At 44.0% G+C, this 72,089-nt stretch overlaps 1 protein-coding gene across 2 annotated transcripts; it reads left to right on the forward strand.

Annotated features, from left to right (window-relative positions):
- Positions 1-31,735: 31,735 nt before the first annotated feature.
- ECHDC3 (enoyl-CoA hydratase domain containing 3) lies at positions 31,736-55,110 on the forward strand. 2 transcript variants are annotated; one of them, XR_010751537.1, is made up of 6 exons: positions 31,736-32,056; positions 35,253-35,374; positions 38,317-38,414; positions 43,729-43,929; positions 50,240-51,084; positions 52,600-55,110. XR_010751537.1 is itself a non-coding variant. In XM_066385089.1 (5 exons), the coding sequence occupies exons 1-5, from the start codon at positions 31,890-31,892 to the stop codon at positions 50,549-50,551; spliced, it is 900 nt and encodes a 299-aa protein (XP_066241186.1). In that variant the 5' UTR covers positions 31,736-31,889; the 3' UTR covers positions 50,552-55,110. The 2 variants fall into 2 exon arrangements, 1 of the variants encoding a protein (XP_066241186.1); XM_066385089.1 differs by having other exon boundaries at positions 50,240-55,110.
- The last annotated feature ends 16,979 nt before the right edge of the window (positions 55,111-72,089 follow it).

The raw sequence follows: 72,089 nt of genomic DNA on the forward strand, positions 1-72,089 counted from the left end.
AGAGAGCTGCTCTTGGGGGAGGGTTGGGAGAAGGGAGGAGCATGGTGGGACAATTCCTCAGAAGTTACCAGCTTATAACTTGTACAATCTTTTCAAATCATTATTTCACTATCTGTACCCTCTAAACTTTGGGGTCCTGTGGCAATGCATGGTCTCCCTGCCCTGCTTTGGGCTTCATATTGTCCAGGGAAGATTCCAGGGACCTACATGTCCTTGCATCAATGGAGCCCCCCTGGGCATTAGATTACCCCCTGGAAATGTAATTCCATATTCCCTTAATTTAGGCTCACTCAGTGTATGCAATGGGCATGGGTGCAGGGAAAACCAAGGAAGAATTTGCTAAGCAGAGGATCAGGAGCCAAGTGCTATGTAATCTTGGAGCAGGAGTTTGGAGACACTATCTGGCAAACCCTTCTCTTTGTCTGCCAGAGACATTAGGAACTCCTCACCTGATTCCTGGCCACTGATGCTCCTGTAACAAGCAGTAACTCTACCACCTGGCAGTGCCAGGGAGCCATCTGGCTCCATACTGTATGGTTTGCAGGGTCCAGGGTTTGGCATGGAGGGAGCAGGAGGTGGGTGTCAGCCATGAACGTCAGCTCAGAGGAGGGACAGGGACACCAAACTGTTTTCCACTGCCCCACCTCTGGCTTAAATTACAATAACTGTTTTTCAAGCATTGGAAACCCTGTACTGTAATAACGCTTGTTTCAGAGGCGGCTGCAGAAACAGAGATGAGCAGATTCTCCGCTTTAAAAGGCAGCTCCCAGAAAAGACCCACCTGGAGAAGATCCAGCCCTGTTGGAGCTGTAGGAAGTGCTCTGACCATCATGCGCATATGCTCACTTCCCTTTTGTTTTATCCCTTTGTCATTCATGTCATGTCTAATTAACAGGAAATCCATGTTTTTTTTCATGGGGATCTCCCTTCCCCTCCTCATCCAAGAGGTCCACAGCATGTGAACAAAGAATACCCTGGACTCTGCTGCTGGAAACTAGCTCTGCTCAATTCCACCCACAGCCTCTGCCCACCCACCCCCAGCCAGAGTCACGCACAAGTTGCTTGGGTTCTTGGAAGCAGGTTAGCCACTTCCTGGGGACTAACTCCTATTATAAAGTAGTGCACCCCAGATTCTGAAAGGCACTGTACTTTATTTCATCGAGTTCATGTAGAGATACCCAGTCTAGATGAATTTTGAAGAGTTTTATTAGAGGAGGAGATTTATGAATATGCCAGCCGCATATGGCTGACAGGGGGCATCTGCAGGCCCAAATCGTGCGGTCTCAAAAATAGTTCAGGGGCTGCTTATATATCCTTGATTACACAGGGGCGGGGGAGAGCATGACTTCACTGTACAAGCTGGCAACATTTGTTTAGGGGATACACAGGAACATTAAGACTTTTAAGGTAACACAAATATGTTTACAAATCTTTCGGGTTCAACTTCCCTCACTAGTCTAGAGGTATTTTACCCTCAAGATTCCTGGGAGGGGGAGGAACTACAATCAATGCAAGGTAGTATGTAAAGTCTGCCTCCTATTTAAAGAGAAGAAGTTTCTAGGTTAACCTTTATTTTAGATTTGAAACTGAATGACCCATTGTTCTTGCAAGCCAGAAACTTCTACATTCTTCTCCCTCCCCTCTCTAAAGGAGGGATGGGACAGGAAAGTCTGATAGGAAAGCCTGACCTTTCTTCCCAGAATATCAGTATCAATTTTCAGCTTTTTGGTACCAACACTCTAGCCTGGAGTATCTCAAATGTAAACTCTCAGCTGCACTGGTTTCTTGCATGGCTTTAAAGAACAGAAATGTCTCCTCTCATGGTTTTGGAGGTCAGAAGTGTGAAATCAAGATGTTGGGAGGTTGGTCCTTCTGGAGGTTCTGATACAGAACCTGTTGCACATCTGTCTCCTAGCTCCTTGTGGCTTACCAGCAGTCCTTGGAATTCTTTGGCTTGAGTTGGGCAGATAAAATATATTATGCTCACTTTGTTAAAGATGGCGCTGCCCACGTGGAAGCCGGTCTCCCAAGTGATAATATTAGTATGTTAATGTGTTATGGAGGTGGGCTGTGGGCAGGCAGGATCCTTGTAGGGGGGGCTTGGTTTTAGGACTAAGCCTTTCCCACCCTTTTTGATGTGTGGTGGACTTTGTATCAGAGACTTCCCTATTTTGTATATTGGATTAAAGGTTTTGATTGCTGCACTATAAAGTGGGGCAGACCGGGAGCTTACTCTCTCAGTTCCTGAGATTAGCATTAGAACAGAGAGCAGGTTGGAGAGCACAGTAAGGCCATGTGGAGGAGAGGAGAGGCAGCCAAGATGGCAGAGTGCTGAAAGAGAAGCCAGTTAGTGCAGAGTTTGTGTAGAGAGAAGGAGATGGGGAACAGAGGTGAATAAGTCTGGAGAGCTAGAAACCTTTGATTCTAGGAAACTCGGATCCAAGTCAGTAGCTTTGTGAGCGCTGAATGAGTGGGTTTTGGAGCCTAGTGTGTGTTTTTACTTGCCCGCCGGGTACAAACTAGGATTAAAGATGATGGCCCACCAGTTTGTGGCTCTGTTGTTTCATTACCGTCTGTCCGAATCTAATGTGAACCTGCATGGGCCAGGCGGCTGTGATGATGGCTGTGGATACTGGCTTTACAGCTTGTATCTGCATAATTCTGATCTCTACTTCCTTTCCATGGCCTTCTCTGTTTTTCTCCTCTTTTCTTCTGTCATTGGATTTAGGGCCCACCTGGTTAATCCAGAAAGTTTTTATCTAAAGATCCTTAACTTAATTATATCTGGAAAGACAATTCTCCAAATAAGGTAATATTCACAAGTTCTGATGGACATATATTTTAACTCAGGTATATTAGTTTGCAGTGGTTCTCATAACAAAATGCCACACATACTGAGATGGAGGGGTGGGGCTGACAGTTATTTTCTAGAGTTCTGGAGACTGGAAGCCCAAGATCAAGGTGAGGTTGCTGGCATTGGTTTCTCCCCTCTCTCCTGGGCTTTAGATGCCATCTTCTTCTTGCATCTCATATGTGAAAGGCAGAAACTGCGGGCTGAACTGAAAACACAAAGCTAGTGTGTTCAAAGAGGAAAATTTATTTTAAAAGTGCCTGGGTGCAAGCAGGCTGAAACCAGCAAAGGGTGTCAGCTCCGAGGGAGGGATAGGGCAGGGGTTATATAGAATCATCAAAGGGCCTGGGGCAAAATTGGCTGACTTTCCTGTGTCTGCTGGTGCAAGACAGTTTCCTCTGTTTGTGGATTGGAGTGGCGCCACATCTCCACAAAATCGGTTTGCACCCTGGCTCAGCTGTCCCCTGTCAGCAACCAGCTGCAAGGGGCGGGGGGGGGGGGGGGGGGGGGGGGGGGGGGGGGGGGGTGTTGGGCTGGGTTACTAAGTAAGCCAGTCCTTCTTTCTCCTCCGGACCTGCATTGTTCTCAGGATGGCAGCTGAGTAGTCATTTCATCTATCAACATGGTCTTCCCTCTGTGTGTGAGTCTTAACAACCTCTTCTTATAAGAACACCAATCATATTGGCTATGAAACCACCCCAATGACTGTGTTTAACCTTAATTACTTCTGTAAAGGTTTTATTCCAAATATAGTCACATTCTAACTTACCAGTGGTTAGGCCTTCAACATATGGATTCTGAGGGGATAGAATTTGGCCAGATTCCACTGAAGAGGAAAAGCACAAATTTGTTCTCTGGTGAATCGTCCCCAACTTTAGTGGCCATCTCACAGGACCCAGACTGTGTACCTCTTCTCTGAGGTCCCAATGCGCCAGGCACTGTCCAGCACTTCACACACTGAACCAAGTGACAGTCTTTTTTCCCTATGAGGTGTTACATCTCTGTGGTGTACTCAGGAAGGTATGATGGCAGAAAGTGATGGGTTGTTCCCTGGTGGTCCAGAGTTCCCTACCTGACCATTTCTCCTCCAACTGGGGGTTCCTCTCTGCTCTGCCAGGGGCTTCTCGTCACTCCACTACTGACCACACCTCAGAGGAACCCAAAGCTGTGGTCTCTGTGGTGCAAGATGGCTGCTTTTTCAGAAGCCTCTGCAGAGGAGGTGGTAAAAACTGGTCAGACCACGCCTCTCTTTGTGGCCTCACCCATTATTCCCCTCTGCAAAATCCTTGTATTGTTAAATAAGTTTTGTCCGTTGGGTGTTTTCGATGAAAAGTAAGATCAAACTTAACTCAAACTGTTTTCAACAACAGAGAAACTTATTGGTTTACATAAATAAAAAGCCCAAAGGTGGTATGGACTTTCAGTAAGGGTTGATTCAGCCATTCAACAATGCCACCAAGAACATACTTCTTTAAAAAAATTGCAGTGTAATTACATATAACATTATAGTAGTTCCAGGCATATGACAAAATAATTCAGTATTTATATATGCCAAATATTTGTGTATTGTATATTCTTTCTTTACATCTTTTGTCTCTGTTTGTTTTCCTGGTGCTGGTTTCCTGCCAGGGCTCTCTCATCTTTGGCTACCAGATGGTCAAAGATAAGCTCCTAAGATAAACTGTATAGGTCCATAGAGCAGGAAGAAATCCTCCCCCATCTGGATCAGAAGCTGTGAACATCATTCTGATATGGGCTATTGTTAGTCACATGCCGCTTTCTGAACCAATCAGTGTGCCTGGGACTCAGAAAAATAAGGACCCATTTCTGGAGCTGGACAGAAGTGATAGAATATCTGCCCCACCCAAGCCATAAGGTTTGGGCCACAAAAGGAGGCTGACACAGATGATTGGGGGCCAGCGCTACATCCACTACACAAGTTACTAGGTTATCCCGGAGAAACAAAACATAATTACAGCATGTTTTGTATGTAGACAAAATATGCCTTATCCTATGATCCAGGTTCAAAGTCTTTCAGAAATATTCTCACTGGACAGAATTATGGTCCCCAAGGAGAGTCCACATCCTAATTCCTGAAACTGTGAATATGCTATCATATCCACAAATATCTTACCTTACATGGCAAAAAGGGACTTTGCAGATATAATCAGCTTACCTTAATGTAGAAAGAGTATCCTGGATGCCTGGGTGGATCCAATACAACCACAGTAGCCCTTAAAAACAGGAAGAAGAGGTAGTCAGGGAATGCAAAGCACGAGAAGGATTCAGTGCACCAGTGCTAGCTTGAAGACAGAAGAGGCCGCAGGAGAAGAAATGTGGGTGGCCAGGAGAAGGTCCTCCTGTGTGGCTCTCGGCTGACAGTAAGCCAAGGACGGGCCTTTAGTCTTGCAGTGACAGGGAACCGAATTCTGCCAACAATCTGAGTGAACCTGGGAGTAAATTCTCTCCCAGTGCCTACAGATAAGAATTTTGAGTATAGCCTGTAAGAACCTAAGCAGAGTGTCCCACCAGCCTGCCTGTCTTCTGACCTACAGAATTATGAATGGGTCTAAAGCCACTATATTTATGGTAATTTGTTATGCATCAAGAAAAAACTTGAGCCTGACCAGGTGGTGACACAGTGGATAGAGCATCGACCTGGGATGGGACACTGAGGACCCAGGTTTGAAACCCCATGGTCGCTAGCTTGAGCCCAAAGGTCACTGACTTGAGCAAGAGGTCACTGGCTCAGCTGGAGCCTCCTGCTCAAGGCACATATGAGAAGCAGTCAGTGAACAACTAAAATGCTGCAACTACAAGTTGATGCTTTTCATCTCTTTCCCTGCCTGTCTTTCCCTCTTTGCCTGTCTCTCTCTCTCTAAAATGAAAAGTAAAAAACAAACGAACAAACAAAAACCTTAAATATAGTGAGGTAGGTGATTGCATTAGGGTTCTTCAAAGAAACAGAACCGATAGAATATATATATAGATATAGATATATAAGGATTGTTATAGAGATGTTCATCTGAAACCTATGTATTCTCACTGACCAATGTCACTCCATTAAATATAATTTCTAAATTTAAAAAATTAAAATTTTTTTCTAGATAGAAAAAAAAAAGATAGGAATAATATGTCATTTTCCTCAGAGTGGGGAGGAGCTTCTCATACAAAATTCTTCAAATGTAGTAATCTGAGAGCAGCAGAAAAAATCAGTGTCTTTTATGGGACAGAGGGAAGAGACAGAACAGAAAGATCTGACCTGATGAACTGGAAAAAGGGGAGGAGGAGCAAGGGAAACCGGATCCTGGGATAATAGTTTTTATTCATTATTAGTCCTTAACTTCCAGCGTAATGCCACAGGGCTGTCTTCTTTTCTCAACCTGCAGGAGTTTGAAAAATAGGACTGTTGGTATTCTGAGCAAGCATATACTTTATTAAATAAATGATCCTCTAAAAGTCTCCTGTGTGGGGGCATCCCCAGGATTCTAGGCTGTTTCCACTCCAGGGTCTTTGTGTTTCTGGAATGAAGGTAGAGCTGGCGGGAGGTGATTCCAGCCACTTACTGGACAAGGCTTACTCAATGTCCATCAGAGCCCTTTGTCCCCACTGGAGTTCTTCAGGCTTCCTGTGCCTGGAGATGTCTTTGCAGGAAGAGAGCAAACGGGGTGAGAGCAGACGAACTCTGTATTTCTCTTGGGACTCAGGGCAGGGCCTGTGACCCCTAAAGCAGTTTGCTGAGGGGATGCATGCTAAGGAGAAGCCCCAAGGAGTGCACAGTTCGACTGAGTCCCCTCAGGCTTTAAGACAGCCAGCACACTGCCTTTTTCTATCTCATCCTCCTCAGCACTGAATCCTTCCCTTTCTAGCCTAAAAATTCCCCCATTTACAATTAGCTTGACTTCCCTGCTCTCTCTACCTTAAGAAACCGAGATGCATTCTTAGCATGCCATGCTTGGGGGGATCTTTGGAATCGTGTTGTCTGCTCTAATTTTATCAATAAGAAAAATGAGGCTCCAAAAGTTAAGGGCATTTATTGTAACTGAGACAAGGAAGGACAGCATAGCAAGCACAGCGGGAGCCTCCAGTCTCCCGCACCTCTCCCAAGGATCTTTGTACAACATCAAAGCCAAACGCCAGTCCCACAGGCACTGGAGGGCCTGCGGGTGCCGAGGACGAGTTCCCTGATCAGGTATATTTGCAAAACACTGCAGAGACACTGTTGGGCAAATGAGTTTGTAAAAATTGTGTGTTTTTTGAGTTTGCTCACTTTTAGTGCTAAAAATTGGTGCTGGGCAGTGCCAGGTTTGTGATCTGTGAAATTGCAAATTACCTTCCTCCTAGGGAAGGGCCATTGTCTTGCTAATGTTTGCTGGAAGAGGGAGAAGCCATTTCTTTGCAGAGTGCTGAAGGAAAAGATGGGGAACCAGAGGTGAGAGGCTTTGGGACTGGTGAGGCCTTTGATTCTAGGATAAACTGGAGAAGATTCTCCTGGTTGCAGAACTGGATAATGTGTCAGTAGCTTTGTGAGCTCTGAGTGAAAGGGAAGTGTTTTTCCTGTGTATTTGCTCGTAGGCTTGTACGAGACTTGAATAAAGAAATGGCCCACCATTTTTTTGGCTCCACTGTTTCTTTACTGTCTGCCCGAATCCAGTGGGAACCTGCACCTGTGTGGCCATGGCGGCAGCGGCTGCTGGCCATACAGGTGCCCAACGCTTCCCTGCTCAAGACCTTAGCATAAACTGTCCTCTTGCCTAAAATGCTCTGCACCTGTTAATCCAAATTTGGAAGGACCCGAAATATGGAAGACAGGAGCAAGGTCCGTCGTTTACATATTAAAGTTTTATTGTCTAGCTTGGCCAAGCGGCGGAAACTCCGACAGAAATCTGACGGAGAGCATGCCGGCCATTTGTTCTACTTAGTTTTTATAGTTTTGTAAGTGGGAAGTACAAAGCAAAAATTGCAATTAGGAGCCCCTTACCGCTATTGGTTATAGTCATATGTCCTTTAACATGATAGGACCACGTTCAATTTGCAAACCATACATCATTTTGGAGAAAATAAAATTTACAAGTCAACACAATGGTAGAAAGATATCTCTTTACATATTAAAAGGCCTTCCTATATTTTCTAGTGTTCATCCGCCATCTCTCTGTCCAGAGTCAGACGTATTAACCACATGCATTTACATGAGAGAGGTAGTTTCCATGGGGACAAATGCCCGCAAATGGCTCATAGTTATAAGAAAAGGTTTATTTTGGCTTTTCCCTTCCTGCACCTGGCTAGCCATTCACTCCTTTCCCCACAGGTGTGGTGGAATGTCAGGGAATTTATGCTTTCCTTCCCTTTTCATTTACAATACAATGGCAAGAGCCATCCTGGTTATGCCAATCACACAGTACAGAGACTATTCTCACAATTTCTCCGCACACTTTAACCCAAATTAATAAAATGTTCTCCAAGCCTCCTAAAATATTAATATTAATTCTGTAGCCTTTTGGTACTTTACAACATCTGCAGGTGAAATGGCTCAGTGGCTCCTCACACCTACCCCTTGTAACCTAGTCCACATCTTTTCCTTCTTCAAATCTTGCTGTGAACATCATTTCCTCCCCAAAGCCATTCCTGATTCCGCAGATTCCACAGGACCAAATGTAAAAGCTCTCTCCACACCCTGCTTCTCTCCTGTAGAACTTATCATTACAGCTGCATTCTAAGTGGGTAGTTAATTGTTTAAGGTTTGTCTTCTGTTAACATCTAAACTTCACAAGAGCCACATCTTTCTTGTCCCAGTGTACCCAGCACCTTACCCAATACCATGCACACAATAGGCAGTGTATAGCTACCTGATTTGATAGCTGAATTAACAAATGAAGGACTGAGAGAAACTCTTCAATAAAGCACCCTATGTTACTTTGCTTTCACTAAACATTTCCCAGACCTATTGGACCACAGAACAATAACAATCTGAGGAACTAGACCTATCCAAGCAACATGGAAAGGCTTTGGGAAATACTGTGCTACAAAGCAGAGACTGTCCAAAATAAAAGAGTTCTGATGCTCCCTGTCCCTGATGTATGTAGCCCTATCTCCGAGAGAACGTTTCTGACACAGGCTGCAACATGGATGGTTCTTGAGGACATGATGCTGAGTGAAATCAGCCAGTCACAGAAAGACAAATACTGCATGATTCCACTTACATGCACTGTCTAGGGTAACAAAATTCATAGAGACAGAAAGTAGACTGGTGGTTGCTAGGGGCTGAGGTGAGGTCCAAAGGGGAGCTACTGTTTAATGGGTGCAAAGTTTTATTTTTGCAAGATGAAAATGTTCTGGAGAGCTGTTTCACAACAATGTGAAAATACTTAATGTTACTGAATTGTACACATAAAAGATGGTTAAGATGATAAATTTCATGTTATGTGTCTTTTACCACAATAAAGATATGCATAAAGAAAAAAGAAAGATTGAACTGAAAGTGTTTTGCAAACTGTAAAGCACTATGCATGTAAGGTTTTATGACAGGCCACTCCCCAGTCAGAGAACTATGCCTGCTACAGGAGGCACTCAATAATATTCATTGACTGAATGATGAATCTTTATTATCATTCTTCTTCTTTTCTTCACACTGGGAGGGAAAAGGGGCAGTCGAGTGGGGTAAAGAAGTAGTAGCTCCTCACCTGGTGAACAGACACAGAACTTTCAGAAATAGGACTCTTTAATCATCCAAATCTGTGCCATCGGAATGAGTCCTTGTGCCCCAAATAATGAGGTGTTAGAAGCATAGCTGATTCCTAACAGAGGCCCTTTTGAGTTCTGCAGTCACACTCTCTCTGCCCCCACTTTTTCTGCAGAGACGAGGGACAGTAAGTAGGAGGGATTCTGAGATCCCAAGAAAGAAAGGCAGGTGCTAGGCAGAAGGGGCTGCCTGTGCAAACTCCTGCCAATTCCGGATGGGCGGGCTACACTTTGAACTGTGTCTGGAAAGACCCTTGGGATATCTTAGGAAGACCTCCGCATGTAACAAGAATCCAGAGTCCTGTATTCTTTGCACCCAGACCACTTCTTAGCAGCCAGTCAAATCCCAGGCACCTAGCACAGCTCTAGCAGAAGAACCAGCACACCAGGGTCCGCCTTCCTCAGAAGGAAGCATTTCGTCTAGTTGGTACCTCTAGGCCCTCCCGTCGCTGATCACCACTTTCTGCCCCCTCCTTGGCATTGTTCCAAGGATGTGGGGGTATTTTCTTCCATTGATATGGAGGCATTTCTGGCATCAAAACATTATAAACACCACCTTATGTTTCCTTTCCTGATGAAAAGGCCCCTTAAAATCACAAAATTCTTGCTATATTTGGTTACTTTGAGAACTGTCGGTTACCTCGGGCACGCACGGGCACCCAGCTGTGACCCTCCTCAGCAGCACCTCTAAGAAGTCTGCTACATGAATGTGCCTGCATTTCCAGAACCCGAGGTGTGCAGGGCTGGACTGTGCACTGTGTCTGTGTCGAATCACTCAGAGCAGGTGTGGAAATCACATAAAGCCTAAGCCAGGAGAGAAGTCATTTTGAACTCCTACTCCTCTGAGTGTACAATCACTAGCGAAGGAAAGCCCGGGTAGGTATGACAATCGGATAAAAGGCTGCCCGCACATTTACACATTTCTAACAGTTTATGAATCACCACCACACGCTTGCTGCAAAGAATCCGCCAGACTCCACTGACGCCTGAGGAAAAAAAGGCAGCCCTGACAGTTACACAAAGAAGATGCTATTTGGGGTTCATCATGGATTAAGGCTTCAGCACCCCACGCCTGTCCCTTAACCTTCCTGGACCTTCTTTACCATTACTTGTAACATTCCTAAGAGTTACAAAACACATTACAAATCTGCTATTGGGTGCGATGGAGGGGGAATTTATAGATGTCTTTGAAAGACTTTAAGATCCTGGCTGGATTTGGGTGATGGGCACACAACACAATCAACAGTTCAAGTGCTATAGAGATGTTTACCTGAAACCTATGTACTCTTATTGATTAACATCACCCCATTAAATTTAACTTTCTAAATAAAATTTTAAAAATATATATCCTAGCTGGAAAAAATTCCTATGGGTTTCCAGGGGGCAGCTTAAGAGGAACGAGCAAAAGTGATGCTAAAACAGGGGCCTGTGTCTCAGTATCCAAATGGCATGTGCAGATCTTTTCCTCTGACATTATGATGTTTGACTCATAACAGGAAGCCGGAAAAACCTTCCTGGGTGTTCCAAACAGAGAGGCTGCAATGCCAGCCTCAGACCAATGCCAGCTCCAGGCCTGAAGTAGGAATGGCAGCCCAAGAGCAAAACCCACCTAGAAACCTGGGCTCCATCTCTGACCCTTGAGGCTAATCTGCCTTAAAATTTATCCCAATCCGCCCTGGCCAGTGGGCTCAGTGGTAGAGCGTTGACCCAGTGTGTGGATGTCCCGGATTTAATTCCTGATCAGAGCACACAGGAGAAGCAATCATCTGCTTCTCTACCCCTCCCTCTTCTCCCCTTCCCCCATCTTGCAGCCATGGCTCAATTGATTTGAATGCATAGGCCCCAGGCACTGAGGATGGCTCTGTGGAACCTCTGCCTTAGGCACTAAAAATAGCTTGATTGCAAGCATGGCCCCAGATGGGCATAGCATCGGCCCCAGATGGGGGTTGCCGGATGAATCTGGTCTGGGCACATGTGGGTGTCTATCTCTCTATCTCCCCTCCTCTCACTTGGATTTTTTTTCCTCACAAGGAGGAAAAAAAATCACCCCAATCCACAGAAGTAACGATTTTGCACACAGAAATGCCCTAGATCCCTGGTTGGCAAACTGTGGCTTGTGAGCCACATGCGGCTCTTTGGCCCGAGTGTGGCTCTTCCACAAAATACCATGTGCAGGTGCTACCTCGATAAGGAATGAACCTACCTATATAGTTTAAATTTTAAAAATTTGGCTCTCAAAAGAAATTACAGTCATTGTACTGTTGATATTTGGCTCTGTTGACTAATGAGTTTGCCAACCACTGCCGTAGATCAAGAAACACCTCTGAGGACGGGGTGAAGGGGAAGCTGCATTTGGCCCCAAGTAAAGAACTGTCCTTTCATAAACAGAGCTGGCATGGCAGGAAGTGAGAAGACCGAGGCCCAGCTGGCAATAGGGAACAAGGAGGGAGTGCTGAGCTCTGGGCACCACCAGGCAAGCAGTCTGAGGGGACGCCTTTGTGTCAGGCCTTCCCACTGGGCCTCAACCTGCCCCAGCCAAAGCAGGGCTAACTGCATGCCAGTGACCAGTAGGAGCCGAAAAAAAAAAAATGACTGTTCAGGACTTTGACCCATCTAACCTCACAGCAGAATGCCTGCTCCATCTTAACATAAAAGATGAGTCAAGGTCTCTGTCTGGTGCAGCGTGTCCAATCTCAGAGAGAGAGAGAGAGAGAGAGAGAGAGAGAGAAAGGAGGCAGGAAGGAATGAACAGAAAAGGGAAAACATACTAAGAATAACTTTTCTTTCTCCAACTGGTTTGGAAAGTGGGTAGTTGGAAGCAACAAATGATGACTGGAGGAAAAAGTAGTGGATGTTATTCAACTTTTTTTTTTTTTAATTTTGTGTGTGTGTGTGTGTGTGTGTGTGTGTGTGTGTGTGACAAAGACAGAGACAGAGGGAGGGACAGATAGGGACAGACAGAAAGGAAGAGAGACAGATGAGAAGCATCAATTCTTCATTGTGGCTCTTCAGTTGTTCATTGATTGCTTTCTCAAATGTGCCTTGATGGGGGGGGGGGGGGGCTACAGCAGAGCGAGTGACCCCTTGCTCAAGCCAGTGACCTTAGACTCAAGCCAGCCACCATGGGGTTATGTCTATGATCCCACACTCAAGCCAGCAATCCCCATGATCAAGCTGGTAAGCCCGCATTCAAGCTGGATGAGCCCGCGCCCAAGCCAGTGACCTCAGGATTTCCAACCTGGGTCCTCTGCATCCCAGTACAACGTTCTATCCACTGTGCCACTGCCTGATCAGGCATCACTCAACTTTAAAAAGGGGAAATTGCCAATATCTGAGCCAGAAAAGGACCAGCTAAAACTAAGAGGTATATCAGATGCAGAGGGAACAATTTGTAGGATCTATTAGAGTAGAGAGAAGTCTAGGTCTAAGGGGAGCCAAGTAGAAGACTTGGAGAGTTAAGGCAAAAACCAAGTCAGAGCAGCTGAGCTGACCCAGTGGGGACTTGGGGAGGAGGCAGTCAGCCAAGAACAAACAACAGGGTTCAGGATGAGGACCCCAGCTTCTCTCAGCAGTGTGTCTGTGCCACCCCCCACAGAAACAGAAGGAATGTGCTGCTGGAGCAGCCAGCAGGATATGGAGCAGGGGGGAGACACTAAACTGTCATGGAAATCCTTGTGCCAGGCTCTGGAATTCACCTACTAGGCACATTTTCCTTGTTAGAGAAAACCACTCTAAACTTCTGGTGTGAGCAGTGTCAAGCTAATTAATATATGTCTCCTTGTTCTTGAGGATGCTGACACTATGAGAATAAGCCCAACAGGATGTTGTTCACTGAGAAGCTGACTTTTCAGTTTGGTGGTATAAAATGTGTGTATGGGGTCACTTATGTTGTTGCAAATGTCAGAATTCCTTCATTTAAGGCTGAATAATATGCTAAGTGAAATAAGCCAGGCACAGAAGGACAAATACATGATGCTGCTTATATGTGGAATCTAAAAGATTCAGAAGCAGAGAGTGGCATGGTGGTTGCCAGGGGTTGGGGAGGAAAACAAGGAGCTACTGATCAAAGGGTACAAATTTTCATTTATGCAAGATAAATAAGTTCCAGAGATCCACTATATCGTGTTGTGCCTACAGCTAACAGCATTGCTTTGTGCTATGAGGACAGATCTTATTTTAACCCTTTGAGTAGTGAGTTTTTTTCATGCTCGCTGACCCCTGAGAGTGAGGTTTTTTTTTTCCAAAAAATGAATTAGTTCCAGTTACAGTTTTATTAACTTAAAATCATCTTTGTTTGATAACCAATTTATGGAAACAAGAAGAACATACATTTGCCTTTTTTAATGTTGCCTTACACATTTTTAAAACAAAAATTTTTGTACGATTGTACTCTGGATGGTCAGGAGGCATGAGGACATACATGAACCTTTGTACTACTCAAAGGGATAAATATTCCTTTTTATTTAATTCTTTTTTAGCGAGAGGGGTCAGACAGGGACAGACAGACAGGAAAGGAGAGAGATGAGAAGCATTAACTTGTAGTTGTGGCACTTTAGTTGTTCATTGATTGCTTTCTCATATGTGCCTTGACCAAAGGGCTCCAACCAAGCCAGTGACCCCTTGCTGAAGCCAGTGACCTTGGGCTCAAGCCAACGACCTTGGGCTTCATGCCAGTGACCCTTGGACTCAAGCCAGCAGCAATGAGGTCATGCCTATGATCCCACGCTCAAACCAGCAACCTTGGGCTCAAGCCAGCCACCTTGGGCTTCAAGCCAGTGAGTGTGGGGTCATGCCTATGATCCCACGCTCAAACCAGCAACCTTGGGCTCAAGCCAGCCACCTTGGGCTTCAAGCCAGCCACCTTGGGCTTCAAGCCAGTGAGTGTGGGGTCGTGTCTATGATCCCATGCTCAAGATGGTGACCCTGGGCTCAAGCCAGCCATCTTGGGCTTCCAGCCAGCAATCTTGGGCTCAAGCAAGCAACCATGCACTTAAGCTGGATGAGCCTAAGCTCAATCCAGTGACTTCAGGGTTTCAAACTTAGATCCTCAGTGTAAGGTATTTTTCCCCACCGAGGAAGAAGGAAGGGCCATAGCCACGAAGTGCGGATAATAAAAGCTTTATTTAATACAGCGCATCCTGCCCAACGATGTTCCCTGGTCCCGAGGACAGAGGCCAGGGAAGTCGCATAGGATGACCTGTGTGGGGGATATTTAAAGGGTCTCTAGGGTGGTCGAGCTAATATGACGTGGTGAAATCTCACTGGCTGGCAGATGGTCGCTCCTTTCCAAGGGACTCCTGGGAAGTTTCTTTTGCCGCACCAGGATTGTGGGCGGTTTTAGCCAAGTTGCCGGGTCTGGTTTCTCACATGACCCTTCCCCTTGCCTACCACCCTACACTCAGTGTCCTAGGTCAACAATCTATCCACTGTGCCACCACCTGGTCTGGCTTATTTTAAGTATTTTTAATTGCCATGAAGGTAGACCTTATACCCCTCTTGTTGCCCTGTTCAGAGTATCCACATCAGATTCTCACTCTAGTCTCTGCTGTCTAAATGTTATATTTATGTCTTGTCTTTTTTTTAAATGGGAAACTCCATTCTTACAGCATTTTAATTCTTCCTAAATCTTGTATATTTGGCAGAGCTTCCTGATGTTGGGCAGCAGGCAGAATGGGTGGGATAAGATGTTGATTTTTCCCATCTTTAGAGGGTGGGTGGGTGTCGGGAGCCGATCAACAACTGCTGGCTGACAAGGTCACAGCAGAAGAAGACCCACAACTGCTGGCTGACAAGGTCACAGCAGAAGAAGATCAAAAACTGCTGATTGACAAAGTCACAGCAGAGAAGACCAATGGCTGCGGGGTGACAAAGTCACTGCAGTGAAGACCAATGGCTGTGGGGTGACAAAGTCACCGCAAAGGAAAGGCACAACGATACTTCCCCCTTTGACTTTTTGAATTAATCTGGCCTTATATCCCCCCTTTTCTGGGTGTGTGCTATTATTTATGGCACAGGGATAATAGTACCGTGCTTTCCCTGTAGATTCGTAGTGATTTCTTTGGAAATGAGACAGAGGGTGTAAGTTCTACAGAAAAGCCTGTAAGCCCCTTGAACTGGGCTCATAGACATAAGAGGCTGGCTATGATATCCCTCGTAAAGGGTTAAGTTTGTAGGAGAATTCCTTCTTAATCATGTTAGAAAGAATAGATTGTGACTTGTGACTAGGTAGGAGGCAGTGGCTGTGCACAGAGCACCCTTCGGCCTTCACTTAATTCAACATTTTTCCTCCCTAGCCTTTTCATGTGATAGAGTAGAGAAACATTCCTTTCTTCTTATTTGATCTGCAGATAGTGGTACACTCTCAGAAGAATAGAGTTAGAACTTAACTAGTGTTTAAATACAATAAATAAGTAATATTTGACTAGACAATAGTATCTTAGGTAAGGTATAGTAGAATGGCCCATTGTGTGGCCTAGGATGAGAGCATAGTCAGCAAGAAAAGAATGTTTTACTTAGAGAATTGTCTTTTGACTAAAGGCAATTGCTAGGCTTTCTCAATGAGATGTTCTCATGAGATTTACATACTTTCCAAAATTCTGTAATAATGAGAAAAATGTAGGGAAATCCATGGAAGTAATAACAGTTAATGTCTTGTGTTGCTGCTGGGCTATCTTGCAAGTGCACTCTGCATATCTTTGGGTGAAAGCTATTCTTAATGTTATGTTAATTTCTTTAGAGGCAAGCCTTTTAGAATCTTGTGAGAAAAAGTAGGACACTGCATAAACTCAAGGCCATTTACCTGAGCAAGCAGTGGTCCATTGTTAGTCGTCTGCTAAATCTCTCTCTGCCCCTTAACTCACAACAGCAGTAAAGTTAGTTAACTATTAGTACTAATACTTTAAAAGCTTTTACTGATGTTGTTATCGCTATTCAAGTTATTTTGTATTTCGAATGATTTGCTACCTGGTTTGTGATTCATAGATGTAAATTAACTGTTATCTGGAAACATGCAAACATAGTGAAACAAAAGCAATAATTAACACCATGTGATTGTAACTCAGTGTGCGTGTATAAAAAGGGAGCTATACTAGCACTTGGCAGAGATGCCTGGCAGTAAATGCTAACCAGAGAATAAAGAGAACGAAAAGAATCCGGCTCTCTCACTCGATTTCGCCGACGCCGTCTCCTCCTGTGGGATCCTTGGATCCCCCCCGGGGCTGGACCCCGGCAGGTGGGGCCTGTGACAGAATTACCCTGAGTGGGAGGCCAGTGGCATGGCCCAGTATACTTTACAAGTATGGTACATGTTCCTGTTTTCTGTGTGTGCCACAAATTGGGAATGGTCAGGAGGCTCTGCCTAATGGTATAACCTTTGTTGAGTCTTCTGGGCTTTGCTTGTTAGTACTCAAAGTTAATTCTAAAACCCTTTTCCTTTTGAAACCACTCAGTTCTTGCTCATGAAATGCACCTGAGCTTTTAAGTCATGAATTATGACCGTGAGTTTAAATGTTATTTGAGACTCAGTCGACTGTTCAGTTATCTCTGTGTTATTCTGTGATGTTTCTTTGCTGCAACACATGTATGTCTCCAATGCAACAGAGATGCAGACTCTATGAGGTAGGAGCAGGAAACAAGGGTAAACACCAAACCTCTTTGACTGGTTTTTCCTTTTATTGGGCCCCAAGGAAAAGGTGCCATCACCCTCCAGAGCACTGAGGTGTCTTTTGACTCTGAGGACCCGCCCTTCCAACTCCAGAGGCTGCCTCCTTGGGCACCACAGCCAAACTTGATGGGCTGGTTTCCCAGGAGAAAATTAAAAAAGAGAAGCATTCTGGGTGCCATCAAGAGATCAGAAAGGAGAAATAAGTCTCTCTACAGCAGAGCAGCATTTAGCAGGAAGGGAACTGTTTTTAGGAAGCTTCAGTTCTGATTCACTCCCCCTACGAGACAACGCAAGCTATTTGAGGTCAGTTGCTCATCCTTTCTGTGTTCCAGTTTCCTCTTCTACAGAACAGGCACTAATCATACTATAGCATGTGCTGTGGAAATGGACGAACAGCCGGGGCCTCCCACAGAGGATGGATGTTGTGAAATATGAACTCAGGAGCAATGATGAATACTTACTCCTGGAAAGGGGGAGCAATGTGTTCAAACCCTGAATTTCAGCATTGGCTGTGGAAATCTGCTTAAAGGAACGGTCTGTCCTTGAAGGACATCCCCCTAACAAAACGAATGAACAGACAGAGCATAATAAGTTTCTGTAATTCATGAAAAGCATCTCTCCCTCTTGTACAAAGTTCCTTGGGCTGTCTTTTAGGAACAAAATGAAGCCTTTCACCCATTTTAGGCTCACTTAAAATCCTAAAGTGGTATATTTAAAGGGTCTACATACATATTCTGGCTTTATGGTCTTCAAAGTTTGAAGAAAAGGTTCTACTGATTTAAAACAAACAAACAAACAAATGGGTTTTGGTTAAGAGCCAATCTATCAGACAGATGGACCAATAAGAGTGGAGCTGTTAGGCTGATGATGAAGCTGGGATGGTCCTTGGGTTCTCAGCAGCACCCTCATGCCACCTACAGTTCAAAGGACCCTCCTTAGAACCTGCAGAACAGCTTCTCTGATGACACAATTTGAAAATATCCTGACAAAGATTCTCTCCTTGACCAAACTATACACAGCCACTCCTAACTCTTTTTCAAGCAGTCCTCAATGTTTAAACTTCCGTGTTCATCTCTGCATTGTCCAATGTTAGCAAAAATCCTGCTAAGTTGGTTTAACAATAGTCCCCATCCTCCCAATCTGATCATCCTCCGTATCTCATTAGCCTCAATAGCTGGTGAGGTGCCTCAGCCTCCACCATCCCCTGGGGGATGTCTGGTCACTGGGACAGCTTTCAGCAGACATCCTGCGCAGCCGTTTCAGCCCAAATCCCCCCACCCGTGTTTTTTCTCAGTGATCTGCCATCCACCAGCCCCCACTTGCTCCCTGACTATAAATTCCCACTTGCCCATGCTGTAGTTGGAGCTGAGCCCAGGTCTGTACTGAGGTCTCTTTTCTCGTATTGCAATAGTCCTGAGTAAAAGATGTTTTTACCGCTGTAACTATGGTCCAGCTCCTATTTTTAACAGTCCCAGTTAGCTTAACTCTCTCATTTGACAGATAAACAGACCAGTCTTGAGAGGTGAGATTACTAGAACCTGGATGTCTTGATTCCAGGGCCAATTCATGTCTCTTTCCACCACATCGAGAATGGTGGAAGCCATTGATAGGGTGTAAATGGAGTGGTAATGGCAGGGAGGTAATAGCAGAGAGGCAGGGGAAGAAAGACTGAATGCAAAAAGATGGATATAAGCAACATTTTTGAAAAAAGATCTCCCAAAACCAAGGGGACCTATCTGACTGAAGGAGATCAGATGCAGTTCCTGTACATATAAATGGCAGTGCAGACAAAAGGAAAGAAACCCTTTTCAGATGTTAAGAGGAGATGATACTATGTTCTGTTTTGGTCCCTTGGGAGAGAAGACACATCTCTTGCATTACAAAGGGGCATAAATTACTGAGACTGCCTAAATACTGAAAGAGGGTTTTTTTTATAAAATGCTTTTCTTATGCTAATGTAGTCTAACCTCAAAGTTATCACATTTGGGTCCTTCTATGGGGTTTTTGCTAATCAATCTGTGACCTATCTGGGATGGTTAAACAATAAAGTTGCATGGATTCTCAGTTTTCCTGGTCTCACTCAGCCCATCCCCATTTCTGCCATATTTCCTTTAGTTGTTATGAATGTAAAAGTCTTTAAAATACCTGGAAAACTATTCATTCTGCAAAGGTGTGTGTACATGTACAATGTAAGGCATCCAGTGACTATTACAATGTTTGAGGAACAAATTCAACCATATCAATAGGTGATTTCTAAGTCTGACCCAAGTTCACACCCTTTCCCTTTAAAGCACCTGAGAACAGAAAAACAATGTTTCTGGAGGACAGCTTGGCAACAGGCACCAGAGGCCATCAGATATGTTCATATCCTTTGATTTAGCAACTCAGCTTCTATGAATTCATCCTAGTGAAATATCAGAGCTGTATAGAGAGATTTATGAGAAAGGTTGTTCATTGTGGTATTATTTATAATATTAAAAATTAGAACAATTTAAATGTCTGTCAAGAGAGGTTGGTTAAATGATAGAGTTATATGATACAATAGCATGATACTGTTAAAATCACTGTAGGAAAATATTTAGTGTCATGGAAGTGTTTATAGTTTTTTTTCTTTTTATTCAGTGAGGGGGAGGAGGCAGAGAGAGAGACTCCTGCAAATGCTCAGACTGGGATTGAGCCAGCAAGCCCACTGCGGGTGATGTTCTGCCCATCTGGGCTGCTGCTCCGTTGCTCAGAAACCAAGTTCTTCTTAGGGCCTGAAGTGGAGGCCATGGAGCCATCCTCAGTGCCCGGGGCCAACTTTGCTCCAATGGAGCCATGGCTGCAGGAGAGGAAGAGAGAGAAGTGAGAGGGGGAGGGAGGAGAAGTAGATGGACACTTCTACTGTGTGCCCTGACCAGGAATCAAACCCAGGACATTCACACGCAAGGCCAACACTCTACCACTGAGCCAACTGGCCAGGCTGTGTTTATAATTTATTAGCAAGAAAAAGCAGGTTATAAAACATAACACGTGGCCGTGCCCATGCATATTTGCATTGGATTCGGACAGACAGTAAAGGAATTGTGGAGCCAGAAGATGGTGGACCATTCCAATTTATTGGAGGCTCACAGAGACATGCAAGCCAAAAGAAGAAAAAAGAGGAAAAAAATACAAAGGGAAAGGAAAACCTGCTTTTCTCAGTGGAGGGCAAGGAATCAGGAAACCAACCACACCTCTCAGTGGTGGGGCACGATCTCATCCATCTCCTGAGGGGAAGCACTTACATCCTTACAATAGTGCTGTCACATGCCATGCACTAATTGCACAAAGGGCTTGCCGCCAGTAAACCTGTGAGCAAGCCTAACACAGCCATTTCCCCTACAGTATTATTCCAAGTTTATACTGTATGTTATAAAATATATACATTTAGAAAATATATATAACTTAGCTATAAACTGGGACCTCTGTACTTTTCAAGCTCTAATGATAATTGGTTCAGTTACTTTTCAACAGTTCCATGGATTGTGGAAGTTCACAGCCTTCCTTGAGATTCCTGTGATTTCTAAGTAGGAGGGTAAAAAGGAAGACATGTGTGTGTTCTCATAGCTACACCATCTGGACTAGATGTGAAACTTAGCCCTATCTTTAATTTACATAGAATGCAATTATGCACAGACACTCACACACATTGATACATACACACAACAGCACAAAGCACCCTGGTAGGGGGTGGATGGGTGGAGGATGAGTAAGGAGGAGTTTCTAGTTCAGTTTGTAAACTACTTTAAATTGCAGCTTCAAATTTTGCCAATGTATCCAGGTTATTCAAATTCAGTTTATTCAAAAAAACAAACATGTACATTTAAACATTTGAAAAAGCACTGGGTAATGACAGGGATCAGGAAAACTATGGTTTGACACATGTAAATTCAGGTGTTCCATTGCCCCAGGTTGCAGTGTATGTGCTATTTCTGTGTAGACATCCCTGGATTAATTCTAACTAATGCTTTGCACATTTAGACCAATAGTGGGGGGGGGGGGGTAGTTAATTTTTCCCAGATAACAGAGTTCGCAGAGCTTACTTCCCACACAATGTCCCAACATTTAAAATGGAAAGGACTTCATTAAAAAAAATAAAATAAATAAATAAAATAAAATTCTGATCCAAACAAACTAATGAAGGAGATTTTCCATGAACATACTTATTATGAGAGAAGAAAATAATGGTGCTTTTCCAGTACATGTAAGATAGGCCTTCAAAACATCACATATTATTTAAGAAAACAAAATCAGAAGATTTGATAGGGGATTGAAATCTCATTGTCTGTTTCCATCTTAAGTTTCAGCATGTTTTAAACCTAATATCAATCCCTCCATGAACGGAAAAAGAGCCAAAAGGCAGCCCCATCCTTGCACATGGCCTGTTGTGTTCTGCCAGGGCCGCCACAACAAAAGACCACGGAGCGGGGGCCTAAACAAGAGGGGCTTATTTCTCACAGTCTGGATGGAGGCTGTAAGTTAGAAATGAGGGTGCTGGCCTGGTCGGGTTCTCGGTGAGGCCCTCTCCCTGGCCTGAAGATGGCTGCCTTCTGACTGTGTCCTCACATGTCACAGAGACAGCTCTGTTCTCTCTTCCTCTTAATATAAGGACACTAATTCCACCATGAGGGCCCCTCTCTCATGAGCTCATCTAAACCTAAATACTTCCAAAAAACCCCATATCCAAATGCCACTACATTGGGAGGTGGGGCTTCAACATAGGAATTCTGAGGGGTTATAGTTCAGATCATTGTACAACAACCAGCCCAACTTCATTTGCAGACCCACAATATCAATGCTATATCCAGTCTGCGATCATAGTTAGGGCCCCTTCTTCAGGGAAAGCAGGTGTGGTCCCTGCCTTGTCTTTCTGACCAGTGCAATCTTTGGATTTGATTTACTAACTAATACTTTGCCCACAAAATTGCCCTTTACATTTTCTTTTTGTCATCCACACAGATAGTCAAGATGACCAGTGACACAGAATTCAAAAGGAGCCCCATCACCTTTAAAATAATTTAGAAATAATCCAAGTAGTACAGTTCCTATACTTTTGCTTGGTTAGGGCACCCCCCACATCAGGCATCCCCAAACTACAGCCCGGGGGCCGCATGTGGCCCCTGAGGCCATTTATCTGGCCCCCCGCCGCACTTCCAGAAGGGGCACCTCTTTCATTGGTGGTCAGTGAGAGGAGCACTGTATGTGGCAGCCCTCCAACCGTCTGAGGGACAGTGAACTGGCCCCTTGTGTAAAAAGTTTGGGGACCCCTGCCCCACATGTTTCTAAAAGGAACTATCATTGAAGTCCTCTGAAAAATCATTATCACTGAATCAATCATCCATAACAATTTTTGTTTTCAATGAGCACCTGCTATAATTGAAGCATCATGGTGGCACATACAAAGGTGATTAGAACATGGATGCTCCCCTCAAGGAACTCACACAAAGATCAGACAAACAGAAAGAAATTTTAAAAGAGAGGCAGAAAGCCACAAATGCCTTTAATTGCTCCAGAGAAAGTACTACCGTAGGCTGGAAGAGGGGCAAAATAAATCCAGCTAGGGGTATCTAAAAGTCTTCATGGTAGATGTTGTATTTGATAAGGGCCTTGTAGACTGGGTTTAATGTAGGGCCAGTCATTAATTGGTTCACTTGTGTAACCTTTTAATTAATGGTAAAATAAAGCCATTAAAGCAGAAAAATGCAGAAGTTATGGAAAGAATAGCAAGGAGCTTTGTGTCGGGGAGCATGAATTTGTGAAGAGTAATGATGTGAATTAAGATCAAGCAACCTTGGTGTCAACAGTAATTGAAAAATAAAATAAAATAATTTTTAAATAAAAATTGTTTTAAAAATTAAAAGTTGATCAAACAAAGTTGCATTTCTCTGGGTGACATAGTAGGAGTCAGAGAGGGTATTTGAGCAGGAATGAGAAGCTCATTTACTCTTGGATTTATTCAATAAATATTAGTGTGCCTGCCTGTGCCAGGCACAAGGCACTGGGTACAGGGTGGTGGGGAAACACACAGGCCCTGCCTGCTCTCATAGAGCTAATAGCTGAGAGAGAGGATAAAGAGGTATTCATACAAAGAAATACCTGGTTAAAGATTACGATAAGGCAGATGATGAAGAAAAATATCCCATACGAGAATAATGAGAGGCTGGAAACTTCATTAAAATTGAGGGTCAGGGAAGTCCTCTTTGACAAAATTACATTAGAGCTGAGGCCTGAAGGATACACAAGAGACATCCAATTAAAGGGAAATGAACCTTTAATGCATGTATGAAGGCCTAAAGAAGAAAGGTGTTTTTTGACCTCTAGAGACTGGAAAATGCTGATGTGCGTGAAGGGAGGAGCAGGGGAGGGGGGTGACAAGAGGTGGCAGGAAGGGACATGGGCACTAGTTCATGCCGACTTCACACAAGTTATGGCAATAAGCCTAGATTCTAAGTGCAACAGAAAGCTGGGAGCAACCTGACTGTGTCTACAATGTACAAACATCTCTCTGGTACAGTGTGAAGAGAGCACCAGATGGGCACATGGGCAGCTCTGGGACACCTGTGATGAGGCCTCTGCCATTGCCAGATGAGGCAGTGGTGGTGGCATCGAGGCAGCTGTCGAGTGGAGAGAAGGACTACAAGGAGGCTAATCTGGCCACAGATGGACTACAAGGGAAAAGGCTAGAGGTGAGGGGGCCATATTAGGCTACCAAAATCATCTAACGGGGCCTGGGAGTGAAAAATGAGAGGATAGGGTGATCAGCATGTAGTTCGGAAAAACATCAACTGAACTCTCAGGGTGGGGAACCCGCAGTCTAGGAAAAAGGTACGGGTAGGAAAGGTGTTCAAGGACACCCGGAAGCTTCAAGCCTGTGTAGGAATAAATGGAAGACGTGTGATCAAGTGAGAACAGAGGATGGGTTTGGATTGGGACCTCTTAACTTTGGGGAGCAGGAAAATACCTGATTAGATATCTAGACAGGAGTGAGAAATAAGGCCAAAAACAGTAGTTTAATTGTGACTCTCTTACTGCTGACCAAGCTAAGTTTTACTTGGGGAATGGGAAAGAAAATGCACCTAAGGAAATAGGGTTGAGGGTACAGTGGAACGAAGATGAAGTATCACTGTAGAGAGGGTGAGGGGATTGGAAGAGAAAGACAACATAAAGGCACCTAGAGCTCACGGTAGCTCTGACTAAGGCAGAAACATAGAAATTAAAAAATGGAAGCTACCAAAACTAATTCCCACCTGTTTTAAAATTGTATTGCATTATGTTACATAAAAATAATAGCAGCTCAAACAGATGAAAAACTTGAATAAAAGACCTAAAATCATTTAAAAAAACAACAACAAAACGTGGTAAGCTCCTTGACATTGGTCTTAAAATATTAGTGATAATATTTTGGACTTGACATCAAAAGCAAAAGCAACAAAAGCAAAATAAACGGGACTACATCAAACTAAAAAATTTCTGCACAGCAGAGGGAAACATCGAAAAAATGAAACGGAATCCAACCAAAGGTGAGGAAATATTTACAAATCATATATCTGATAAAGGGTTAATATACAAAATACATAAAGAACTCATACAACCCAATAGAAAAAAAAAGAATCTGATTGAATAATGGGCAGAGCATCTGAACAGACATTTTTTTTCAAAGAAAGCATAGAAGTGGCCTACAGGTTCAGGAAAAGGTGCTCCACATTCCAAATCACCAACAAAGTGCACATTAAAACCACAATGAGATATCACCCCACATCTGTAAGGAAGGCTATTATCAAAAAGACAAAAGTAAGTAACGGTGAGCTCCTTGTACACTGTTGGTAGAAATGTAAATTGGATCAGCCACTTTGTAAACCGGAAGAAAGTCCCTCAAAATTAAAATTAAAACTACCATATAAACCAGAAATTCCACTTTTGGATATTCACTGGAGGGAAACAAAAACACAAACTCAAAAAGATATATGCACCCTCACCTTCATTGCAGCATTATTTACACTAGACATGAAAACAACCTAAGTGTTCATTAATGGATGAATAGATAATATAGTATGAGTATGTGTGTGAGGCTGTGTGTGTGTGTGTGTGTATGCTATTCAACCATAAAAAAGAAGGAAATTCTTCCATTTTGACAACACTAAGTGAAATAAGTCAAACACCAGGGATTATAGGCTCTCACTTATAAGTAGAATCTAAAAAGCCAAAAAACAGAACCAAACTCATAGATACAGAGAACAAATTGGTGGTTGCCAGAGGCAGGGGCTAGGAGGTGGGTGAGACTGGTGCATGTGGTCAAAAGGTACAAAATTTATCGTAAAAGTAAAACAAGGGCGTTGAAAAGCATCTGCAGCTGTGTGAAACAATGAACGTCTGAAACCCTTCTGGCTTATGGGTGCTTGACCCTCCTATGACTTTTTTGGGATTATAAACAAGTAAGTCCTAGGGCTGTAACGTTCAATATAGTAACTGTAGTTAAAAAAAAAACAACCCAAAAAAACTCTTTTATATTTGAAACTTACTAAGAAAGTAAATCTTAAAAGTTTTCATCACAAGAAAAAAAATTGAAATGTTGGTTAATTATACGTGTTGTGGTGATCATTTCACAATCTTTACAAATATCAAATCATTAGGCTGTAATAATATGCTATATCTTAACAAAGAAAACAACAAAAAAGATAGGAGTCGTTCAGCGCTGCACAGGGCCTACCAGATGCTCACAGAAGTACAAGGCTGCCACCTGGGGGCAAACTGGCTCACATCTACTCTTTTTAATGTTATTCCACTCTGGAAAGTGTCCAAAGCTCTCCTCAAGAATCACAGAGAAGCTAGCTCTAGCTTTTGTAAGCTCTGAGTACTTAGCATAGGCTCAGAGGTAATGTGCTTAAGGCCATTACACTGTAAGTTAGTAACCACCAAGAACTAAGCCTGCCTCAATCCTGCCTCCCAGAAGCCAAGTAGGAAACTGTCCTTCCAGCCAAGCAGATACCCTCCTCCCTTCCTCCTCCTCATACCCTTCTCTTCCTCTTTCTCCACCATCACCACTCACCTCTCTGCAGAGGCTTTTGGAATATTAGGGCAATAGATCACTCTGCATTCACAGTGGAATGTTCCTTTTGGCTGAAGGTTAAACCTATTTGATGCCAGGATTTCCACTGTTTTCCTTTCCTCCTACAGTACTGAAACAATGTAACCTTTCCTTGTGTGCTGGGATTACAATTATTAGGAGGTGCAGAGCAGATGCAGGATATGTGGAAGGCAGGAACCAGTGGGTCCCTGCTGGCCCTGGGACTTGTTCTGGGAGGCCAGCCAGCTTCGTGGTCTGTTGTCCCTTCCTCGTCTCATCTCAGGGACTGGGAATGGGTTGAGCTGCAAGGTTCTGCGGGCCTCCACAGGGCTGTCCTCTAGCACCATTTAACGGATTAAACATTTCAACTTTCAACTCCCAAAAGCCTCCTTGCCTTCCAGAAAGTCTAAACACCATCATTAGGATCGTTGAACTTCTCAAGCTCATTCAAAATGTTATCTATAGTCACCACGCATGAGACACATGCCTCTTCATTGGTTTGCATTCACTTTTCCATATCTTTTATTTAAAAACCACTGGCTTCATTTGGTTTAAGGCATCTGAGAAAACTCAAGAATTTGTGCTAAGTGGGGATAAAAGGAGGTTAATTTCATTCTATGCACACGCCAGCCCCCATTTAGTCTCTAAATGTCCACCCAATTTAAGGTGAGGATCTTTGGGAAGAAATTTTAGGTTTGCAAAAGGTGTTTGGATAATGACTGGTCATTATAAATAAAATTAAAACCGGGCATTGAAAAGCATCTGCAGCCGTGTGAAACAATGAATGTCTGAAAACGTTTCTGGTTTATGGGTGCTTGATCCTCCTATGACTTTTTTCAGAGGGGAGGGAGGCAAAAGTGGGGAGAATGAGGGTGGAAAGCTTTAGCTGGAGAGTCAGCCAGATGCCAGCGGGATCTCCGCTGACACCAAGTTCCCATATCTTTCATATTGTACCCCTGAACCTTGTCATTGTATGCCTGTCTTGCAAGGGCCTGAAATCAACAAAAAGAAGTTCAACCACTACTCCACATGCAGCTAAAAATCTGCCTTTTACTCTTCTTTCTCTGCACCCTGAGGAGTTTGAATCTTCCTTCCTTCCTACATCAAGTCTGAGACACCAGGCTCCCTAGCACCATCATTTATTCTGTATTATGTCTGCAATGTTCTGCCAAGCATCTGCGAGTCTTTAAAGGAAATGTGAAAAGTGGCAAAGACACATCTGTATGGCAAAGACGTGGCACAGGAAAGGAGCGCATAAATCAAAGGCAGAGAGAAGCCTATTAGCAATCTGGAAATCAAATTGTGTCAAGGAGAAGGCCCACGTGGGAAAATAGATTAGAAGGGCACTGAACAAGGGAGAAGAAAGATGAGCAGTCCCTACCAAAATTAATGAGAGGCTGAGGGGGCCTCGAGAAACAGCCTGAATGAAAAGACTCTTGCATTGATGAAGGATGGACAAGCATTTCAGCAAGTGATACTGACTCCTGCTTGGATAATGCCCTGGCCATCCATCTCCACTCTGCTCTTTGTGTGATTCATGACTCTCAACCCAGAGTTGTGGGCTCTGGAAGAAATAAGGGGAGGAAGGGGACATGAAAATGAAAAGGATGGGAGAGCAGGTGTCAGAATTGAGATGAGTATGGAAACTTCCATCACAACACCATCCTTCAGATGACTTCCAGCACCCAGTCCCAACTTTGTAACCACTGTGCTGAGTGTGAACAGGCTGGCAGAACCTCTCTGAACTGGGGTAGAGATACTTGCCTCACAGGTTATACTCAGATGGCATCACATGCTGTCACTGACACAGAGGGGAGCTTCTTGAAGAGCACCTGTTACTATTATTACATATAATTTAAAAGCAAGTGATATTGTTTCTGAAGTATTTCATGTTCATCTAATACTTTCAGGCCCTGAGTGTGCTCCTAGTTCCTTTTTTTCTCAAAGCCCAATGTTCCAGTTCTCTCCTCTACTCCAACTCCTATGTTGGGATGAAGCAGTATTTTCATCTTCCCCCACCAATTTTTTTTTTATTTAATACATATCTATTGTAGTACACATTTAACAACGGCAAACACAAACAAGCAAAACTTAATGTTGGAAAGCTCCATCTACCATCCAGCCCCTATCCTTGCCAACAACAATATCCAAGATGCAAGTTTGAAACTGTGTATTACTAGAATCCCAGAAAAGCAGGTGACTTTGACAAATGACTTCAATGACCTGATTCTAGACCATTCAGAATGCTTCTACTCTAAGTAACTGAGCAGTCCAGGAGCAGTTGCCTAAACAATAAAATTATTTCCCTCTATAAACTGCCATGAGCACCAGAGGTTGAAGGGTCAACTAGATGTGTCAAAAACCTCATTAAAATCATGAAGTTTTGAATTTTCATTTACTGTCATAGATTGTTCCCTGCACTGTAACCGATAATTACACTCACCAAGGAAGTCCAAAAGCCAAAAGAGAAAACACCATGGTGTGTCTTTTTTAAAAAAAAAGATTTTATTTATTCAATTTTCAGAGAGGAGAGAGAGAGAGAGAGAGAGAGAGAGAGAGAGAAAGGGGAGGAGCAGGAAGCATCAACTCCCATATGTGCCTTGACCAGGCAAGCCCTGGGTATTGAACAGTCAACCTCAGCGTTCCAGGTCAATGCTTTATCCCACTGCGCCACCACAGGTCAGGATTGGTATGTCTTTTTTAAAGCACAAGTATTAGTCTCCAAAAACTCTAAATAGCCCAGCCCATCCCCAAGCCACCCTCTGGGCAACAGCCCTCTGTCTGGACTCTGCTACTCTCCATTGTTCTCATGGGAGATGAGCCTGTCTCACTGAGCCCATGAGACAGTATCATCAGTACTTTGTACTAACCTTAGCACAAAGGTGAGAAATGTCCCCTGGTGGTCTACTCTGAACCATGATGGTAATCATTTTGACCAGATTTTTTGGTCCAGGAGCACGCTCTCCCTCTCCTGCAGCACTAGACATGAGTAAGAGAATAGATATGAATCCCAGGGCAGACACTCAGGTGTTCTAGGAATTTTAGCTTCATTTTATTTATGACCTAAACTTCTATTTTAAACCCTCATTCTGCCTAGTGACAGAAACTTAATCTAAGCCAATTTGGAGTTCTATCCCCTGATCCCTGGGTAATAAGTCTGAGTTAGTTTATAACAGCAAAACTCTGTGGTTGGGAGGTTGTGCTAGTCACTAGGTAGTCATCACTCAGAAAGGTTCCAGTTCTCTTCTCTCAAATATATGGGAGGGTTGTATTTCCCCATACACCTGAACTGTAGCCAAATTATTTCCTTTGGCAAATGAAATGTGAGAGCAAGTGGCGTTTCCAGAAGGAAGCTTTAAGTGTCAGTTCAGGCTTCTTGCCGTTCCTTTTTTTTTTTTTTTTATTTCTCTGCCATACAGCCAACTTTCCAGACAGAGGATGCTCCATCAGGACCCTAGGTGAGGACAGCATTGATCAGCACAGAGCTTTCAGCTGATCTGCAGTATACCTATAGTGTGAGTGAGAAATGAGGCTTTGCTGTTGGGCCACTTAGACTTGTCTTTGTCACCTCACCATATTCTAGCCTACCTACACGTGATGGCATCCATCCAAGATGTCCTCATTCCCACCTTGTCTTGAACTTGTCAATTCACACTGGCTGGGTCATCCTCCATTCCATACCCCAAAGCCTCCTCAGGTTCAGAGACCTCTCTCAGCTGCTTCTGAGCCCCTGTCAGAAGGCAGGGACCAAAGAAAACCAGTTAGAAGGTGACGGAAGACAATTGGACTTTGGGTGATGGGAATGCAGCATAATCAAATGTCAAAATAACCTGGAGATGTTTTCTCTGAACATATGTACCCTGATTTATCAATGTCACTTCGTTAAAATTAATAATAATAAAAAAAAGAAGGCAGGGACCAATCTGTTGTCACAGCATCACATTGGGCCATACGAAATTCTGGAAGGTGTTCAGGCTTATCTGCCCAGGCATTCTGTGCCACCTGGAATTTCATGACTCCCCTGCGGTTCTAACAAGGAAAATGAGCAAGCCTGCCTCTGTCCTAACTGGGGATCCCACCATTTCCACTTCTCCAGGAGGCTTTGGCACACTCCTTTCCCAAATCCTACACCAGTTGCCCTCCTCTGGCTTTTCCTACAAGCCCTGCTTGCCCTATTCTTCCCCAAAACCTGGGGGACCTTAATCTGGTTTCAGGCAGAAAGTCTTGTTCCTATTTATCAGTGCCCCTACCTCCAAATCTATTATGGTCTGTTTGGTGTTTTTCGAACCCTTATCTGCTGGGATTTTACAACTCAGAAACCAGACTCTTTCTTCCCTGGGGACAATGAATGAGAATACACCAGCTGCCTGAATGGAGCAAGGACCAAGGAAATGAAGTAGTGGTGGTGATCTCAATTGATATTTCAAAATATCCTTCTGAACATAAGTGTTCTGTCCAATTTTGAAGCTGAGAATTAAAGAAAGCCTCACAGGAACCCAATGTGTGACTATTTTAAGCCACTGTACAATCCCAACGGCCTCATTTTAGTATGCTTTTATGCAATTGTTATTCTTGCAAAACTTCTCAGTGTGAAAGGTGTGGAGTCTCCCCTAAAGACTATAAGATCTTTGAGGGCCAGACTGTATCTTCTGAGTGTCCTGCAACTCTCCAGTCTTTGAGAATTCAACTGTATTGTAAGTAATTAACTAGCAAATAACAACGAGAACATTCTCATCATACTTAAGCTTTTAATTGCAGAATATGCCTCGTCTCTTGGCATGTACTCTTAGATCCTTAAAAGGGCCTTCGCGTTCCCTACCATACATTTGAAAAACCCAAGAGATAGATGCAGATCCCAGGGCTTCTCAAGGGGGACATGAAGCGTTCAAAAGTCAATGCCTGAATAGGATAATACCTCACGTCCTGAGCTGTGATCATCTGTCCGGCCCGCGTGGTTTTCTGTGGGTAAGTGAAGTAACAAAGTGGCATCCATAAGTCATACCATTTACCATCTGATGTCATTCGTTTTCTAATCTAATCTAGGCAAACCACCACATTCTTGGTGTTGGTGCAGAAACCAATCCACTTCCCGCTTCTTTCAGACGCTGTTGTTGCTAAAACAAATAACCCGAGGAGAGAACTTGCAGGTGTCGAATCCCGGTCCTTTACCCTCGGCCTCACCCCTCAGGCCTCCAGGAGGCGGTGCGCCATTGGCCCGGCCAGGAGGAGTCGGGTCCGGGACAGCGCTGGGAGCCCGAGTTGAACGCATGGGGGGCGGGGCGCCTGGGGCGGGACTCAGGGTCCCGGTCCGGAAGGCGCGGGGGTGGGCGGGACCGGGGCGGGACCGGGGCGGGACTGCAGAGGACCCGGGGCTGGGTTGGTGGGCGGCGAGGGCGGGATCGGCCCCGGGCAGTCCTGTCCAGTGCTGGGCTTGGGAGTTCTGAGCCGGTTCTGCCCGCGGCCTAAGAGCTGCGCCAGGGTTCCCGCCAGCGCCCTTCCGAGCGCCCGCGGCCCTCGGGGCGTCCGGCCTTCGGGGCGCGTCTCTGGCCGCCATGGCGGCCGCGGGCTTGCGGGCCTTCGGCGCCAAAGTGCCTGACTGGCTCTGGCGCGGTCCGTGGGCTCCGCTTGCCTCCGGCTTCTGCAGCCGGGCACCTGGCGGGGTCCGGCGGCCAGAGCCGGGCCCGCAACTCACCGCCGCACGACAGCGGGACGGCATCAGGTCAGCGGTGGGGTCGCAGCCGACCTGGCCCTCCGGGAGCGGTCCGCAGGTTACGGGGCTGTTCCCGGGTGGGGTGGACGGCGGAGACACGGGGAGACAGATGGGCAGAGGAGGCCAGGCACCGCCCCACGCGGGGTCCAGCGAGGACTCTGGACCCCGGGTTATCCGGGACTGCGGAATCCGCCCCGCGGGGTGGTCCAGCGGGAGGGAATCGCGGGCACGGTGCTTATAGAGGTCCCATTCCCGGGCACAGTAGCGTTTGGGACCGCAAGAGGCCGCAGGATTTCAGGTGGGACTGCCTCGGCCGGCCCCACACTTTCCCTAAAGTTTAGGGCCTAAATCCTTAGTGTGGCCGAGCTAAGTTCTCACTGGACTCTCAGGCTCAGTGTGGGCAGCTCTGCCGGTGGCCCATGGCTGCTGCGGCCTTTGAGAAAGCCCTTCACTTGAGGGTTCTGGGCCTCACGAGCTTGATCTGGCTCCAAGGCCAGGTTAGGCTTAGCAGAGCTGCTGCTTGGCCCTCCCCCCGCAGTGCTGGGTCAATAAATAGTATGAAGGACACACGTACGAAGCTCTGCCCTTCAGCTCAACAGGTCAAAAACACTTAAAACCATACCTGTGCACCCAGTGGAAACTGGACGATTAAGTAAAGGTTGGTGGACCCCAATCCCATCCAGACCTCATGCTGTTTATCTGGCCAATCAAGGGCCCAACGGAGGCTCATGTTAGGATATCTAAGTATTTAAAAGTTACAAATCAAACTAACTGCTAAATATGTTTTCTTCTTCTGCCCTGAGGAGTAGGCCTTCATAAAAACCTTGTAGGCCCTGTTTGCATTTACCGTCCTCAGGTTCCCAGGACTCCCCCAAAAGTGGAGAGCCAGCTGCTGACCTGCACATAGGTCTGCAGACACCCCATCCACATTTCTATATTCTCTGTCCTCTCACCCACTATATACAACTCTTGGGGGCCTGCGGGTGCTCACTGCTCAGCCAGGAAACTCCAGGGTCTTGGATAACTGCAGCAGGGTTTGAAAGGGAAAGGTGATTCTGGGTGAGAAGATCCCATTATCCTTATGTCTCCTGCTTGCCTGGACAGGCACAGCTGGAACAGAACCCAGAGCAGGTGCCCCAAAGTACAGGGCCCAGGCAGGAGCCCGTCCTGCTTGTTTTCAAGGGCAGCTCTGCTTCTGCAAATCTGGTTCCATCTGGTCAGAAGCCTGACTTGTGGCATGGCTGCCAAATGACAAAAGGAGGCCTGGTTGAGTTCTCCAGAGTTAAATCTACTGCTCACAAAAACTAGGATATTTCAAAATGAATATCAAGTTAAAAAATACCCCCTAATTTTCGTGAGCAGTATATACGAATCAGAAAGGGAAGCTAGATGATTAGAATACCCTATCATAAATGCTGGGAATTGTGTAGTAGGAAGGAAGCCCCAAATCCAGCATGAATGCAGCACTATGTTAGTCACTGAGTAGGTGAGCTTGAACAACTCAGTCAAGCTTTGAGTGTTCCCTTTCAATGCTGTCCTTAGCAATGCCACTGTCATGCAGTGAGGGCCAGCTATGACTTGGGTACTGCTCTAGGCACCAGAGGGAGCTCTGAAGATGGCTGGCATTTAGGGAATAGAAAAAGGCTAGGAGCCCATGAAAGAAGTAGAGAAGGGCCAAAAAGCCAGGGGAGGAGGAATGTATTTCCAGAAGGAGAGCCTGATCCAAATGGCCACTGGGTTTGGTTCAGACAACTAGGACCTGCTAGGTGAGAATAGTTTTAGTGGACTGGCAGGGACAGAAGCCTGGTTACACTGGGCTGAAAAGCAAACTCAGCAACTTAGGGCACTCTGACAGGGTGTGTGAAGCGTGAGCCAAAGGACTAATGGGACACATGATCAGACTGCCATGCAGCATGGGCATTTGGGGGCTGGCATCTTTTTACAGTTTTGCCTAAGGCCTTAGAATTTAACTTAAGCATATGTCATAGATAGGATGGCAGCTTTTTAATTCTGCTACAGCAAGCACACTTAATATTTTACTGGAAGATTTATCAGCAGTTCTCTCACCACCATCTCCTGCCCTTCCCCAAATACAGGCTTCAAAGCATATCAGCTGCAGGTCATTTTTGTACTTAGGAGACAGCACGTATATAAGAAACAATGATGATTATCCCAGCCACCTAAAGATGGAAGCAAAGCTGAAATGGTAATCCAGAGGAAGTGGTATTGCACTGAAATTCAGTCATCAAAGTGGCTTTCCAGAAAAAGTGGCACAGGAGGCTATGGAGAATCTAAGCTGACACATGGCAGTAGGAGTCTCAGATTCAAAAAAGAAGGAAGAACACAGAAAACGTGGATGGAGACTGATGGGCAACCGATATAAAATATATCTGTAACAATAATCTGGTGTTTGGCTCGTAGCTTGTTCTTGATAACAGCAAAAATAAGACATTTCTGTATATAGGTGGTAAATAACAATACAGGTTATTTTAATCAGCATATTTAAAATAATGAGCAGGCCTTTGAATGCCAGCTTCTAGCGAGATGACATGTCCAAAAGAGCCCTTTTGCTTATGGTTCTGTCATTTTGTTCTTCACATATCATCCCATCATTCTCTGACAGCATGACTTAGTGTGCAGAATTACAGGATATCAGTATAAGTTGGAAAAATACTGTCGTATGTGTATGGGCAGCTGCATCATGGCTGTGCTCTTGTGTGGGGTGGATAGGAGGAGATTGGGAAAGATTTTCATTCTTGGCCCTTTTCCTGACCTAATTTTTTTCTGAAGAACAATGGGAAGAAGTAAGTTAGGGTGGCACTGTGTCAGATTCCTCTGGCTTCCACTGCTATCAGAAACTAAACTGTGCAGCCGCTCAGCATGAGCAGCAATGAATTTGGAATGACTCTGACCTGCCCTTTTAATGGAGGTGGCAGTAATGTTTCTGATGGCAAACCTGAAAAAAAAAAAAAAAGAGAGAAACAAATCAAGGAAAGAGGGAGAAACCCAGCCTGCATTTCAGAAGTCTCCTCATTTTGACTTAGCCATAACTCCAGAGTTGACAGGTCATCACAGTTGCCTCTAAGCAGCAGCAGCTCTCTTTTCTGGTATTTAAATAATAGCTCCCAAATTAGAAAGGAATTGCTGGGGTCCTCACTTGTTTTGACTGGTGCATGACCCAGTAATTATAAAATGTTCTTCGCAGGAATATTGTCTTGAGCAATCCAAAGAAAAGGAACGCACTGTCACTGGAAATGCTGAAATCTCTCCAAAGTGACATTCTTCATGAAGCTGAAAGCAAAGACTTGAAAGTCATTATCATTTCAGGTACTTATCTGATATCCATGCTCAGGGTTTTGCAGTACCCAAACAACTTTTCTCAAAATTCTTTGGTTAACTGAGGCATTCCTTCACTTAACAGAATTGTTTGGAAGCTTCTTTACAAGAACATTAATTATGAAAATACTCTTGTGTAGGGGGGCTTGATCCGAACACTATATTTTTTCATTAACATTATTTATTTATTACTAACACTTTTTTTTTTTTTTATTATTATTCATTTTAGAGAGGAGAGGGAGAGACAGAGGGAGAGAGAGAGAGGAGAGACAGAGAGAGAGAAGGGGGGGAGGAGCTGGAAGCATCAACTCCCATATGTGCCTTGACCAGGCAAGCCCAGGGTTTCGAACCGGCAACCTCAGCATTTCCAGGTCGACGCTTTATCCACTGCGCCACCACAGGTCAGTATTACTAACACTTTTAACTAAAAATTATAGTGAAGATTATTGTGCAGTGAAAAATGTGTCTTTTCTTTTTTGTCAGATACGAAACATTGCCTTACTTGGCCGCACTGGCTTCCCATCCAAATCAAAGAATTAATTTCCTCATGGACCTCATAAGATATATATTTAATCACTGATCCTTTGGGTAGCCTACCTAGTAGGCTGAGACCAGGCTGCTGAGGCATTTGATTGATCCCATCTTTCCTTCCTTTCCTTCCTTTTTTTCTTAAGTAAGAAGAAAGGAGGCATAGAGACAGACTCCCGCATACCCCCAACCAGGATCCACCAGGCAAGCCCCCTACCAGGCAATGCTCTGCCCATCTAGGCGTTGCTCTGTTGCTGGAAACTGAGGTATTTTAGCTCCTGAGGCCAAGGCCATGGAGCCATTCTCAGCACCTGGGGCCAACTTGCTCCAACTGAGCCATGGCTGAGAGAGAGAGAGAGATAGAGAGGGGGGGGAGGAGAAGAGAGAAGGGGAGGGGTGAAAATAGTCACTTCTCCTGTGTGCCCTGACAAGGAATCTAACCCAGGATGTCCATACACTGGGCCGATGCTCTACCACTGAGCAAACTGGCCAGGGCCACATCTTTTCTTTTTCTATCACACTTTCAAACAGTATCTGTAGTCTTCTTCAGTGGTGTCAGAAAGAGTGCCTTAGTTTGCTCATTTCTTTCCTTACTCTTTTCCAGTGAAAATTTTTACTGAATTATCTAGTGATGATGCTAGTAGTATAAATAATATCAGTGTCAGCATTTTAAAACATCCACAGGAGGCCCTGGCCAGTTGGCTCAGTGGTAGAGCATTGGCCCGGCATGTGGAAGTCTGGGCTTAAATTCCCAGCCAGAGCACACAGGCAAAGCGATCATCTGCTTCTCCACCCCTCCCCCCTCACTTCTCTCTCTCTCTCTCTTCTCCTCCCCTCAAGGCCCTAAAAAAATGGCTCCAGTTGCAATGGAGCAAGAGCCCCAGAATGGCAGAGCATTGCCCCCTACTGGGCTTGCCCATAGGAGTCTGTCTCTGCCTCCCCTCCTCTCACAAAAAAATGGATGATGCTCTGTGATATACTTTTTTTTTGGTAGAAATTAATCAGTATTTTTAGGGCAGATACTCAGAATGTTACCTTTTTATCTGTGGTTGAATATAAATTTTCAACTGTTTTGTGTGGTAAACTGAAAAGAAATAGGACAGATATTGTTCAGCGGCCATTAGGGGTGTTACCCAAATCTTCTAAACAACACAATTTCCTCACCTGTTTAAAGGGAATAATATTGCCTATCAGAAGAGCCACAACAAAAGGAAAATATGAGAAAGTGTTATCAGTGAATTACAGTTTGTTGTTAATGACAACAATAACAAAATCATATCCTCAGATCCCAGGTAAAAATTAAAAGGGTTCTAGCCTGTCCTGTGGTGGCGCAGTGGATAAAGTGTTGACCTCAGAACGCCGAGGTCACCAGTTCAAAGCCCTGAGCTTGCCTGGTCAAGGCGCATATATGAGTTAATGCTTCCTGCTCCTCCCCCTTTTCTCTCTCTCTCCTCTCTCTAAAAGAACTGAATACTATTTTTAAAAAAAATCTTTGAAAAAAAATAAATTTAAAAAATATAAAGGGGCTCTCTTCACATTCTTACCTTTCTTTTTTTTTTTTTGTATTTTTCTGAAGCTGGAAACGGGGAGAGACAGTCAGACAGACTCCCGCATGCGCCCGACCGGGATCCACCCGGCACACCCACCAGGGGGCGACGCTCTGCCCACCAAGGGGCGATGCTCTGCCCCTCCGGGGCGTTGCTCTGTCACGACCAGAGCCACTCCAGCACCTGGGGCAGAGGCCAAGGAGCCATCCCCAGCGCCCGGGCCATCTTTGCTCCAATGGAGCCTCGGCTGTGGGAGGGGAAGAGAGAGACAGAGAGGAAGGAGAGGGGGAGGGGTGGAGAAGCAAATGGGCGCTTCTCCTATGTGCCCTGGCTGGGAATCGAACCTGGGACCTCTGCACGCCAGGCCGATGCTCTACCACTGAGCCAACCGGACAGGGCTCACACTCTGACCTTTCTAATTGCAGACCCTATGGGTGGCCATTGTTTGTAGACTAAATGACAGAGATGCTGCCAAAGGCACAGTGGAGTCTGATGGACTGATGGGAGTCCATACTTTCAGGCCAGATCAAATCCAAAAACAAAACTGAAACAGAGGGACAACTCTGAAAGAAGTCCATTCGCTTTGGTTACTGAGCCCTCTTTTTGCATAATCACATGTATTCACTGGTTTCCACCACAAACCTTTTAAAGCACAGATGCCTCACCTTGAATTGTCATCACAAAATACTGGCTACTTTTCAATTTAACTGGAATTATTCTTATCAAATTAGGCCATTGACTTGTGTCTATGGCATCAATGCAATTGTTCAGTAAAGTTATTCGGTAGACAAGTAAATGACTTCCCAGCTCTGCTGTTTATACCATGTATTTTCTTTTCTCAACTGGAAACATTTGCAGCCGAGGGGCCTGTATTTTCTTCGGGGCATGATTTAAAGGAACTGACAGATGAACAAGGTCCAGAATATCACACTGAAGTATTTCAAACCTGTTCTGAGGTAAGCCAGGAGGATGGTTGGCACTGCAAACCCGAAGATTATAATTATACATATTAGATATTGAATTAGGCTTCTAGTTTACATGTAAGGTTTTATCTATGAGACCTAACTACTGTAGAACTCCTGAAACCTCTGTGGTAATTGGTGAATCCTTTATTCAAGCACCAATTTGGTTTAGACTTTTAAGAAGTGCCCATAGCGTGCTACTGATATTGTGATATGCCAAAGAAAGTGAAATCTATGCTGATATTGCTAGCTACGATTTCCACCTTTGTAGGTATGTCTTGGTATACATGGTTGTATAAAAGAAGTAAAGTGTAAAAATGTACATTTTTAGAGGGCAAGAACAGAAGATTATAATTAATTTTTTAAAAACTAAAACAACTCTTGTAATGAGAAAGAGAGCATTCATAAATGGAATAACAATAATGACTTTTTAATTTTTTAATTTTTTTGTATTTTTCTGAAGCTGGAAACGGGGAGAGACAGTCAGACAGACTCCCGCATGCGCCCGACTGGGATCCACCTGGCACACCCACCAGGGGCGATGCTCTGCCCACCAAGGGGCGATGCTCTGCCCCTCCAGGGCGTCACTCTGCTGCAACCAGAGCCACTCTAGCGCCTGGGGCAGAGGCCAAGGAGCCATCCCCAGCGCCCGGGCCATCTTTGCTCCAATGGAGCCTTGGCTGCGGGAGGGGAAGAGAGAGACAGAGAGGAAGGAGGGGGGGTTGGAGAAACAAATGGGCGCTTCTCCTATGTGCCCTGGCCGGGAATCGAACCCGGGTCCCCTGCACGCCAGGCCGACGCTCTACCGCTGAGCCAACTGGCCAGGGCTTAAATTATTTTTAAACCCCTCTTTCAACCGGCCTTTATAGTCATTATCTCCATGTAAGAAAATTAACCTCTTCATTTTCACTTCTGTCTCTTTAACCATATTAATTTTTTAAATTCATTTTTAATGAGGAGGCAATGAGAGAGAGAGAGAGAGAGAGAGAGAGAGAGAGAAGGGGGGAGGAGCAGGAAGCATCAACTCCCATATGTGCCTTGACTGGGCAAGCCCAGGGTTTTGAACTGGCGACATCAGTGTTCCAGGTTGACACTTTATCCACTGCACCACCACAGGTCAGGCTACTTTTTAACCATATTAAGAAGGGAAATTGCCAACATATATAAAGGAGGAAGAACAAAAAGTTTGAGATGGTTTATAAATATATCAAATCAACCCTGAATAATCAAAAATTAAATATAGAATCCAACTCTATGAAAAACACTGGTCATTTCAGGAGTATTTATTGAGCACCTGCTATATGTATGATACTTGCAAGATAGGGAAATAAAAGGAAAAAAGACTTTCCTGCCAATCTTAAAATGGAAATCTAGTTGAGAAACAAGATATATAAACAGTTTCATAACTTGACCCTGAGATAACTTAGCCTAATTTTTCACCATTCATGGATTTATTCATGCATTCATTTGGTCACTTATGATTCAACAAGTAGATAACAATACATACTGTGTAGACAAGACAGAAGTAAGCAATAGGGTCGGAGAATGGAAGGAGATTAAGATATCTTCTGACCATCGTTTGTTTTCCTTGCTTTTCCAGAAACACTTCTGGAGATCAGGTTATAGTTTTCTGATTTCATGGAGGGACAAATGGAAAAAGTGATTGACTTGAGGCCAGAGCTAAGACTTAGGTCATTTGTTTCACATTAGTGATTATGTAACATTCGGCTCCTGTGTTTGCCAAGGCTTGGTAAAAATTATTTTTCTATTAATACCCAATATGTTTGAACAAAGTAGAAAATCATTAAAGAGAATCAGTAGAGCCCTTCCATCCTCCTGAAAGGATCTTTTATCATTCTGCTGGAGGATCTTCATGAACTGGGATCTAAATGGGTACCAAAGGGCCACAGGGAGCCAGGACCTCTACAGAAGGTAAATACCAGGTTTCATGGGAGCTTCCAACTCCTGGATGCCTCCAGATCACCTAAAAATACCCAGTTCCTAAACAAGACCTCGCCCAGATGCAATCAAACAAGACTGAAAATGGATTGATTTCTTTAACATTTTTTCCTAGGAAAATCACGTTGTCTGAATAAATATGGGCACTATAAACTTGTGCAAGATTTCCATTTTCAAATGTAATCAACAGGCAGACTGGAACAGAATGAGCTATATATTTCATGTTGGGGTCATGCATGAGAAAATTTGATTTCAGGAAGGAAGATAGAAATATCTGAATTTGCTCAGTACCTAAAAATCTGTAACAGATTTGTTATAGACCACAAGTATGGCATGATTGTTAAAAATTAAAAAATCAGGACTAGGGCAAATTGAGAATGAGAAGTAGTACATGGTTATGGAAGAGTAATAGTAGCCTCTGTGAGCTGATGCGGCTGCTCTCACCAGACACCCATCCTTGTCTGTCTTCTTTTATACTGTTTGATGGTGGAAACCACAGTCCAGGAGATTCTTTTTCTCCCCAGATACCATCACAGAAATGACAATGGGACAGGACCTCTGGCTTTTGGATATAATGTAGAAACCTCAGCAATGCTTTTAAATAAGGCTAGGGCAGAGTTAAGTTTATGTTACATTTTAGAGTAGCCTGGACCCCCCCAAAAGTACTTTTTTTAGGAGGTAAATTAGGAGCAATAATTTTTTACTGTTAAGGGATTGATTATCTAGTTTCTTTGTTCTCTGAATTGCTCTCTAACTTTATTTAAATTTTTTGTAATTATAAAAGCTTATTATAGAAAAATTTGGTCCTGGCCAGTGACTCAGTGGATAGAGCATCAGCCTTGGCATATGGACATCCAGGGTTTGGTTCCTAGTTAGGACACACAGAAGAAGCAATCATCTGCTTCTCTCCCCTTTTCCCTCTTATCCCCCTCTTCCACTCCCGCAGCCAGTGGCTTGATTGGTTCAAGCGTGGCCCTGGGCACTGAGGATGGCTCAGTTGGTCTGAGCATGTCAACCTCAGGTGCTAAAAATAGCTTGGTACTTGAGCATTGGCCCCAGATTGGGTTGCTGGATGGATCCCAGTTGGACCCATGTAGGAGTCTGCCTATCACCCCTCCTCTCACCAAAAAAAAAATAAGTAAAATTGGCCAAACCTGTGGTGGCACAGTGGATATAGTGTTGACTTGGAATTCTAAGGTCACTGGTTTGAAACCCTGGGCTTGCTTGGTCAAGGCATATACCAGAAGCACCTACTATATGTTGATGCTTTCTGCTCCTTGTCCCCTTTCTCTCTCCTCTCTCTAAAATCTATAAACAAAATCTTAAAAAAAAAAAAGAAAAATTTGGAAATAAAGAATAAAAGGAAAATAATAAATTACTGATACCATACCATAATTATATCACCCAGAGAGAACTATAATTTTTAAATATTCACATTTCTTAGTAATCATTTTTCCACATGTATACATTTGAATATTCATTCATAGATATGATTGCATTGTATAACATTGAATGCTTACTATGTTCCAGGTAATATTTTGAATACTTTAGACATTAATTTATGTAATTCTTATGTTCTGTAAAATTGGTATTATTATTATACCCACTTCATAGATGTAAAGGCAGGATTGGGTAGCGAGTGAGTGATAGGCTAGGCATCAAACCCCAGCAACCTGGCTCTAGACTGCTATACAGGCCATGCTGATGTTTGTCAGGGAAAATTTCATTTTAATGAGACAACACAGCATTCCATGAAATGAATAGTCTCATCAACATAGCTGTTTTCTTATTTTTATATATTTATATTATTTATAGTCTTTATTATTATAGAGTGATGATTTGATGAACATCTTTGTCCAGACAGCTTTGTACCCTTTCACATCGTTTCTTGTTAGTATAATTCCTAGATCAAAGGCGTGTTTTTAATGTTGTTGAAATATACTGGATTCCCTATGTATTTTCCAACAGGCGGTATGAAATCCTAGCCTTTTGTAGGTGGCAGACAGGAGACAAACTGTTCAACTCTAATCACAGTCATCTGACTTTTCATAAGTAACAAGTTCATTGGGTAACAGGTGACACGCAGAGCTAATACAATTTTTTTTTTTGTTTTGCAGCAAGACTTCTGGAGATCTTGTGCATTCTTCTCCTTGTTACTATAGCTCATTGAGAATAGCTCTGTCACTGACTGCCCCCATTCTCTCTTAGGGTACATGAACCCCATAATCCACGAACGGTGTGAGATATGGGTACATATAAGTTGCATTTTTTCTATGAAGAGGCTCACTAGCAATCAGATTCTCAAAGGTGGCCACCTCCAAAAAAGTGTCAAAAGCCACTACTTTAGAAGATGATAGCATATCCTTAAATATAATATATAATTGGTTATATTATAATAAAGCTCACAAATCAAATGCTTATAAGGACCAAGGTAACTTCCTTGGGCAAAATCAATGAAGGTCATTTTTCTTTGAGTTGCCATCATAAAAAAGAGGCTATATGAAGCTTTTCTCTGCCTCTGCCCTTCCTGATCCCTACCAGGGTTCAAAGAGCAACCATTTATAAATTGAAGTTACCATAGCAACACAATCTGTCAAGTGTCATGAAGAGATGGAGAAATAAATTAAGTTATTTTGTAAGCTGCAAAAATAAGTTAAAGACTGATGAGGAAGAGGCTATCACCTGAGCCAGTTTTTGGCTGCCTTCTCTGTGCCAATGGTGCTGTTATAAGAATTATTTTGATGATAGCAGGGTGTTCCCCACCATTTTAATAGAATTAAGAGTATTCATAGTGGTAATTTGAGAAATAATTATAGAGAAATAGCCTTCCAGTTCCTTTCCATCTTAATTTTTCAAGGAAGTGCCAAATACCAGTTTCACACTTTTAACACCAGAGTTCCACACAGGCCCAATGAGAATAGAACTGCTCTCTAGGGATAAAACCAGCTTTGTACTCCTATGGGGCTGCTAGGGAAGCCGTCAGAGAGGGCACTGTAACCTGGAGGAGGCCAGGGCTGGGAGTCAGACAGATGCTGATTCAGACTCCACAGCCACCCCTGGCAGATCTTGTGGCCTTAGGCCAGTTTCTCCTCTAAGGGTTGCGCCCTGGTTATAACATAGTGTTCCTTTCTCCTGGGGTTCTCAGGAATCAAATGGCACAGTTCTGGTTCATAGTCAATATTCAATGCATGTTAGTTCTCTTTGGGCCTTCTTTTGACCTTTTTTCATAGAATCTGATACACTAATGGATATGAAAAGTGCTCTGGAAATAGTAAAGTCATATGAAGTAAACATTGATGTTGTTCCTCATTCTTAGATGGATGTGTAAGGAGTGTGTTTGCTCCTTCAGGTCATGATGCTGATCCAGAGTCACCCTGTCCCCGTGATCGCCATGGTGAATGGCTTGGCCACTGCTGCTGGGTGTCAGCTGGTTGCCAGTTGTGACATTGCTGTGGCCAGTGATAAATCCTCATTTTCTGCTCCAGGTGTGAACATTGGGCTCTTCTGCTCCACCCCGGGGGTGGCCTTGGGGAGAGCACTGCCAAGAAAGGTAACTTAACCTCCTACAGCCTTTTCTCTAGTGATAACCTTCCAGTGCACGTGAGGGCTAGGTCCAGAATTCACTTATTAAAGTACCATTGAGTCAGGAAATTGTACAGAAAGCATAGCTGCCTGGATGTGCTGCAGTCCTTCTAACGTCTGTGTCGGGGAGGGAATAAGCAATCCTCGCAGAGCGCTTTGCTTTGTGAATCACGCATTTCCCTTAATACAGATAGTTAGGGTTTTGAATTCTTTTGTTTGTTTTCATAAAGGCACACATTTTTTGTGATCTTACTTGAAATGCAGTTGAGACTCAGTTTTGCAACACTGAAATGTTGCCCGTGAGATGTAAAAGCATAGTGACATATGCCAATATCAAGAGGCTAGGATACAAGAGTCACTGGCTTATTGTTTTGCTGACAGTCTGTCTTGTTCTAGAAAAAATTCAAAATAGCTGCTATCCTGAGTGTGTCAGCTTTACGATGATTATATTTCAGGAGCATGAACAGCCTGTGCCTGGTATGTTGAAGCTGCCCCAGGAGCCATATTGTCAAAGTTGTTTTGTCATTGCTAACCAAAGTGAAATCTGTTTTCTTTTTTTTTTCTTTTTTTTTTAAATTTATTCATTTTAGAGAGGAGAGGGAGAGACAGAGAGAGAGAGAGGAGAGATAGAGAGAGAGAAGGGGGGGAGGAGCTGGAAGCATCAACTCCCATATGTGCCTTGACCAGGCAAGCCCAGGGTTTGGAACTGGCGACCTCAGCATTTCCAGGTCGACGCTTTATCCACTGCGCTGCCACAGGTCAGGCGAAATCCGTTTTCTTTACAAAGCTTTCTCTCTTCCTATATCAGTATAATATTTACTGAACGTCTCTTACATAGGAATCAGTGGTTTCCTTGTTCTGGAAAAAAATATATCCTCATTCTCAATTGGAAATCTCTTTTAAAAAATGGGGGGAGGATCATATACCATAGCAGGTAGAGGACTAAATTGCTTTCTAGAATATCATGTCTATTTTAGCATCTACTACAAAAATAAGCAGTTGTTCATAAGCCTGAGGCACAAAAGAAATGAGACCCAAGGGAAATCAAGCCATAGGACCAAGACAGTTAGGGAAATACTCCTTTCTTTCATGGTGCTTCCTCATTAGTTTTTCTAGAGGTATATTTTTGAAGGGATTCTGAGTACAGATATCTACAAGCACACACACACATGAAAACTGACTGAACGTGGACTCTGCAACTGCAGAAAGTGACCTGTCAAACACAGAGCTTGCTCAGCCCAAGGGGGTGTTTGGTTATTTTTTAAAATACTTTATTTATTGATTTTTAGAGAGAGGAGAGAGAAAAAGGGAGGAGGAGCCCAAACCATCAACTTGTAGTAGTAGTTGCTTCTCATATGTGCCTTGACCTGGCAAGCCAGAGGGTTTGAACCAGTGATCTCAGCATTCCAGGCCGATGCTTTATCCATTATGCTACCACAGTTCAGGCCCAAGGGGGTGTTTTGATCCTATCAGGATACACTTTTACATTAAGTGTGTGTGTGTGTGTGTGTGTTCCCTACTTTGTGTGGTACTTTAAATTAAAATGCATTCATTATAAATATATTCTCAGAGCTTATTAATAAAGCTATCTTATAAGCAAATCAAATCATGAAGACTTTTGTATAATAAAAGGTCTAGTTAGCCTATCTGTAGCTATTCATCTTTGACACTTTGGAAGGTTTCATATAGAGACATTGAAACCTTTAAATCATGATTGTCCTACTCTCAGAATAAGAATCAATTCTCCAAACAAATTTTAAAATCAAGGATCATAATTGAGTCCTAAAAACTTAAACATTATATTATATTTATCAAATTTTAAATTAGTTTTTAAGCAGAAAGAGAGGGAAGATGTGGCAAATTCAGGACTTAAGTTTCCAGGAAGCCCAGTCATCAGAACCACCTTGCATAACTGTCCATCATGAGAAATTAAGGAGCAGGATATTGTAAGACCAGAGTAACTTTTTTCCCCCACAGAAAGTTCTGGCAGTGCCAGGCCCACTCATAAGACGGGCAGAGAACCTCCATTATTGTACCACTCAGATCCCTGATCTGTGCTCTTCCTGGCTCGGTCCCCAGGAGGCCTCTGAGTCACTAGAGTCAGCTGAAACAGTCTTGTTTTGAAGTCTTCGAAGTTTTCTCCTAGTCACCCATCTGAACCAGAGTGGTTCAGAGTTGTAACAGATGTCCTTGCACGTGGGGCTCATAAATGTTGGGCTACTTGGAGGCATGAAACAGAGATATGGTTTCGGGTCAAGACAGATCAGCTGGAATCACAGTAATGAGAATGGGAATTTAGTGGAATGAGAAGCCTGGTGGCACTTCAGACCTTTGCCAGGTTTCTGGACTATGGATCATACCTGGGTGGCCCCCTTTAGGAGGAAAACTGGGACTCACAAAAATCTAAACCTGAACAAAATCCACCTACCTGTTGTCAGTGCGTGATTGCACTCACAGGAACGCATTCATACATCAACTGTGTGTGGGTGCTGGGCACGTGCCCGGTGCACATCCACTGGGAGGCGAGCAGGTGCTTTTGCAAACTGGCCTAGTTAGGAAGCTGGCCGGTTTGCAGGCTAAGGTCACACATGTGGGTCACCACTACCCTCTGCTGGTCATCTCAGCTGTGCCACTGGGAGAGATAATGATGGCATTGGAGCCCTTGTGTTCAAACCAGTCTGAGGCTGGGCATGAATAAGTTTCCATGCTTGTAAAGTGTTTTTCTCCTCTGGTGTGAGTAAAATGATGTATCTTCATTGCACCATATAAACAACAGCTCAGCTGTTCCCCTCCCCTATCAAAGTTACCCTTGTTCAGAAATTTGGAGTAAGTGCCTCAAGCAGTTGGCATCACAGAACACTGAGAAGATCCGGACCCCACATCCCAGAGGAGTCATTTCTCTGTGGTGCGAACACTTGCTTCCACCTATTTACCCATGGTAACTTGTGTATCTGTAAAATCTTGTCTCAGTTGCCCAATTAAATCAGAGTAGAGCTTCCAAACTGGAAAGAAAGTTACGGGCAGCTAGTGTACAGTTCACCAGAAAGCCTGTAGGAATGCAGGGTCTCAGGCCCGCCCAGCTCAACTGCATCAAAATCTGCATTCCAACAGTGATTTGTGTCGCTGTCAGAGTTGAGACATGTGGCCTCAGAGCCTTTGACAACATACAGCTCAGCCCCCTAACTTACTTCTCAGGTTTCTCAGCCCCCTGATCCGTCAGCTGCGTTCCCCTCTGAGTCCTCCAGCATCCCAGCCCCTGATACTAACACGCCGCTGCTACCAACTGGTTCCTGTCATAGGTCTGACAAGGGGATCTGGAAGACCCCTCTGCTTTAAATAATTACCCTCTTTCACAGGCCATAATTCCTAAAACAGAACATTAGAGACTCATACAAATTTACAGCTGGAATAGCAGGTGAATAATAACCACTGCACTTATTAGGTACCTACTGTGTTCCCAGCATTGTTGTATAAGCTATACACATATTTTCTCTAACCTCACAATTCTGCAGGAATATGGTGGTTTTATACCTGTTTTTCAGAGGAGGAAACAGACTCAGAGGCATTAAATTGTTCCCTAAGGCCTATGGGTAGTAAGTAGCCTCGGGAATCCAGATAAAATTCCCACTACCTTGGAAGTGAACCTAGGCTTCCAGTCCTTTTTGTTGTTTTTAATGCAAATAGCCCAGGAAGAGGAAGTATTAAATCACCAATTTGTTAGGGGAACCCAAAAAGTGCCCTCTAAGATGCAACAAGAATTGATTAGGAGAAAGGAGGTATTTTCTTCTCTCTCACCTGGTTTCAGGGGCCCACTACTTAGAAACTTAAACAGTAAGTAGATTGTGCTGTTGCGCTATAAAATAAACTTTCCCTTTTTCTTGGGAAAGTTACCCCGTTATCTAATATGCCTGAGTAAAGGTCCCCATAAATCAACATGGTACTAAACAGTATTACCCCACTAGGCAGATGAGGACATTGGGTCCCAGAGAGGCATAACCTCGGCAAGGTGACTCAGGAAGCTGCAGGTAGGCCAAGAACTCAGTCCAGGCCTCTGCCCTAAGCCTATTCCAGTCCAAACTTTTATCATGAGCAGCTTTAATCCCGTTAAGATCTCCTCAGTCTTCTGGACAGAGGGAGAGGTGCCAGGACAGCAGAAGTCTTATGATTGAGAAACCATTTAATTCGGTGGTTCTCAATAGGGAACCATATTGGCCCCGGGGACATTGGCAATGGCTGGAGCCGTTTTTGATCATCACAAGCTGGGGGTGGGGGATATGACTGGCACCCAGTGTGCAGAGGCCAGGGTGCCACCATGCACAGGACCACCTCTCAGAAAATGTTATCTGGTTCAGAATACACAGTGGCACTGAGATAGAGAAACTATGATCTCAATGCTCTCTCACCTGAAGTGCCCCACTGCGTAGGAACTTAAACAGTAAGTGAAGATTGCGCTAACGCAATGGATCTTATGTATAGTTTAGGCTCTTCCTATCTCTCACTCCCTAAACCACCCACTTTCATTGGCCCAGAACAACAGTAATTTGTTTAGCTCATAAATCTGCAATTTGGACAGGGCTCAGAACTCTGTTAGGAAAGATTCTCTCAGCTCTACAATGTCTGTGGCCTTAGCTGGGAAGACTGGAAGATGGGGAAGTGATAGCTGGGGGCAGTCAGCAGCATTGTTCACTCCTGCCTCTGGCTGTTGAGGCTGCCTCTCAGTGGAACTTGGCTTAGTACAGTCTCTCAGAGCAAAGCAGCCGGTTCTCGCTGAGCTACTAAGGGAGAGAGCCAGATGGAAGCAGTATCACCTTTGACCCAGCCTCTAAAGCAGCAGTTCTCAACCTGTGGGTCGTGACCCCTGTGTTTTGGTCGTTCGACCCCCGCCGGGGTCGCGACCCACAGGTTGAGAACTGCTGCTCTAAAGTACTATAGTGTCACCTCTACTATACTGTTTGCCTTCATCCATTCATTAAATCACTTATCGATAAATATTTAGTAGGTTGCCTGCTATATGCAAGGCACTCTTCTGGTGCTAGACATAGAAATGAATAGAACAATAACAAGTTTACATGCCAGCAAAGGAGATAATACAATAGACAAATAACCATGTAAAGCATATAGTTTGTTAAATGATAAAAGTACAAAGGATTAAAATACAACCAGAAAGAGGGATACTGCTGAGGTTGGATTTGCAATTGTAACAGGGTAGTCATGGAGGATCTCACTGATGAGGTGACATGTGAGCAGAGACCTGAGGGAGATGAGGGGACATGCCAGGACAGGGCATTGCAGGCCGAGAGAATGGCAAGGACTGAGGTAACAGCATGTTCAAGCAAAGATGCCAGCTGGGCTGCAGGAGAGTGAGCAAGGCGACGGGGAGGAGCAGCACTGTTTCTTGTACACTAGAAACCCCTTTCCTAAATCACAAATTTGAGTTTTGAGAAGCTGGGATTTGCAGAATACAGAATTGAGGCACGATATGTGGCCAGAGATAGAACCGAGGAAACTAGAGCATGTGGAAGGTGCACTCCCCCTTTCTGCAGGCCTGGAAATTCTGGGGGGGGGGATCATGGAAAGAGGGCGTCCTCTCCTTGTAAGTTAAAACCACTCTAGGTCCAGCCTGATGTGTGGTGGTGCAGTGGATAGAGCTTGGACCTAGAATGCTGAAATTGCTGGTTCAAAACCCTGCCCAGGCTTACCCAGTCAAGGCACATAGGAGAAGCAACTACTATAAGTTGATGCTTCCCGTTTTCCCCCCACCCCCACTCCTGCCTTTCTCTCTCTCTCCTCTCTCTAAAATAAATAAATAACATGCTAGGTCCCTTAATCTGTCCCTGGAAGACATTTCCTTTTACCTGACCCCTTCTCTGGGAGCCAGAGGCTGCTTTTTCAAATTAGACTGAAGGGGTAGCTTCTCTGAACATTCTTTTTCTTCTGGAAAGTAGCCACTGCACTGGTTGGTGGGAGGCGATGGGCCTTGCAGCTGCGACATTTGTAGTTTTAACCTTTAAGATGTGGCTGCTGTCCTGTGCTTAGCCCCAGAAAGAGGCAGCTCAAATCTCCTGTCTTTGCAGGGCTGGGAACGGAGCAAGAGGACATGGAGAATCCCTTCCTCTCCTTGCTTCTGGAAAGATCCGAGCTGTTCCTGATAGCTGGGCTGCAGCTGTCAGGAAGTCAGATATCGACCATCTCAGCAGAGTGAAGTGTAGGGGCAGGGACTTAGGTGGCAGTGGGTCAGAAGGGAAGTCTTTAATAATCGCCTGTGTTTCCTCCCCCAGGTCGCCTTAGAGATGCTTTTTACTGGGGAACCCATTTCTGCTCAGGAAGCCTTGCTCCATGGACTGCTCAGTAGAGTAGTGCCAGAAGAGCAGCTGGAGGAAGAGACCATGAGAATTGCCAGAAAGATTGCCTCCTTAAGCCGACCTGTAGTGTCTTTGGGCAAAGCCACCTTCTACAAGCAACTGCGCCATGACCTTCAAATAGCCTACCACCTCGCCTCTCAAACCATGGTGGACAATTTGGCCCTGCAGGATGGGCAAGAGGGAATCAAGGCCTTCATTCAGAAGAGAAAACCCATCTGGTCACATTGAGGTGGCCATATTAGAGGGATGGAAGGCAAATGAGCCCTAGTGAGCAGGGCTCAGGACACCGCCCTCCCCCTTTTGGTCCCCAACCACCACTACTGCCTCATGACTAACAGAAGACCGACTGCTTCTGACACATTAGTAATGGTTTCACTGCATGGGGTCTGTATTAAAAGCCATGATTCCATGGGGAAAGGATGAAATGGAGAGTCAAAGGAAATGCTGATTTAAGGGGAGTGAGCACCTAAGCTGGGCCAGCTATACTAGAAATCTTGGAATTTGATATACTTCTTCATGGGACCTTAAGGGAGAGATCACCCTGACATGGGAGAAGGTGATGATAAAATGAGGTGTGAAAGAGGTTGCCAACCTGCCTCTGTTAATAGACATGTTCCCCAGACATGTAGGTAGTTCTGGTTGCTCCAGACATGTGAACTATTTCCAGTTTCCATGAGATGTTCTCCACACTGAACACCTTTGTCCTATTGAAAACTAATCATGCCTATGGCTTTGGAATAATCTTATATGACTTTAAAAAAGTAAGTATTTTAAAGAGAGTGATAATTTTATCTTCCTAACCAGACTGTAAGCTGTCTGAGGGGGAGAAAAAAAGCTCCTAGTTCTTTGTATGTCCATACTATAGACCTGCAGCAGGTGCCTGATATTTCTGTAGTGAATGTCCCTGGCCATCAGAGCTACTGCGAAACTGGGGCCCTGGGCTAAACCTGAGGATGAAAACATCAGGAGAGGTGGGAATAATGCAGAACACATGTCCCACCCACTAAAAATCACCTGCTCTCAATATGCTTCCCACTCTGCTCTGCTTCTGGTGAGAATCCACAGTAGCATCAGGCAGGTGAGTCCCCCGCTGAGGGCTTGGATTAGGACCTAAACACATTTCTTTCTGGCTTTTGGTTTAATATGGCCCAACAAATGTTCTCAATCTCTTGTCAAGATTTCCCAATTTATCTTACCTAAGAGTAAAATGTGGCCCTAATGTGGTTAGTACTACAGCCAAAGATAAAAAACCATGTGGCTCTAACCAGTAGTTCTCACTCAGGCCAAGCACTCCTTGGTATGGATGTGTTTTTATAGGTTTCTACTGAGATTTGCATTTGATTTTCTTTGCCAGTTTAGAAAGTTAAAAAAGTGTTTTCTTAGAAAGGAAGAACTTGTTCTTAGACTAGCCCTCCTGAGTAGAAAGCTCCCTGGAGCTACCATCTGCCAGACACTGGCATGTGCTGCAGTCTCCAGTCTCACCACAACCCAGCGGTCCTACAGTGGTCTCCATCTCACCTGTGAGTAGTTGAGGCCCACCTGGTCCCAGGTCAACCAGCCAACATTGGGTAGAATGAAGGTTCCAAACTCCATCGGCCTGATAAAGCCATCCATGCTCTTTCTCTTGGTCACGCTGTGTCATGGGGAGGCCAGCCCAGAGCAATGACTTTCCTGCTCCATGGCAGCTCTCCAATCAAAATAATAGACCAGGTACTCCTTGCTACAAAACTTTGCCAGTGTGCAAGGGACATCAGATTTGAATTATTGGAAAACCACTGATGGAGTTTTTACTACATAGCCAATAGAACTGGCTGCTGTTCTAAACTAGGCCATGAAGGACGGAGCTGTCATGGTCTGCTGAAAGCAATGCTGTCAGTGGACCCTTAACTGCATTTCCTCTCCAGGTGTCCTGCTGTGGCAGTCACCGTTTGGCAGTTGCCAGATCACACAATGTAGAAGAGATGGTGTTATAAAATCTCTGGGCTTTCGAGAAAGTAACAAAGCCTTTTCACACGTTTGGCAAATGAAAAGCAAAAGTTACCTCTCCAGTGTCTGTGAATATAGGATATCCTCAAGCCATGAAGTCCTGGGGCCTCTGGGCTGTCTTCCCAGCCTGTGAGCTGATGTGCCCTCAGGGAGTAGCTATAAATCTTAATAGTTTTCTGTGCATAAAATAATCCAGAAAGAAAGTCTGCTACCCACTCTCTGATGTCACATAATTAATCCCAAGACTAATATAAATTTGGGGTTAATTTGAATCTGCTTCCTTCCTCTAGGACTTCGAGAGAAAATTTTCTGATCACCACATGTGATGATAGCCTTTGGAAAGTCTACTGTGTTTGTCTTTCCCTGAACCATTTTACTTCCCAGGGAGCTTTGCTGAGCTCAGCCCAGCAGACCTCTCCCAGCAGTGCAAGAGCTAGAAAGTCAGTGAAACAGGTGTTCACTTCTGCTCACCTGGGCAAGACATTGTTCCGAAGGCTGGCTTGAGCCCTGAAGAATATAAACCAGTGGAATGACTGATAAACTTTACACCAGAGATCCTAATGATTTAATGAGCTCAAGCTCCTGACAGAAAGCCCTATGCATTAGCTATTCCTGTCCCTGTCATCCAGGAGGTTCAGAGAGGTTAAGGCCTTTGCCATGGTGAAGCCAGCATATGGGCATGGACCTGTATGGTTCTGAAGCTGTGCTCCTCACTACCACACTATATTCTCCCAGCATACCAAGAAGATTGCCATTCAGGCCTGGAGAGAAAGACGACCAGTGCGTTCAAAGGCAGCCAGTCAGAAACGGCACAGCTGATGCAACACAGTTTTGCTTACCAAAGAGGGTTCAGGAAAAGCACAAATTTGAACACAAAGAGCTCTGGGTCCCGGGTTAGCCATCAGCTATCTGTGTCACAGTGTGCAAATGATGTGACTTCTCAGCACTCAGTTTCCTGGTCATAAAAATGACACCATTGGACACTTTTTTTCTTAGTTCTGACATGCCCTGTTCTACAATACTGTTTGGAAACTTGAAACAGGAAGCTTTTGTTTAAGGAAAATGCCCGTTTACAAATGGAGAATATGGGCATGTTATTTTTACATTGAAAACACCTGATTACATTTGAGGAGGAGAAATCCATCACAGACACTCAGAGGTGTTCAGGCCACACCAGCACCTTCTGATGTCATGGCTAGGAAGACCCTACCCCAGGTGGATGTCTATCAGAAATGGCAGTTACCCTTTTTTCTGGGTGCATTACTCAACCAGTGTCTGTGTGAGCCACCGTTTCCTCGCTCCTCCTCTGAAAACCCACCATGTTAAGAGTAGCATTTCCAAAGGGTGGCCAGCCCATGGATGAGCACTGCCGGGAGCCTGTTAGAGTCTTCCAGCTGACAGGTTTCAGGTTCTTCCTCCACCCTTGATATTCAAGCATTTGGAAGCCCCACCTCCTGCTATAGTAAACATCAGAATATACCCATCTTCCACAGTAAATGTAGTTCTAGTTAGGGAAGAGAATTATTTGCTCTTAATATTTTTAGAAATATTTAATTAATTAACGATGATTATTTCTGGGCAATCATCCAGGAGGCAAGAGTTAAATTCAACATTATTTTGAAGTTGACGTGTTACATTTAATAAAATATTAAATTTCATTCTTGCAAGGGTTTTTCTTTCATATAAATCAGCTCAAACTTATTTTTCAGGTCCCAAACAGAGGACCGTAAAGAGCTGCAGGCTGTGCAGGCCATGTGCTTGCAGCCTCAGATGAATAGCTCAACCCACCCCGGCTTTAGGGGAGGTTGCTCTCCCATCGGGAAGTGGAGAGGAGGGGAAGCAAGAACTGAATCAGGTGCTATGAGGTGTCTTTCCCCAGCATGCGGCCTTCAGACCTCCTTATTGATTTTTTATTGATATTTCTTTCAAAGCTCCCTGTCCTGCCCAGGAATGTTTAAGCACAAACCCACAAAATAATTTGCAAGAAAAATTTTTACACATTTAAGAAATATTTCCATTTTATGTTGTATGTTTTCAATATTTACCTAACCAAATTTCTGTATGGAAATGGTCATTTCAGTTTCAGACATTTCTAGGAATTTAGAAAAAGTAAAACAGTATTGGTCAAAGTAGAGTGTGGATGAGAGCTTACCAATCTTAGGTTTACGTGGTGATGGCTCTGTGCCAGGCCCTGTTTAAGCATTTTGCAGTTATTAATACTTTAGTCTTCACAAAGGCTCTGCGAGTAGGTTTTATAAACTCCCTTAAACAGATGAGAAACAAAAACACAAAGACATTAAATGATTTGCCTATCTTCATACAGCAAATACGAAGCATGTTCTTTCTACTCAGATGTTTAACTTTCTAAAGCTGATTTAGAAAATGTGGTCTGAGAATTTTAAAGGCCTATCAGTGTCCTATAGCCTGCACTGGGGAGCAGGGCTTTAAGGCCAGGCAGTCTAGCTCTGGAGCACAGGCTTGTGATTTCTGTCTGCACTAGGCACCCTGCTGTCCCTCTGACCTGCTTGTAGGTGGCCACCACATTGCATCACTTTGCAGATAACTTCTGTTCTGCATGAAGCACATTAAATTATTATTTTTAATTGTTTCACATTATCATCCTTCCTGCCCCCCCCCCCCAACAAAAGTGTGCATTCCTGCAGGGCCACATCAATCCCTATTCATTTCTTAAATTCGAAGAGTCTAGATTCTGTCCAACATAGAGCAGAGCTGTTAGATCCAGTTCAATGTGGCCAGGGTACACACCCCTGTACAGGCTACATAATACAGATTTTTTTTTTAATCCTCAGACCGTATTTTGTAAATCAGTTTCGGAAAGTTAAATGGCTGAGCAGAACATGAGTTAAATCAGCATTTTCTTTGTAGGGGGGGAATGGTAATCATCTCTATGTAAATGTAGGTCAGTATGAGGAAGTCACACTGCTCCCTTGGATGAAATCAGACCCAGCGTGTTTTCCTTCTGTAAAGCATAGTAGGAGCATGTTTTGTTATCCAAAAGATTGCACTTCTGGTGATTAAATGTTCTTCACATAGAGAGAGATGTGCAATGTATGGTTGGTTGGCAAGAGGTGAAATTACCTAATACATTTGCTCTTCATAGACTCTATTAAAATGGTTAAAATGCTTATTTGAACCTTAAATTTGTTACTGTGCTAGGCACTATGAAATGGGTTTTTGTGTAAGACAATTCTGACCCTCCAGGAACTCAGTCTAGGATACAAGATAAGTTATGAACCATATTAAAATTCAAATACAAAAATATAGTTACCATGGGACAAGAGCCAGACAGTTGGGTTGCCTCTGAGCCCACCTCTTATGACTAGATTTGCAATGAGCCCATTGTTTAACCTCTTGAGTCCCAGTTTCTTAACGGTTATAACAGGGATAATGATAACCCATATCACCTAAGTGGTTGGGAGGATTAAATTGAACTACGCATGTGGAGCAATGTGCTGATGGCCTATCTCTATGTAATGCCAGTGGCCTCGGAATTTGGGCAGATGGTAGAACTGCAGAGCTGGAAAGCGTCGGGCCATACCCGTTTATTGGAGGCTCGCAAAGACAGGTGAGTGAATAAACAACAAAAGGAAAAGAGCTAATAAACAAAGGAAAATCTGCTTTTCGCAGTGAAGGTCAAGGGAGCAGGGAAAGCGGCACCTCTCAGTTGTACGAGAGTGACCTGGAAGAGTCTCCCCCGCGGGCCAGCACCCACAGCATTACATAGCCCACACACGTGGCGCTGCCACGCACCCATGCACCAATCAGTCAGAGTCTGCAGCCAGTAAACCGGGGGGAAGCCTAACAGCTGTTCTCCCCACACTCTATTTCACCTGCAATTGTGGTGGGCCATTTCCACAGGTAGGAGCTTCCCCCTGTTATGGACTAACTGTATGCCCTCAAAAACCATATGTTTGAACCCCCTCACTGACTGTACATGGAGAAAGGGACTCTAAAGAAGTAATATGGTTAAGTGAGGTCATAGGATGGAACCCTAATCCAATAAGACTAGTATCCTTATATGAAGAGGAAGAGACACCAGGTATATTTGTGCACAGAGGAAAGGCCATGGGGAAGACTCAGAGAAAAGGTGGCTGTCTGCAAGCCAGAGACCTCAGGAGAAATCAAACCTGCCACACTTTGATCTTAGACTTTCAGCCTCCAGAAGTGAGAAAACAAATGTCAGTGTCATTTTGTTATAGCAGCCTAAGTCACTCTCACGAGCACTTTTGTCTCTCTGCTTCTCTGAGGATGATTTTTGGTATCCTGGAGGTTGCTCAGCCTTCAACAGGCTAATCTAGAAGTAGGGGACCTCCAGGGACACCCTTAAAGCAATAGCAGACATGAGTCTGTGGATAAATGCTCCAGCTCCGCATTGTTTGAAGAAACAATTCCTCAGAAGGCGCAGCAGGGTAGAGCCCCTTTACCCACAGCAATGGTCTTGTGTTAATGCAAACTTCATCCATGTGGGGAAAGAGCTGCGTTAGGCTTACGTGTTGTTTTACCAACTGCAAGCACTTTGCTTAACTGGTGCATGGGCACGTGGCATCACCATGATTGTGTGGTCTATGGAAGGCTGCAGGTGCTTTTCCTCCGCGATTCTCCCAGTTCGCTCTCCCACCACCACGAAATACGGTTTTTCCTGCTCCCTTGCCTTTCACTGCGAAGAGCAGATTTTCCTTTGTTTATTCTTTACCTTTTGTTTATTCGCTCGCCTGTCTTTTCAAGTCTCCTATGGCCCTACGCTTTCTGGCTCCGCAGTTTCTCTACCATCTGCTGGAATTCAGTGAGAACCTGCCTGGCCTCGGCCACCAGCATTACCATCGGCTTTACTCCTTTCCTGCCTGACCTTGGCCCATGCCTTCACCTGTGCTTCCTGGGATCTCCCTCATTCCCTTCTGATTTTATTTATTGATTTTACATGGCAGGGTGGGGAGGAGAGAATAAGAAGTAGTTGTTTCACTCTACTGTTCATTGGCCGCTGCCTGTATCTTCCTTGACCTGGCAAACCCATGGGATTGGCTTCTAAATGAACACCATAGATAACAAGTATTATGGGACTCAAGAGGAACAATCGATGTAGGCTCTTTGGTGAGCAAGTGTAATCATCTACATAATGATTTGGCTTTTCCAGCTAGAAGAGATCTCGGCTCTTAGTTAACTACAAACTGTGACATCACACACACAAAGTATAAAAGATTAAAAAATACGGACCTAGACAGCATTGGTATAAAAAACAGGACCCTATGACCAAAAGCTGGAGTGGCCTTCCTACTGATATCCCTTTGAAACTATCAGGGTAAGCCAACTCAAAAATGTCCTAAGCTTCCTGGAAGTTTATTTAGCAACATTCAGGAAAAAGAGCAGGTGTTTTGTCTTAAAACTCCCCTCTAGAGGACCCTTGAGAAGGAATTTATGAGCTGCTGCATCCCTAGCCCCTTCCTTGACATTTATTGGCTTTTTGATAAATGTTAGAGCAATATTTCTGTCAACAGCTTCTCATTAGAGGTTTGGTGATATTCTTGCTGACCATTATTTTACTCAATATCATGCCTTGTCACTGAGAAGAAGAGGTTCCACTCAGAAACCATCCATCTTTGCAGCAGCAAATAGCTCAGATAATCCCACTTAAATACTCCTTCTGCACTGACAGCCTCTCAGGGCACACACAGAGAATTTAGACAAATGGCCAGCCTTTAATGAATGACTAATCTTCTGGCCTCGTGCCTCTCCATTTCTATAATGACATATTTTAGACTTGATTCTCTCTTCCTTTTTAAAATAAATTATGGATAACTGGGTAAAATAATCACTAGAACTTATTTCTTAAAGACTACAGGTTCTCACCATGAATGACAAGTGTGCCTTGGACGGAACTAGCAGGTGTTGGAAGAAAGCATCCACTTTTCTTTTTTTTTTTTTTCATTTTTCTGAAGCTGGAAACAGGGAGAGACAGTCAGACAGACTCCCGCATGCGCCCGACCGGGATCCACCCGGCACGCCCACCAGGGGCGACGCTCTGCCCACCAGGGGGCGATGCTCTGCCCATCCTGGGCGTCGCCATGTTGCGACCAGAGCCACTCTAGCACCTGAGGCAGAGGCCACAGAGCCATTCCCAGCGCCCGGGCCATCTTTGCTCCAATGGAGCCTTGGCTGCGGGAGGGGAAGAGAGAGACAGAGAGGAAAGCGCGGCGGAGGGGTGGAGAAGCAAATGGGCGCTTCTCCTGTGTGCCCTGGCCTGGAATCGAACCCGGGTCCTCCGCACGCTAGGCCAACGCTCTACCGCTGAGCCAACCCGCCAGGGCGCATCCACTTTTCTTAATGAACTATTTCCTTTGCCCCTCAAATGCACTGTCTTAACACAACATTATGTACCTGGAGACACCTGGAGCTTCTGTCATTCACTAGTATCAATGCCAACCTTCATGTGCCCTCTTCCACCTTTCCTATTATTAGAATACACAACTCTATCCTGGATTGGCACATTTTTTAAAGGGTTTTTATTATGAACAATTTCAAATATTGAGATGTCTGGAGAATGTGTGATAAACTACCATGTTCACAGCATTAACAATTATCAATGGATAATTTATCAATTATACTAGTCAATCTTGTATTCTCTGCCTCCTCCTAACCCCCAGACTATTTTGAAGTGAATTCCAGAGTCACCTCATTAGAACAAATGACACTCTTATCAACAAGAAAATACCAAGGGATTTAAGAGCTCTGTGTCAGAAACTGAGGTAAAAGACCAAATATTAGAACCAGAAATGCTCCTGGTGCTCTTATGACTGAGGAAATGACTGGGGTCCCAGGAGTCCTGTGCCAGGAACCAGGAGCAGAGGCCAATATATAGTTTCTCTTGTCTCACAACAACAGACTTGTATGCCTTTCTCTCTTGTTTTTTGCACCTACTCCTGCTGCCTGGGATCACTTTCCAAAATAAACTACTTGCATGCAAGCCTGGCACTCAGGTTCTGCTTTCTGGGGGAATGCAGGCTAAGATATCACCTCTGGAGGGGTTCAAAAGGAGTCCCAAAAATGACAGCAAAAGGAAGTCAGAGGGAAATGCTAGGCAGGAGGCTGGAGAGTGCCCAGCCCAGACAGAAGAAGAATAGAGGCCTTAAGAGAGACAGGTCCAAGAGATAAGTTGAAACTCAGTAAACATAAATCTGTAATGGCTGACCTTGTGGAAAATTGTCCTAGGAGGCTAGAAGAAGGGAATTTAAATAGCACATATCTATTTAAGTTGAATCAAAGATCATTACTGCTGACAAAAGGGTAGTGGAAGAGGTGCAGTGGTGTGTTCCTGGAGCAATGCACAATTCTATGGGGGAAGGGTCGGGAACCTATGGCTCGTGAGCCAGATGTGGTTCTTTTGATGGCTGCATCTGGCTCGCAGACAAATCTTTAATAAAAAAAAGTGTTAAAAATATAAAACATTCTCATGTATTACAATCCATTCATTTCCTACCACTCATGTTCATGGTTGCAGGTGGCTGAAGCCAATCACAGCTGTCCTCTGGGACAACACCAAATTTTTATTGGATAATGTATAACATACATAGGTCGTTGTATGGCTCTCATGGAATTACATTTTAAAATATGTGGTGTTCGTGTCTCTCTCAGCCAAAAACTTTCCCGACCCATGCTATAGGGGGAAAACTTGGTAACATGAACCCATACCCTTAAAAATGGCCATACCATGTACCCTCAAAAAAGAATCAGAGGCTGGACCTGAAGATGGCAGCGGAGTAGGCAGACGCACAGACTCCCAGCTAACACCACCAAACTGGATTATAAACTAATTTATGAACAAGCAGCGTGAAAAACCAAATCTGGACTACAAGAACAGCTTTCAAAAACCAAGGAGCAAAGAAGAAGCCACAAAAAACCTGGTAGGGAGTGCCTGAATCTCCCCTGCTTACAGGAACGGGGTGGGGGTATGAGGCTGGGCTCTCACTCCAAGGAAAAGAGCAGTAGTAAATACTGCTCACAGCCACTTGCCTGGCGACCAGGGAACGAGGTGTGTTGGAAGGGCCCGCTTGTCTTCCAAAAAGAAAGGAGAGGGAGAGAGACGGATGGTAAGGGGGAGAGGAATACAGGTGATGACATGAAAAGCTGACTCATTCAGTGCTGGAGGTGGCCATAACTGGGGGAGGGGCTGATCCTTCCACAAAGCAAAATACAAAAATATTTCCAAGTCACAGAGATACAGACATCTCTCCAGCTCCAATCAGTGCAACAAGACACAGCTGAAAACAAGAAGTGGGGAGGAGGGGCAGTAACTCAGGTCTCCATGGAGATCTGAGATACACCTCCCCCTACTGAAGCTGAGAAAGCAACCAACCCCCAGAGAGATTAACTGGCAGAAGAGGACTTCAGAGCCTCAGGTCACACCCACCACATTCCTGGATACAGTTTCAAATAAGCCCCCTGCTGAGATCAGCAAACAAGACAATCACCTGTTAAGAAAACAAACAAATCGGCCCTGGCCAGTTGGCTCAGCGGTAGAGCATCGGCCTGGCGTGTGGGGGACCTGGGTTTGATTCCCGGCCAGGGTACATAGGATAAGCGCCCATTTGCTTCTCCACCCCCACCCCCTCCTTCCTCTCTGTCTCTCTCTTCCCCTCCCGCAGCCAAGGCTCCATTGGAGCAAAGATGGCCCGGGCGCTGGGGATGGCTCCTTGGCCTCTGCCCCAGGCGCTAGAGTGGCTCTGGTCGCGGCAGAGCGATGCCCCGGAGGGGCAGAGCATTGCCCCCTGGTGGGCAGAGCATCGCCCCTGGTGGGCGTGCCGGGTGGATCCCGGTTGGGCGCATGTGGGAGTCTGTCTGACTGTCTCTCCCTGTTCCTAGCTTCAGAAAAAAAAATACAAAAACAAAACAAAAAACAAACAAACAAATCAAGACTTCAAAGGGGCTCAAATCCTAAAGTGAATTACAAATAATAGCTGATGCCAACCCAAGAAGACCTAGAAACAACACAAGTAAAAACTGGAAGCAGACAACACCAAGCCTAGACTCCAGCTCTACAAAGAAAACACCCAGACACCCAGGCACAATGAGAAGACAAAGAAGTGCAATCCAAATGAAACCACAAGAGACCCCTCAGGAGATGAACTGAGTGATATGGAAATAATCAAACTTCTGGATGCGGAGTTTAAAATAATGATTGTAAGGATGCTTAGGGATCTTAGAACAATGGATGGTCATCACGAACACCTAAATAAAGAAATAGCAAGTATAAAAAAGGATATTAAAATATTAAAAAAGAATCAGTCGGAGATGACAAATACAATATCAGAAATGAAGACCACAATGGAAGGAATTAAAAACAGGATGGATACAGCTGAGGATCGAATCAGCGAGTTGGAGGACAACTGGAATGAAGGCATGAAAGCAGAGAAGAAAAAAGAAAAGAGACTCAAAAAGTCTGAGGAAACTCTTAGAGAGCTCTGTGACAACATAAAGAGAAATAACATCCACATCATAGGGGTTCCTGAAGAAGAAGAGAAAGAACAAGGGATAGAGGCTTTATTCAATCATATCATAGCTGAAAACTTCCCTCAATTAATGCAGGAGAAACTCTCACAAATTCAAAAAGCACAGAGAACTCCACTAAAAAGAAACCCAAAGAAACCTACACCAAGACACATCATAATTAAAATACCAAAGCTAAGTGATAAAGAGAAAATATTAAAAGCTGTGAGAAGAAAAAAGGCTATCACCTACAAAGGAGCCCCCATAAGGATGACATCAGACTTCTCAACAGAAACACATGAAGCCAGAAGGGAATGGCAAGAAATATTCAAAGTAATGCAGAACAAAAACTTACAACCAAGACTACTTTATCCAGCAAGGCTATCATTTAAAATTGAAGGAGAAATAAAAAGTTTTCCAGACAAAAAAACCCTCAAGGAATTCATTATGACCAAACCAATGCTGCAGGAAATGTTAAGGAGCATGGTGTAAACAGATCAAAGTGGGAAAAGAACATAGCAAAAGAGGAATACAGCTTTAAAGAATAAAATGGCAATAAACAACTACATGTCTATAATAACCTTAAATGTAAATGGATTAAATGATCCAATCAAAAGCATAGGGTAGCTGCATGGATAAGAAAACAGGACCCGTACATATGCTGTCTACAAGAGACACACCTTAAAACAAAAGATGCAATAGGTTGAAGGTAAAAGGATGAAAAAAAACATTTCATGGAAATGGAAATGAAAAAAAAGCTGGGGTAGCAATACTTATATCAGACAAAATGAACTTTAAAACAAAGAATATAGTAAGAGATATAGAAGGCCACTACATAATGATAAAGGGAGCAATCCAACAGGAAGATATAACTATTATAAATATCTATGCACCTAATATAGGAGCACCTAAATATATAAAGCAGACTTTGATGGATATAAAGAGCGAGATCAACAGCAACACTATAATAGTAGGGGATTTTAATACCCCACTAACATCACTAGATAGATCCTCATGAAAGAGAATTAACAAAGAAACAGCAGACACAAAGGGCACACTAGAGATCAACTCGATTTAATAGATATCTTCAGAACCTTTCACCCTAAAGCAGCAGAATATACATTCTTTTCAAGTGCTCATGGTACATTCTCTAGGATAGACCATATGTTAGGGCACAAAAGTGGTCTCAACAAATTTAAGAAGATTGAAATCATATCAAACACTTTCTCTGATCACAATGGCATGAAACTAGAAATCAACCACAACAGAAAAGCTCAAAAATTTCAAACCCATGGAAACTAAATAGCAGGTTGTTAAATAATGAATGGATTAAGAATGAGATCAAAGAAGAAATAAAAAAATTCCTAGAAACGAATGATAACGAGCATGCAACAACTCAAAATTTATGGGACACAGCAAAAGCAGTACTGAGAGGGAAGTTCATAGCACTACAGGCCCACTTTAAGAAACTAGAAAAAGCTCAAATAAACAACTTAACCCTGCATCTAAAAGAACTAGTAAAAGAACAGCAAGTAAAGCCTAAATGTAGTAGGAGGAAGAAAATAATAAAGATCAGAGCAGAAATAAATGACATAGAGACTAAAGAAACAATACAGAGGATCAATGAAACTAGGAGCTCGTTTTTGAAAAGGTAAACAAGATTGATGAACCTTTAACTAGACTCACCAAGAAAAAGAGAGGACTCTAATAAGTAAAATTAGAAATGAGAGGGGAGAAATAACAACTGACACAACAGAAATACAAAGGATTGTAAGAAAATACTATGAAGAACTGTATGCCAAAAAACTAGACAACCTAAATGAAATGGACAAATTCCTTGAAACATACAATCTTCCAAAAATCAATCTGGAAGAATCAGAAAACCTAAACAGACCGATTACACCAAATGAGATAAAAACAGTTATCAAAAAACTCCCAACAAAGAAAAGGTCGTTGTATGGCTCTCACTCCTAACCTTCTCAAGCTACTTAAAAAAATTCAAGAGGAAGGAAGACTTCCAAGCTCCTTTTATGAGGCAAGCATAATTCTGATTCCAAAACCAGGCAAAGACAACACAAAGAAAGAAAATTATAGGCCAATATCCCTGATGAATATAGATGCTAAAATCCTCAACAAAATATTAGCAAACCGGATCCAACAATATATGGAAAAAATCATACACCATGATCCAGTGGAATTTATTCTGGGGAGGCAAGGCTGGTACAATATTCGCAAATCTATCAATGTTATTCATCACATAAACAAAAGGAAGGAGAAAAACCACATGATAATTTCAATAGATGCAGAAAAAGCATTTGATAAAATCCAGCACCCATTCATGATCAAAACTCTCAGCAAAGTGGGAATACAGGGAACATACCTCAACATGATAAAAGCCATCTATGACAAACCCACAGCCAACATCATACTCAATGGGCAAAAATTAAAAGCAATCCCCTTAAGATTAGGAACAAGGCAAGGGTGCCCCCTTTCACCACTCTTATTCAACATAGTCCTGGAAGTCCTAGCCACAGCAATCAGACAAGAAGAAGAAATAAAAGGCATTCAAGTTGGAAAAGAAGAAGAAAAACTATCATTATTTGCAGATGATATGATATTGTATATAGAAAACCCTAAAGTCTCAGTCAAAAAGTTACTGGACCTGATAAATGAATTCAGCAAAGTGGCAGGATATAAAATTAATACTCAGAAATCAGAGGCATTTTTATACACCAACAATGAACAGTCAGAAAGAGAGATTAAGGAAACAATCCCCTTCACTATTACAACCAAAAAAATAAAGTACCTAGGAGTACATTTAACCAAGGAGACTAAAGACTTGTACTCGGAAAATTATAAAACATTGATAAAAGAAATCAAGGAAGATACAAACATGTGGAAGCATAGACCATGCTCATGGTTAGGAAGAATAAACATCATTAAAATGTCTATATTACCCAAAGTAATTTATAAATTCAATGCAATACCAATTAAAGTACCAATGACATACTTTAAAGATATAGATCACATATTTCAAAAATTTATATGGAACCAAAAGAGAACATGAATAGCCTCAGCAATCTTAAAAAAGAAGAATAAAGGGGGAGGTATACTTCCTGATATCAAGCTATACTACAAGGCCATTATACTCAAAACAGCCTGGTACTGGCATAAGAACAGGCATATAGATCAATGGAACAGAACAGAGAACCCAGAAATAAACCCACAGCTCTATGGACAACTGATATTTGACAAAGGAGGTAAGGGCATACAATGGAGTAAAGACAGCCTCTTCAACAAATGGTGTTGGGAAAATTGGACAGCTACCTGCAAAAAAATGAAACTAGACCACCAATTTATACCATTCACAAAAATAAACTCAAAATGGATAAAAGACTTAAATGTAAGGCGTGAAACCATAAGCATCTTAGAAGAAAACATAGGCAGTAAGGTCTCCGACATCTCTCGCAGTGATATATTTGCTGATTTATCTCCATGGGCAAGAGAAATAAAAGACAGGATAAACAAATGGGACTATATCAAACTAAAATGCTTTTGCACAGCCAAAGACAATAAACAGAATAAAAAGACAAACTACACAATGGGAGAACATATTTGACAGTACATCTAATAAGGGGTTAATAACCAAAATTTATAAAGAACTTGTAAATCTCAACACCAGAAAGATAAACAATCCAATCAAAAAGTGGGCAAAAGAAATGAATAGATACTTCTCCAAAGAGGATATGCAGATGGCCAATAGGCATATGAAAAAATGCTCAACATCACTAATCATTAGAGAAATGCAAATTAAAACCACAATGAGATATCACCTCACACTGGTCAGAATGGTGCTCATCAACAAAACAACACAGAATAAATGCTGGCCGTGGATGTGGAGAAAAGGGAACCCTCCTGCACTGCTGGTGGGAATGCAGACTGGTGCAGCCACTGTGGAAAACAGTATGGAGATTCCTCAAAAAATTGAAAATCGAACTGCCCAGCTGTCAGTGCAAATCACCAGAGGTGAAGGTTATGAGCAACTAGCCAAACAGTTCTTAATTATGCCTATTGGCTGCTTTGGCCTGTACCCATGTCCATCTCAGTGGCCAGATGGAAGGCTATGGCCGTCCATTTGGCAGGTTGACTCCTGCTGGAACCATCAGTATACCAGGCATCCTTGGGGATGGGCACCCGCCCCTCCTGGTAGGGACTGACTTCAGGTTCTGCCTCCTGATCCCCAGCTGCACCTGACTCTAAGGTTGCATAGGTGACTGGACCCAAGACTTCCTGCAGTTCTGCCCTCAATGGGCTGGTGCTAAGAGCACAGCGTTGTTGCTGGTAGGCACCCCACTTGGCCACGGTGGAGGTACCAGAGGCCGCCATACCAAACCTTATTGGCCAATACACCAGCATCTGCTGGTTCTATGTGTAGTAAAATAGGAGATCTCTCACCCATCCTGCAATAGGGTATGTGGTCTTGACCATAACTGGTATTGTGGTTGTAATACTCTCAGTGGCCAGGGAGGGCAGCATACAAAGCTGCCAGCTGCTTCTCCACTAATGAGTAAGGAACTTCAGCACCTTTCCACAATTGGGACCAAAACCCAATAGATTGCCGTAAGCGCTCTGTCCATTGCCACAAGCCCCATTCAAACCCCTCTGAGGTTACCTGAACATCCAGCTCACAGGGCCTGGCACGAACAAACACATTCAAGGTCTGTGCCACCTTGACAGCTCTCTTAGCTGCTGCAAATGAACCTTGCGCCTGCTCAGTCCAATCCCAACGAACCCCCTTCCGAATAAGGTTGTATAAGGGGCGTAGTAACTGAGCCAAATGCGGTATAAATGCTTGCCAATACTCCAACAAACCCTAGAATTCCTGTAACCGTTTTACCGTAGTGGGTACGGGGTATGCTTGAATCTTATCTATAACTGCGTCAAGGCTAACTTTTGTCTTACCCGACCAGACAACTCCTAAGAATTCAACAAGTAACCCAGGTTCTTGTAATTAGTTCTTGTTGACTGCCCAGCCACATGCTTTCAAATGGGATAGCAGGGTAGGGACTGCTTGCTCCAATTCTGGAAGAGAATCACTAGTTAGCATAATATCAATATAATGGTACATGCGAACTGCCTCTGGGCTGTTTCCATTTAGCCAGGTCAGCAGCCACCAGCCCATGGCACAAGGTGGGGCTATGCAAATAGCCCTGGGGTAACACTCTAAAGGTCCATTGTCTCCCTTCCCAACTGAAGGCAAATTGGTTTTGACTCTCTGCAGCTGTATCAATAGAGAAAAAAGCATTGGCCAAGTCTGCCAGAAAGTGGTATGTCCCCAACTCATGGCTTAGCTGATCCATCATGTTAGCTATCACAGGAACAGCAGTGTGCAAAGGGGAAACAACTTTATTATAAAGTTCTCTGTAATCTACTGTCATTCTCCAGGTTCCATCTGGTTTGCACACAGGCCATACTGGGGAGTTGTAAGGACTGTGTGCTGGCCGGATGATCCCCACCTTTTCTAGTTCAAGGATTGACCCTGTGATTTCTTCATAACCATGTGGCAGGTGGTACTGCTTGGTGTTAGTCACACACTGAGGGATGGGTAACTGCAAAGGGGAATGTGATGCGTGTTTCTGCAACACTGCCTTCACAACCCTAATCCGCAGCTGGAACTCCCCGGCTGTAGTTTCCAACCAGAGTCCTTGCAAGACATCTACCACCAAAATATATTCAGGAATAGGAGATACATACTGTAGGTCAAATAAGTTTGTAAATATGATATATATGTTTGCTCACTTATAGTTTGCATTGGATGTGGGAGACAGGCTGTAAGCTGGCAAAGTCATTATAGCCTAAGGTTTAGTTTTAAGACTAAACCTTTCCCACCCTTTTAATACTAAGATCTTTTCAAAACTAAGTTTTTCCCAACACCCTTGACTGTTGCATGATGTGGGGTGGTGCATCCTTATGAGAAATCCCATTTATGCCTCAGATAAGTGGCTTTGTATCAGAGACTTCCTTATTTGTATATTGGCTTAAAGGCTTTAATTTCTACACCAGTGGTAGTCAACCTGGTCCCTACTGCCCAACAGTGAGCGTTCCAGCTTTTATGGTGGGTGGTAGCAGAGCAACCAAAGTATAAATAAAAAGATAGATTTAACTATAGTAAGTTGTTTTATAAAGATTTATTCTGCCAAACTTAGCAAAAATCCAACATAAAGTACTTGGTAAGTAATTATTATTATATTCTTTAACTTGCTGTAACTCTGCTTTATAAATTTTATAAAGTAAAGTTACTTTCCTACATTATAAATCACCATTACTGTGGAACTGGTGGGTGGTTAGAAAATTTTACTAACAGAGATACAAAAGTGGGCAGTAGGTATAAAAAGGTTGACTACCCCTGTTCTACACTATAAAATATGGCAGACTGGGGGCTCTCTTGCTCAGATCCTGTCATCAGTATTGCAGAGGAGAGGCAGCCAAGATGGCAGTGCTGAAGGAGAAGCCAGTTTGTGCAGAGTTTGTGCAGAGATGGAGATGGGGAACAGAGGTTGTTGGGCAGATAAAATACAGTGTGTCTGTAAAGTCATGGTGCACTTTTGACCAGTCACAGGAAAGCAACAAAGATGATAGAAATGTAAAATCTTCACCAAATAAAAAAGAAAACCCTCCCAGTTTCTGTAGGATGATGTGGCAGCATGTACGCATGCGCAGATGATGATGTAACACCGTGTATATAGTGGAGCAGCCCACGGCCATGCCAGTCGAGATGTGAATGGTACAGAGGAAAGTTCAGTGTGTTCTGTGGCTTGCTAAATTCAAATCTGTGACCAAAGTGCAACGTGAATATTGGTGCATTTATAACGAAGCACCACCACATAGGAATAACATTACTTGGTGGGATAAGCAGTTGAAGGAAACCGGCAGTTTGGTGGAGAAACCCCGTTCTGGTAGGCCATCAGTCAGTGATGAGTCTGTAGAGGCTATACGGGATAGCTACCTAAGGAGCCCTAAAAAATCTGTGCGAGCCCACATTGAACTGCACTGAATAGGTATGAAACTGGGAGAGTTTTCTTTTTATTTGGTGCAGATTTCACATTTCTATTGTCTTTTGTTGCTTTCCTGTGACCGGTCAAAAGTGCACCATGATTTTATGGACACACTGTATATTATACTCACTTTGTTAAAGATAGTGCTGCCCACGTGGAAGCTCCTCGCCCAGGTGATATTAGTTGCCCTTCTTGCTTGGGATGGGTGTGATTATACTAATGTGTGTTGGGGGCTGGCTGTGTGCAGACAGGATACTTGTAGCCTGGGGCTTAGTTTTAAGACTAAGCCTTTCCCACCCTTTTTGATTTAGGGTGGTGCACTCTCATGAGTAATCCCATTATGCCTCAGATAAGGGACTTTGTATCAGAGATTTCCTTGTTTGTATAATATATTGTATTAAAGGTTTTTATTTCTATACTGTAAAGCAGACCCGGAGCTTGCTCTCGCTCAATTCCTGAGATTAGCATTAGAGTAGAGAGCAGAGAAAAGGCCACATGTAGGAGGCCAGGAGAAGCAGCCAAGATGGTGGAGTGCTGAGGGAGAAGCCAGTTAGTGTAGAGTTTGTGCAGAGAGGAGGAGATGGGGAACCAAGGTCAATAAGTCTGGTGAGCTAGAAACCTTTGATTCTAGGAAACTTGGATCCAAGTCAGTAGCTTTGTGAAGCTGAATGAGTAGGTTTTGGAGCCCAGTGTGTGTTTTTACTTGCCCGCCGGGTGCAAGCTAGGATTAAAGCTAATGGCCCACCAGTTCTTGGCTCTGTTGTTTCATTACTGTCTGTCCAAATCCAATGTGAACCTGCATGGGCCAGGTGGCTGTGATGGTGGCCGCGGCTACTGACTTTACAGAGGTGAATAAGCCTGGTGAGGTAGAAACCTTTGATTCTAGGAATACTCAGATAAGTTGGTGGCTTTGGGAGCCCTAAATGGAAAGGGAAGTATTTTTCTACTGTGTGTATTTTCTCGCCCGCTGGGTGCGAGCTAGGATTAAAGGTGATGGCCCACCAGTTCTTGGTTCCATTGTTTCATTACCGTCTGTCCGAATCAAATGCGAACCTGCATGGGCCAGGTGGCTGTGATGATGGCTGCAGCTAGTGACTTTATACATACACCTTATATGGCTTAGGAGGCAGTCTTCCTATTCCCAATGGAATAGTTATTGGCTTCACTTGAACAGTTTGTCCCCCATAACCATCAATGGCCACTGGGGTCCCAGCAAACCATTCTGGGTTCCCATAGAGGAGGGAACATTCTGCACCTGTATCCACCAAGGCCAACATGCGTTGTACACTGGAAGGGACCAGTGGATAGCCAGTTCCACATGTGGCTTCCAGTCCCCGCCCATCCCCATTAGACGGGTCCCTCTGCCCTTTTCCTATTCAAACTCGTACAATGGATCTTGGGAGTTCTCCTCTCCCTCGGCTGTCTCTATCATATAATCTTGTAACCAAGCTGCCCGCGCACTAAACGTTTTATTGGTAGCTGCTGGGGCCTTTCATTTAAGTGGCTAGAACTTTTGTTCTGGTTTAAGCTGCTTCCAAAGCTCCAAAAGAATTTTATTAGACTGGCCATCTAATTTCCCCTTATCTGCTCCAGCCGCAATTCAATCTACCCACATCTGTATTCAGGTAACCTTTATAGGCCTGTTTCCCTTGTAAGTTGGGGAGGCAACATAGGCAGCAGCCCTCACTGCTTTATGATCCTGAGCAGCCTCCAGCTCTCCCAAATCTGCTACCATCTGTGTAACTGCATTGATGGGCTGCCCCACATAGGGGCCAAGATAGCTACATGTGACCCAAAAAGGGCTGATGGGGCACTAACAAGGATAAGTTAAAAATAAATCCCTTATTTTTTTTGTGAACATTTCCTCGTCTGGCCCATGGAACCCCAGGTTGAAAATAGCATTCTTCATACCTAGCTCCTGAATGACCTTTACTAACTCACTGTAGCACTGCCACCAACTCACTGCCCCTGGCAATTCTCCAGCATTCTGCCAGACCATACGAATGGCGGCCATCACCCATTCTAATAGGGTATGGTCTCCTGGGTTGCCATGGCAGTTCTGAAGACACTGCCTCAAGGAAGAGTGTGTGGTAATGGCAGCCAATTTCTCCATCTCTGTTCGGAGAGCATGATGCCATCCACCCCTATGTCCCATATAATCATAGTAACCAGACTACCAGGGATTCAGTAGGTTTCTGCCTAAATTGTGCCCCCAACTCCATCAGCTCTGCCTGGGTATAGGGCTGGACCACAGAGTGTTCCATTACCTGGGCAGGAGGCTGTGGCTGCCCCTGAGTGACTCTTTGCTGAAGGTAGTTGTCGCTACCTTCTTGGCGACAACTGGTCGGGCTCTCAGTGTGCGTATGGCAGCTTCAGCTTGAGCCTTCTCATCCTCAGAAGAGGAGTTGCAAGCGCCTGCTCCCGCTGACTCAAAGCCAGTCCACCAGCACGAATGCTGCTGCTCGTTTGGCGACCGTTTAGGCTCCTGTGGCTGCTGGCGGGCCAGAAGTTGAGACTCGAGCTCTTGAATCTGCAGTTGTTTCTCCAACAACTGCCAGTGCAAACGTTCAGCTTCTAGGGCAAACTGTAACTCACTAACCCGTAATTCCTTCTCCAGTGCTCGCTCCAGCTTTTTCTGCTATTCGATTTGCAATTCATCCTAAAGCTTTCGACCTCGGGCAGCTTCTCGTATAAAACTCCTGGTTTCCCCTTGAGTAAAGAACACACAGCCCACGACCCCTAAAAGGACAGCCATGGGGAGCCTGAACAGCAACCAGTCCTCTACCATGCACCTCAAGGGTGGTGGCTCCATACTGAACTAATCATTATCCTGCCTACTATGCCAGTTGTATGGCCAGGGGCCATCAGCATGGCCATTCACGTGCAAGTTCTCATTGAATTTGGGCAAATGGTAAAAAAACGGCAGAGTTGAAGGATGGTGGGCCATTCTGTTTATTGTGTCTCACCAAAACAGGCAAGCCAGAAGAAAAGCCAAGGGAAAAGCAGAAAACTTGCTTTTCCCATAGAGGGCATGGGATCAGGGAGGCCTCTGCAATGCTGACAGCAGAAACCAAGAAAGCAAGCCCCCGGTCTGTCCCCATTTTATAGTGTAGAAATCAAAACCTTTAATCCACTATACATATAAGAAAGTCTCTGATACAAAGCCACTTATCTGAGGCATAAATGGGATTCCTCATGAGAGTGCACCACCCCCTATCATGCAACAG

Source organism: Saccopteryx leptura, chromosome 5, assembly GCF_036850995.1.
Source record: "Saccopteryx leptura isolate mSacLep1 chromosome 5, mSacLep1_pri_phased_curated, whole genome shotgun sequence".
NCBI lineage: Eukaryota > Metazoa > Chordata > Mammalia > Chiroptera > Emballonuridae > Saccopteryx > Saccopteryx leptura.

Coding starts and splice junctions, on each gene's coding strand:
- ECHDC3 (XM_066385089.1), top strand. CDS start 31,890: ATGGCGGCCGCGGGCTTGCGGGCCTTCGGCGCCAAAGTGCCTGACTGG. Junction 32,057..35,252: donor CGACAGCGGGACGGCATCAG/GTCAGCGGTGGG, acceptor TGTTCTTCGCAG/GAATATTGTCTTGAGCAATC. Junction 35,375..38,316: donor GAAAGTCATTATCATTTCAG/GTACTTATCTGA, acceptor AAACATTTGCAG/CCGAGGGGCCTGTATTTTCT.